Source organism: Pinus tabuliformis, chromosome Q (genome assembly GCF_031772625.1).
Source record: "Pinus tabuliformis cultivar Carrire ecotype Pingquan chromosome Q, CPIR1, whole genome shotgun sequence".
Taxonomy (NCBI): domain Eukaryota; kingdom Viridiplantae; phylum Streptophyta; class Pinopsida; order Pinales; family Pinaceae; genus Pinus; species Pinus tabuliformis.
Genome location: NC_142296.1, coordinates 358,988,247 through 359,060,335, shown reverse-complemented (window position 1 = coordinate 359,060,335; position 72,089 = coordinate 358,988,247). Strand labels below are relative to the sequence as shown.

Genomic DNA, 72,089 nt, shown 5'->3' with positions numbered 1-72,089 from the left:
CTACACTAGGTAAATATTTACCAATTCTCCAATTGTACTAAACATGTATATATTAATCTTAAAAATTGATCTAGAAAGCACCCAAAGGGATCAAATATCTTGAGATGTAACCTATTTTAAAGATGTTTACACCTCGAGATATTTTATCGCTTTAAACTAGTTAGATCCATGATCAATATATATATATATATATATATATATATATATATATATATATATATATATATATATATATATATATATATATATATATATATATATATATAAATAATTTGACATTGTATTGAAATATTTTATTTGCTAATACATAAATATTTTACATATTACCCACATTGAATTACTTTTATTAGTATTATTATTTTCTAAAGGCCACATATTTATTTTATATTAAAAACAAAATTAATTATACATCTCCCATTAATTAGGAAACATTTGGAATATTATTTCTATTTTAATAACATCTTTTTTATTTTAAAATATTTTATTATGGTTAAGAGCAAAATAATATTACTTTTATAGTTTTTACTCTATATATACATATTTAAACAATTGGTATTGAAATAATTTATTTATTTAACATCGTTATTCAAATAATTTATTGAAGTTCTATGTTGAAATATTTTAAAAAATATAATAATTGTACACCTTCTTCACATAGTCAAAAGTGAAAATATGTTACTTTACATAGGTATCGAAATATTTTATTTATGGATGAGAGTGAGAGTAAAATATATTTACCACAACCTCTTTGGACTGTGTTGTAATATTTACCAACCTAAATCCATTATAACCACAAATATATCAAGCCTCGAGTGGGATCAAATCTCTCGAGTGTGAAAGATATTTTCTTAGTGAACACATGAGGACAAGTTTGCACCTCAACAAATTTGATCCCTCTTAGTGCTTGATATATTTGTTGCTAAAATGGATTAGGATGGTTTCAATCATGTACGAGAATGGAAAATTTGTTCAACATATAATTATTAAATATGCTAAATATTTCCAAGATTAATATGGTCATTTTACTATTAAATTTTATGAAAAAACTCATTTTGTTGAGATGATAGAGACTATTAATAGCTTGAATGATGAAAAATGATGAAGTAATAATTTTGAATGCAAAGAGAAAATGTAATAGTGTTGAATGATAGAAAATCTGAATAATATGAATCTAGTCAATTACAAATAGTCGTCATTGTGATCAATCTCAAACTATTTTCTTCTATTGTTCTTATTGTGACACCTTTTAGTTTTTCCATGTTTTCATTTGGATCACATGAAAAGGGTGGTTGAAATCATAAACCATTGAAATCCTTAATTCAAGTTATTGTATTAAATGCCATACCTAGTCTCTCTTGATTCCCAATATTAATAGTAGCTTCCTGTGAAGTCAATCATTGTCACCTATGGAGTGCTAAACACCAAATATGTTTCAATGGTTTTTTTTTTCTAAAACCTCGTTTGCATGCAAAGTTACTAACATTGTTGAGTGATGGAAAATGAGAAAGTAAAAATGTAGTCAATTACAAATAGTTTACAATTTCAATAAGAAAACATTTTAGGTAAGTGAACATTTTATTTAAGATGAAAATTCAGGTATTTTATTTATGGTTAAATTATTGTAAGAAAAAAATCAATGTATGTCATCAATAATTCTTTTTGTAGTTACACTAAAATCAATGCATCTAGTGCAAGCATTCAAATAGAATTAGAAATCAACACCTACATTGAAATAAATGAATCTAGCGTAATCAATCAAATATGATTAGAAATCAACACGTACACTAAAATCAATGCAGCTAGTACAAGCAATCAAATATGATTAGGTATCAACATATGAAATAAAATAAATGCATCTAGTTAACATAATAAAATAATATTACAAACCAACAACTACACTGAAATAAATGCATCTCTTTGTCTCTCCCTCCCCTCCCCCCTCCCCTTTCATCTCTCTCTCTCTCCCGTCATTTATATCTACATCTCCCTCCCTCCCTTTCTCTGTCTGTCTCATCTTCTCTCTCTTCCCTCCATCTATATCTCTATCTCCCTCCATCTCTCCATATTTGTATCTCTATCTCACACCTGAAACATACACACTTTCTTTCCATATCTAGAAATCTCTCTCTTCCTCCATCTTCCTCGATACTTCTCTTTCTTCCCATTATATATATCTCTCTTCCCCTTCTCTCCTTTTCTCTCCTTCTCTTTCTCTTACCTCCCACTCTTCTCTTTGACTCACTGTCTTTCCATCTATCCCTTTTCAATGCCCCTCTCTCCCTCTCAACATTTCTTTCAATGTCTTTCATCTTCCCTCCCACTCTCTTTCCCTTGAACCCCATCTCTTTGATTCTCTTTCTCAAGCACTGAATATTTTCCTTCCTCTCTATCAATTACTCTCCCACCTCCATCCATACCCCCCCGCCCCCATCATACTCTCTCTCTCTCTCTCTCTCTCTCTCTCTGTGCACCCTACAACCTTGTCACTATCTCCCCCTTACATTTTTAATTTCCCATTTTACATCATACTACTTACATACTTACTTACATTACACATACATATCTCCACGATATATATCTATATCTATCTATATATATATACATACATACATATTTCTTGACATTTAAATATTTTTGACAAATTTACTTACATTACACACATTTCCCTGATAGTGGCTTGTACAGTGCCTCTGAGAGCATAAACGGAGTGAGAACAATGATGATGGGGTGATTGATGTTTCAATAATAATTTTTATTAGAACTAATCAAACACTTAGAATTATTTTTATTTTTTATCATATCCCACATTGTATTTTTAATTTAGAGAATACCTTTATTTGGTTTTAAAATGGAAATGTGTCAACTTGAGGTTGAGCATGGATGGAATCACACATCTCTGTAATCTTGGGTGTTAAAATGCGCATCTCAGAATGAAGATAAAAATATTACTAAAAGTCAACATAATAGTTTCTCAATGTCTTATATAAATATTAAAATTGATTTCCAACCTTGTCCTTCTCTTTCAAAATTTTCATAATAATATCCATGTGAAAATTTAATGCTTGAAAGTTCCATAGAGATGAATACAATGACTAATTGCAACATTGGTCTGCAATATCTCCAATTTGATCCAATAATGAGTGATGTACAGCCATCAAATTCGCGTTTTCTAAGACATATCTCACCTTGTAAAATCAACATAAATTAAAACATTTTATAACTAGAAAACATTCATCGACACACAGAATATTTACCATTATTTGTGGTATCAATAGTATATTTCCCATCAAAAAATAAGTGATGATTATCCTTATAATAATTCAGTGGAAATATATATTCCTGGCATGCAATTTTTTTATCCTCATATGTGAAATTCATTTGAAGTGAATGTGATCATAAATGTTAGATTAAGCACATAATGCATTTCAATATTTCTATAGAAGTTATGGTGAAAGATATTATCACTGTGGATTTCTACCATAATAGATAACCAACAACCACAATATATCATCATTCTTAACTCATTAGATGCAAGTAACCTTTGACTTTTGTAATGAATTTATGAAAAAGAGACATGGATCATTTTGCAACATATCATCTAGCATATGATAAGATATCAAGGAATATGTCAATTATGGAAATCATACTAGAGAAGTATGGACATGTACGATGTAAATTACATTATGCTCTAGAAAAAAATGTAGTGAATCATGATAAAAATTATCTTAGAAAAGAGCTTATTATTATGATAAGTATTTTAGAAGTGAATCTAATATATAATCACCAAGTTTTCCTAAGTTTGTAATAGCTTGTTAGAAATTAAGAGGATTTTGAATGCTTTTTATTCAACACATTGAAACATCTTTTAATTAGGTATTGAAGATGATCTTCATTTTGTAAATTACCCTTGAACTCTAGAAATGTTCTACACATATCCTTTTGCGCTACAAGTACATGAGGCTGCTTTTGATGCTTTTTTATTTCTTTAATATATTCCTTTCTTCTCATTTGGAGAGTCTTTTCACCCATTCAATGTAAGGTTCTTTAGATTTTTTTTTAAATATTCTACATAAATCTCTTTATTCAACACTTTCAACTCCAAAAGAACATGGTGGTTATTTATCATCGCAAGTAGGTAGAAAACAAGGATATCCTCATATACAAAAGAATAGATTAGATCTCCTCATAATGGAATCCTTAGTTTTGTGCCAATATCCAGAATGTTAGGAACCAAAACATAGGGTGTGTGTAGTGCATAAATTTTATCCTTCCAAAAGACTCATTGAGTAGTCTTGTCTCTCCCAAAAAATTTCATGTTCTACCTCTCCCTCACAAAAATACCCCCAAACATGATATCATCAAGAACCATTCCATTCTTGGCCTCTTTTAGTGTAAACATCTTCAAAATAGTACAAGTTTATTTTAACTGGTTCCTTGCATTAACCTGACATAGAGGAAATGTCAAAAAAGGATAGGTCTCTTCCTGATGTTGACCTTCATCAACTTCATTCAGGCTATTATAAATAACACTCTTCACTATTCTGGTTCTCATAGTTCTTATATTTTCCTTCTCTCTAATAAATATGCACCAAGGCTGCTCCTCAAGAACATTTTTAGTGGCATTGGTCTAGGTCTCTAGAAGAACCACAAGGGGGCTTCACTCAATAAACCTTTGGCCTACCACATGAATTGTGGAATATTAAAAAATACCCTTAGTTTGGCTAAAAATTGGAAAATACCCCTAAAATTCACATGATTTAACCCTCTACCAATACAAACCCAATACACCCTCCCATTTTAAAAAACACATACTTCCACTAGATATTGTAGGTTTCCATTTTTTCATTAACATTTTTTATGCACCTTCATATTTTTTCATTATATTTGAGCTCCATTTTTTTTATATCTGCCAATATAAAAACCCTTTACCCCCTATACATCCCCCAATATACTATGCCATTTATTGCTCAATATATATCCTCCAATATGAACCCACCTAGTATGGTATGGCTCCCCTAGTGAAGCCCCATTCAGAAGACCATCAAGACTTTAGAAACCTCTAGAGTGTAAACATCAACAATCATTGTGTTCCACCTTTTGAAGGATAAGGAAACATCTGCAGTAAATGAATTTCTTATCATCACACAGCTCTAACACATGCTTTGTTGGAAACTAAGGTCACATATGTAACCAATATATTTAAACTCATTAGATATATTAATTCATAAACATAGTTTCTCCTCCATTGAAGCATTCAATGAGGTGAAATACAAAGACTTCTTATTGCTAGATGAAGTAATTGAGAGAATATTGACACTAAGCACTAATAAAATTTGAATCTTTTTTCGATAGAATTTTGTCATTACACTACTACATAAAGGGTGGTTTTAAGAAAATATTTGATACATTTTTTGGGTAAATTGTCTTAATTTGAGACAAATCAAAACTTATGTATTGTCTTAAATAATGTCCTTATGCAGGTGTCTAAAAAATTATTGACTTAAAGTTTAAATCTTAAAAATTATTGTCTTAAAGATTATTGTCTTAAAAAATATTGTCCTCAAGATTATTGTCTTAAAAAAATGTCTCTATAAAGACAGTATATAACAGAAGCATTACTGTCTCTTAGGAGACAATTTCATTTTTGTCTCTCTAGAGACAACACTGGGATTAGAGACAATATGTCTTTAATACTAGCTATTGTCTCTCTACAGACAATATAAAACAATGAATCCAGAAATATCTCACCATTGAAATAAGTCGATATAAAAAACATTTAATTAAAAATAAACTACAAAATTGTTGATTAATTCATGTTATCGTACAGTGAAATCTAACCACCAACCTCCTTCTTGTATGGTAGATGCTCTTCCATTGAGCTAGCACACTTTAAAGAATTACGTGAAGAGTTATGTCTTTTCTATCTTGATTTATTAAAATATAATTCCAATCTTAATTTCATTTGAAATTTCAAGTTTCCTACTAATTTCATAAATTTCCAGCATGTTTGGGATAGAGTTCTCTTTTGTGTCCCTTTCATAAGAGAGTTCTTGAGAAGCGCCATTTATAAATAATTCAATCATTCCATATCTTAAGAGTCTTGTTTACAAATATTCTGTCATTGGGTATTGTGACAAACAAAAAAAGTGAAGGCAAACATGAATTTTTTTAACAACTCCCCACTTCCATAAAAAAGTTGTTCCACCTAAATTTGAGAACTGTTTAAAACTGATATTCTATAAAAAAATTGTTCCACCTAAATTTGAGGATTGTTTAAAATTGATATTCTAGCTTTGAAACAGAACATGTTAATTTGTTTGCAAACAACATATCACAAATTACTTGAAAATATCAAGGCAAAGATTGCATGTATAAAAGTTATGTGAGTACCATTCTAAATTTGTAAAAATCATATAATGATGTCTAAGACAAGTCAATTATGAGTTCTAAAATCATATCCTTCAGAATTTATTATCGCATTCCTCTGCTGTCAAATAAATTTGCACTTCCTATCCTCTGCAATCAGGAATAGTTTTAGTTATGACACAATGTTCATCTGCTAGACTTAATCCTATCATAACATGTATCCATATATTTTGTTGCTTCACATCTGTTCTTGAAGATTGGCATACACAACAAAATGCACAGGTAGGAAGTAGTTTACCTTGCCCAGAACTAGATGCAAGACTTATCTTTGTGCACTTGCACGTGATCGCCATCAAAGTTGAACTCAGCATTCATTTCTTTCCCTTTCATCTAAAACATGGGAAAAAATGATCAGAATGCCTAAAAATCCAATATATAGTGGAACAAAGTTAAAACAAAGAATTTATTGATTATAAGTTTTGAACATAGTTTGTATTTGGGCAATATAATGCAAACATTTTTTACATAAACGATGCATACAAAACACCTTATTTCCAAGGGGAACATAGAAATCTCCATAGTAAGATTACTATCGGGAGTGACCACTAAAGACATATTACGGTTTGATACCAACTTTCAGGTTCTGCCTTTCCAAAAAATGGGCAAAAGATTAGTTATCTTTGTAGAAGAAGGTGGGATGCTGTTTCCAGTAGAAGTATTCAATTAGCTACTTCACATGACAACTTGTACAATGTGATTCCATTCGGAATGTGTATCACAAGGTGAGGATCAAAAGATAACATTGCTAACCCACATAGACGTTAACAACTACCCTATGTAGTTCCCTATATAGATAAACACTTGAATTTGAGATCAAATTTAAATCCATGTAATCCGCTTAGTTAAGGACTAGTTTCAAAGATGCTAGGATTGTCCACATTTGAATTTTCATAGACTACTTGGTCTTGTACATGTTAGTTAATCCAGTATTGGCATCCCCTCATTGAATTTTTAATGCACAACCATATATATAACAACATGTTGTGTGTGTATTTGATATCTATTCCTTGGGAGATGGCATCTGGTTTTGGTCCCAAAGGCATGCCCCCTAAGACTTTTGGAAAATCATAGCTTACTGCTAAGTTGCTAACTATTTTCATCAAACGAACAATGTTTTTCCTTTCCAATTTATGTTATACCACTCTAACTTACTACACAATAAAACTACTAGTAAACATTATACACGTACAACATAATTGGTAAATATTATTATGTATCTCTACATGCAAATTGCAGAGACAAAACAATCCAGATGTCATAATAGTATTAACAGATATAATCACACTAGCTGTAAACAAAAAATAGGAAATAGTAGCATTATACAACAAAAAATAGCTACAATATTGGCTAAATTAAGCAATAAAGGTTTATGTCTTACAAATTCCCTAGTGTCAATAGAATTCATTCGCTTGGAGTGCTGACAGTTGACTAGATTTCCTACCACAAGATCCTGATGAAGCTTTGACAAGGAAATATATTAACTCAAGCACAAAATATAATAATATTTCAATTAATATGATAACGAACATCATGTCTTGTTTAAAATAGAAGAAAAACCTTCAAATGGAGCCAGAGAAAGAAAAAATAATGAAAATGGTTAACATCCACCAGAACTTAAATGACTGAATGAAAGACATATTTATTAGTTTTTATGGGTCAAAAGAAGTGCTGATAGGTATCATTCATATCAAAGATCAACGGAATATCCAAGATAAACCTGGTGTAAATATTGAATAGAACGATTGTGTAGATGTAAGCAAACATTTTTAAAATCTACACAAGTAGCCATCATGTCCCGAGCATCAAGGTGAATCTCATCAAGAATAGAATTTTCTCCCAACCCAATCCTGAGATCTGCAAATATGGATTTTGAATAAGAGATTGGTTGGAAAAGAAGATATTAATACAAACCAAAGACAATGACCTAGTGAAATAAACACCATATCTGCCTCTTGATTTGTAAAGAGTAAAATGCAGTTAATGGTTAAATAAGCCAGGTGTATTCTAGAGAGACTGGGGATGGAGGATTAGGTAGCCCTTCTACATCTACAGGACTAAGGTTATTTCATATTTATGGTATGCCTAGACACCCCACTGACATTGCCCCTCACTTGGACAAACAATGGATGGCCAAGGATCCTATGACCTCCTAGTTGACAAGGTATCAGTCCACCTAAAAATAACAGTCTTATAAGCACAAAGTTTGGAGATAGATTCTACTACAACAAGGGTCGGTTCTCAAGAGATTGGGGATGGATTTTTCTTGTTCTTTGTGTCACAAGGATGAAATGGAAGATGCAAAAATATTTATTTTGGACATGGTATCAGGCTAATTTTGATTTCTTCAGCCCTACCCTGCTTTCGCGGAAAGGTCCTCTTATGGGTGATACTTGGATTATTCAGAATAGCTTCAAATCTCTATGGCATCTAACACAGGTGATTGTTATTTCCTTTCTGCTGAGGTATCATTGTAAAGTTATTATTTATGACCCCTCTTATTTTAGCCTAGGGGATTTTAGAAGCTTTAAACAGGAGTTGGCTCTGCTTATGAGAGTCAAACTCTATCCATGTCATGATGTTGAGTCTCTCTCTTGGTGTGCAAGCTCATATGCTTTCCTGTTTTGGCAATTTTTATGGCAGGATTTTTATAAAATCAACAACTATCATGTTGCACGTGAGCAGGAACTAAGATTGAGGTTGTTATCCCTCAGAAGTCCTTCTGCTTTGCTGTAATCTGGAATATTGGGGAATTTGCAGCTATAACTACAAATTTCGTATGGCACATGTTATGGCCTACTGATTCATGAGTTGCATGTTATAATGTGAAAACTAGATGGGTTGTTCATTCATTAGAAGGCTCACTACCTAATCCTATTTGCTTATAATCTCATGTTATAATTTTCCTTCATCATTCTATGGTTGCACATTATCTTTTGGCTACATCTTCATAATGTCGATGGTGCATCTTACAGAAGGGCCCTCATGTACTCTCATTAACCTAAAGGATCTACTTGGACTAGTCACGATACATCAGTGTATGGATTGACTACAACTTCTCCATATAAATGCAAACCCTCTTTGTTTGTATTACTTGACTTCATAACCCTTGGTTTAGCCTCTGCTAGAAAAGCATCTTCAGGAATTAGAGAGATGCCAATAAAGAAAGACCACCCTCCAAGCATCTGCCTACTTCCTGTTGTAATTCCAGAGGGTAAGGAGGGGTAGCGATAGTGTCAGGGAGGGATAGGCAGCTCAAGATATGGTTGACAGAGCAAAAAGACTGCATCACTAAGTACCCTGTGTCTTTTCTATCTTGATTTATTAAAATATAATTCCAATCTTAATTTCATTTGAAATTTCAAGTTTCCTACTAATTTCATAAACTTCCAGCATGTTTGGGATATGATTCTCTGTTGCTTCCTACTGTAATTCTAGAGGGTAAGGAGGGGTAGTGATAGGGTCAGTGAGGGCAGGTAGCTTAGGATATGGTAGTCATAGAACAAAGATTGCATCACCGAGTACCTTGTGTCTTTTCTATCTTGATTTATTAAAATATAATTATAATCTTAATTTCATTTCAAATTTCAAGTATCCAACTAATTTCATAAATTTCCAACATGTTTGCGATACAGTTTTCTGTTGTGGCCCATTCATAAGAGAGTTCTTGAGAAGCACCATTTATAAAAAATTCAATGCTTCCATAGCTTAAGACTCTTTTTTACAAATATTCTATCATTGGGTATTGTGACAAACAAAAAAGTGAAGGAAAAGATGAAATTTTTTAACAAATCCCCACTTCCATAAAAACGTTGTTCCACCTAAATTTGAGGGTTGTTTAAAACTGATATTCTAGCTTTGAAATAGAACATGCTAATTTGTTTGCAAACAATATATCGCAAATTACTTCAAAATATCAAGGAAAAGATTGCATGTATAAACTTTATGCCAGTACCATGCTATAAATTTGTCAAAATCATATAATGATGTCTAATACAAGTCAGTTATGAGTTCTGAAATCATATCCTTTGGAATTTATTATCGCATTCCTCTGCTGTCAAATAAATTTTCACTTCCTATCCTCTGCAATCAGGAATAGTTTTAGTTATGACACAATGTTCATCTGCTAGACTTAATCCTATCATAGCATGTATCCATATATTTTGTTGCATCACATCTTTTCTTGAAGATCAGCATACACAAAAAAATGCATAGGAAGGAAGTAGTTTACCTTGACCAGAACTAGATGCAAGACTTATCTTTGTGCACTTGCATGCGATTGCCATCAAACTTGCACTCAGCAGTAATTTCTTTCCCTTTCATCTAAAACATGGGACAAAATGATCAGAATACCTAAAAATCCAATATATAGTGGAACAAAGTTAAAACGGAGAATTTATACATTTTAAGTTTTTATAAACATAGTTTGTATTTGGGCAATAGAAAAAAAACATTCTTTACATAAACGATGCATACAAAAGGCCTTATTTCCAAGGGGAAGGTAGAAATCTCCATAGTAAGATTACTATCAGGAGTGACCACTGAAGGCATATTACACTTTGATACCAACTTTCAAGTTATGCCTTTCCAAAAAATGGGCAAAAGATCAATTATCTTTGTAGAAGAAGGTGGGATGTTGTTTCCAACAAAAGTCTTCAATTAGAAACTTCACATGACAACTTGTACAATGTGATTCCATTCTGAATGTGGCTCACAAGGTGAGGATCAGAAGATAACATTGCTTATCCACATAGATGTTAACAGCTACCCTATGTAGTTCCCTATACAGATAAACATATGCTTGAATTTGAGAGAAAATTTACATCCACGTAATCTGCTTAGTTAAGAACTAGTTTCAAGGATGCTAGGATTGTCCACATTTGAAGTTTCATAGACTAGTTGGTCTTGTACATGCTATTCAATCTAGTATTGGCATCCCCTCATTGAATTTGTAATGCACAACCATAGATGTAACAACACATTGTGTGTGTATTCGATATCTATGCCTTGGGAGATGGCATTTGTTTTGGTCCCAAAGGCATGCCCCCTAAGACTTCTGGCAAATCACAACTTACTGCTAAGTTGCTAACTATTTTCATCAAAAGAAGAATGTTTTTCCTTTCCAATTTATGTTATATCACTCTAACTGACTACACAATAAAACTACTAGTAAACATTATACATGTACAACAGAATTGGTAAATATTATTTTGTATCTCTACATGAAAATTGCAAAGACAAAACAATCCAGATGTCATAACAGTATTAACAGATATAATCACACTAGCCGTAAACAAAAAATAGCTACAATATTATCTAAATTAAGCAATAAAGGTTTATGTCTCACAAATTCCCAAGTAGTGTCTGTTAGCGCTCAAATCTGCCTCAGGATGAGGAAGGCAAAACTCGAGGCCACATCAAACCAAGCTCAACCTCGTAGCTAGCCCTACGAGGACAGAAGAGGGCTCTCTCCAGGTCTATCTCAGCAAAAGGTCTTCAAAGGGGCTGAGATGACTCAAAATTAATACTGATTTTAGGCTAGTAAAGAGATAGGAAAGTTTGATTTGGATTTTTGAGTTTTTTGTTGGAGAAATGGGAAAACCAATTTTGTGTCCAGGGATAAGGCCAGATCTTTGCAGAATTCGAGTTGGGGCGAGGTAGGCAGTAGTCTTGATGCCTTTGATCAGGTGTATGGATGGATCAAAACGACAAGGAGCTGAAGAGGGCAAGGGAGAACATGGATTCTCTCCAAACTGGCGAAAACATGTAAAACTAAACAAATTTAAAGGAAGAGCATTGTAAACAATGGATTCAACCTCATTTACTCATTCATTTAGTTTCATAAGCATAAGAAGAGAATGGAATACATTAAACATGAATAAACTTACAATAAACTAAGAGATAACACCATCAACAACTGAAAGCCACAAGAATCCCAACAGGTGCTACAAAACCTCTTATCTTTCCTTAGCCAAAATATGAAAAATATGTACAACAGTGTGCAAAATCTTCCCAAGAGTCCAACCCTTGCTACTAACTGAAAATTTACATATATAGATCAAGCCAACCCATTCCCTAACCTCTATGGGTCGTGCTCCTCCTTCTAGAAGTAGTTTGAAGAAATTCTAAACATGGAGCAAGAATCTAGGTGACTAAAACAACCTGCCTCTAAAAAGAAGGAAACTGATTCATTACATTAATTTTTTGCTATTTTGTGAATGAATCATCTAGAATAAGGTAAATAAGTGCCAAGTTACCTCATACACATCCAATCACATCATGCTAGGTCAAAAATCACGTCAAGGAGTGAAACTGGTGAAAACTAGCCGAATTCCTGAGCTGGAGGATGAAAATTTTACCAAAAACCTCTATGCGTAGCGCCCTAATCTCTGTGCATAGCGCACCATTAAGCCTGTTTTTGGGGCACTTCCTGACATAAAAACCAAGCTCACAATAGCTGGTTGGAAATCTCTGGATGTCTGTTATCCAGCCCAAGTGGAATTTCCCAATTTGGAGCTCATTTGCCCCCTCAAAATTGCATTCTTCCAGAAGTACTTCCTGTTGTTGCAAAAGGTGGCAGCAAGGTGGTTTTCATGGTGTTTTTAGACCTTTTGATCATCCAGAACTTGATGAAATTCTTCGGCAATAACTGAGCATGCATAACTTACCATGACAAACCTAAAAATACAAAGTTTTCCTAAGGAAAGTGTCCCAATCAAAAGCGAGCGCGTCGACGCGCTACTCGTACAACTGAAAAAACTGTTTTTGGGACCAAAAATTTCAAAATGACAAAAATTTCTCTGAACTTGCTCAAATTCGGAGCGAAGGCCCTCCATCATGTATCATGTTCAGCCAGCAAAGCCTCGGCCAAAACTCGAAGTGGATCTAGCTTCTTTCGCCATTTTAGTGCTTTGCTCAACCTCCTTTTCAAAATCTTCTTTTTTTCTTTGCCGACATGCATGCGAGCCTAATAATGATGTTTCATGTGACGGAGCATGTCTTTGTCTCTATTGGCCTTCGCCAACAACTCATCTAGATGTCGATTGACTTTCTCAAGCCAAAATTGCCACCCAACAGGTGTCAAATCGCCAGGTCTTTTTTGGGCTAGCCTTCGGTCTTCACGGATTTGTCACAGCTCTATAAGTGCATGCTCATCCTCTAGCTCCTTATTGCGCTGCTCCAAATATTTGATCAGACATTCTACCTTCAGTAACTTCTCATTCAAGCTGTCAATCTCGACCTTCTGCTCTTGGATGATCTCTTTCAACTTCGAGCTAGGAGGGCTCCTATCCACATCACTCAATGTAACATCAACATCATGACCACCTAAATGGCCCTCCTCATATGTTGACCTCTTTCCTCTGTCCTGAACCTGTACCTATACCGAAGAAGAAGGCGAGACCCCTTCCACACCATGTTGAGATAGTACTTGTCGTGTAGCTGCAAATAAGGCCCTGTGGCCTTGCTGATATGTCACATATAACGGAGCATTGACATGCTCAGTCTCAAGAATGTCAAACTGATGTGAAGGCTCTCCCTCATCATGAACTATCTCTGGAGGTGGCTGTGGCGCTGTGAAAAAGTCACGAGAAATAAAATCCTCCCAGGTAATGCCCTGCTGTGCCAACTGATGAACCACTACGATATTGATCAGCGGGTAATGATAAATACTTCTATGCTGTTGTGTTGGGGTCTTCTTTTGTACAAGAAACACCATCCTCTCTATGTTGCGATACATGAAGTATGGAATGTTCATCATACGTACCCTTGTAAAATGCATCAACAAACGGACATGGTATGCATAAAGACGCGAAAATATGCCCTCACAACTGAAATACCGAATGATGAGTTTCATCAAAGGTGCAAACTCATCACTCAGGTATTGGAAAGGAAAAACCCTGCTCAAGTGCCTCATATACCCAGGTTTGATGTATGGCTCATAGTAGGATTTCTCTAACTGCTGATGCTTATTCCATTTCTCTCCAATATTTGGTATCCCAGTGGCCTCTGCAATAGTCTCTGGTGACAAAATGAAATCAACTCCGGCGAGGTTTACATGGCCATCATGTAAATGTAGAACAAACAAACGAGCTAGTTCACGATGATGCTGGATTTGTGAAATTAGCTCACAATAGTGATAGCATGACTGATAGCGAAAACAATCCATTGCAAGCGGGCAAGCCTGCAATTGAACCAAAGAAGTAGGCTCTTCCCTAAGATGCTTACCACCTTTGCCACCTTTGCGAGGCCTCCGTGGCACATTACCCTCTGTTGTGGAATCACTGTCATTCTCCTGCTCATAAACTGAATCTGTGTCTGACATGGCTTTGAAAACACGATGTCTGCAATATGTATGTTGATATAGGTGTGGTGAAATCACAATTTCAATGCATACTCAAAACCCAAATATGTTTACCAAAGCATCATAAGAACCAAGCCATAATGGTAATAACTCTGTTTCAGTGTATTGGCATAAAACAGTCACTGTTTTGATCACAAGGACAGTTTTGACAAATGAACAAAAGTGTAATGTGCACCCTTTGTGATGTTGGCTAAAACTTGACAAATGAGTATGGGACTGTATTTCACCAATGGAGAATGGGAAAATCTTCACAAAGCCACCCACATGTCTTTAAAAAACCCTAAGGATTGATTTTGGTATGAGCATAGGGTTTCACTTTTCTACACCCAACACATCAAATTTCCCACCTTAAACACTCTACAAACATTTTAAAATTGACTGAGCAGCCATGAAAAACCTACTTGCAAGCTTTGGAGTCGATTTGGCAAGATCTGGTCGCATTAACAATTTTTTTTTGGTGTTGTGACTGTGTGCGTAGCGCACGAACCCAACGCGTAGCGCACACTCTGTGCATAGCGCCTGTGGTTTTTTACACTGGCCGATGAGGCCCAGTGTGTAGCGTGCACTATGTGCATAGCGCACACCTTGTATGGGTAGCACACGCCTCCAAAACATTGTCCACGGGTATGAAACACGGCTTCGGCCTTCCAAAAGCTCAAACACGATTTTTCCTTGGGAATTTTTGAACAAATGAACTTGTTTGCCCCTTTTATATGTGAAGAAAATATCTCATCAAATCTGATTTGATTTAAATTTGTTTAATAACCCACTTTATAATGTTTCAGCACTTTGACATTTGGTCTTTTAATACAATACTGCTCTTTGACTTTCTATTGCTTTTTCTAAGGTTTGGACTGATAATACCTTGTTGATTTTTGTAGGGATCCGGCATTTTGGCTTTGGAGAAGATCAGAGGCTTGCTCTGAAACTTTTTTGAGATAAAACAAATACAATTATTTACAATAACAATTTTTAGTTCCAAAACAAAGTTTTGGACTAAAAATGTTTTTAAATGCTTTCTGAGAAAAATATTAAATGAGAATCTTTTGAAACCAACCTCATGGCTTGCGGGCTTTTATTATGTGTATGCAAGGGATTGAAAACCCTAGACTCTAGGACTAAATACTATTAACGAAACTAACCTTTTATGACGATGAATGCAATGATCATATACTTTGGTGATTTTTGAGAAATATTTTACTAACCCTGCAGGGACAAGCATGAGGAAACACAAGACAACCAGACCCCCTCGTTAGTCAATGGCATGCCCCTAGTGAAATGCAACGAAGTGGAACGAGCGAGACACCTAAAAATGATATGCAAAAGCGAAAATATCTCTGACGGAGGGCTGTAAGGACCGACTCTAACAGTGTCAATAGAATTCATTTGCTTGGAGTGCTCACACTTGACCAGCTTGCCTACCACAAGATCCCGTGAACCTTTGACAAGAAAATATATTAACTCAAGAACAAAATATAATAAGATTTTAATTAATATGATAACGAACATCATGCCTTGTTTAAAATAGAAGAAAAACCTTTAAAAGGAGCTAGAGAAAGAAAAATAATGAAAATGGTTAACATCCACCAGAACTTAAATGACTGAATTGAAGACATATTTATCAGTTTTGATGGGTCAAAAGAAGTGCTGATAGGTATCATTCATATCAAAGATCAATGGAAGATCCAAAACAAACCTGGCACATATATCGAATAGAACGACTGTGTAGACGTAAGCAGACATTTTTTAAATCTACACAAGTAGCCATCATGTCCCGAGCATCAGGGTGAATCTCATCAAGAATAGAATTTTCTCCCAACCCAATCCTAAGATCTGAAAATATGGATTTTGAATAAGAGATTGGTTGGAAAAGAAGATATTAATACGAACCAAAGACCATGACCTAATGAAATAAACACCATCTCTGCCTCCTGATTCGTAAAGAGTAAAATGTAGTTAATTGTTACATAAGCCAAGTCTATTCTAGAGAGACTGGGGATGGAGGATTGGGTAGCCCTTCTACATCTACGTGACTAAGGATCTTTCATCTTTGTGGTATTCCTAGACACCCCACTGACATTTCCCCTCACTTGGACAAACAATGGATGGCCAAGGATCCTATGGCCTGTTGGTTGACAAGGTACCAATCCACCTAAAAATAACATTCTTATAAGCACAAAGTTTGGAGATAGATTCTACTCCTACAAGGGTTAGTTGTCAAGAGATTGGGGATGGCTTTTGCTTGTGCTTTGTGTCACAAGGATGAAATGGAAGCTACAAAAATATTTAGTTTGGACGTGGTATCAGGCTTATTTTGATTTCTTCAGCCCTACCTTGCTTTCGTGGAAAGGTCCTCTTATGGGTGAGACTTGGATTGTTCAGAACAACTGCAAATCTCTATGGCATATAACACAGTTGATTGTTATTGCCTTTCTGCCAAAGCATCATTATAAAGTTATTATTTAGGACCCCTCTTCTTTTAGCCTAGGGGATTTTAGAAGCTTTAAATAGGAGTTGGATCTGCTTATGAGAGTCAAACTTTGTCCATGTCATGATGTTGATTTTCTATCTTGGTGTGAAAGTGATGGGAATAATACCACAAGCAATAGAACCCAGTTCAGGGAGGTCACCAACCTGTCCAGTAGTCAACCATGAGTTAGATGCTTAATTTTTGCACATTTGTGCCTCAGACTAGTCGAACTAGGTGTACCTGAGATAAAAGCAAACACTTGTATCAGTAATATGATTGAAAAATGAAACTGACTAACGATGAAGAAATACAAACCCTATCCTAAGGGAGAAATCATGGGAAAAAGGGGTTATCTGTAAAATCTATGTGAACATAGTGCCACCCATAAATCCTACATGATGAATCAAAGAGAAAAGGGTTAGAACGGTAATTAAAATAATTAGACACCAGAAATGGATTTTCATAACTACCCAGGTAGTACTCACTTGAGTCTGGGAAAGCACCTAACCAAGGAGAGATGGAATAGTGAGGAAGTCTATGTATTCCTCTGTCAATAGAAGGAAAAAGAAATAATTAGCTAGAAGCGGATGTTAAACATTGCAGGGAAGAAAACATTAGAGTTCATGGATATAATGAATAAACAAATACAAAGTAAATGTATTACCTACTTTGCCTGGGGTGGTAGCCTAGCAGAGCCATCGCGGGGATTATCTGCACTCTGTTATACACCAAGGGTAGACGGAGGTTGGGTAGCTATCCACACGGGTCCAACATCATGACAAAAGCTGAACCCTCCTCTCCACTTTTGTGTTGTAGATTGCAGCAAGAAGTCAAACCCTCCTCTCCACTTCTGCACTATAGATTGCAGCAAGAATGACAACCTCAATGCAGAAGATAGGAAAAAAAGGGTAGGGTTTGTTTAGGACAATCTGAATTGTAGATTGAGCATAGTGCATCCAGGTGATGAGAGGCTTCTCGACCAACTAAATGCTTGGGTTGTGTGCCCACCAGAGAGGTGTAAACTGTACAGGTCAGATAAAATAAATGACAAAACAGTTGGTATGGAAGTAGTATGCATCTTGTTGGGTCCGTGATGCAAGTTAAAGAGAGAGCAGTAGATGTCACTATCGTTATAACTAAGATATGGGTGAGTGTTTGGTCAATTTAGTGTTGTCTAAATTGCTATCATAAATTGTCAACCCGGGGCTCGTAAGCTGATGAAGTGAAGTGTACAATATATACTTAAGCAGCCTTTCCTAGTTCTTTTTGTCGTTTTTAGTTTGTGTTGGACTTATCTTCCTAATGTGATGTGATGAAGTTATAAACAAGTGAGTGAATGTGTGTGTATGTGGTGGTTTCTAAATGCTTCTTGAACTTTTTAAAGAGAAAGCTTGAAAAGTGACTTGCAATGGAATTGAAACTTCAAATGAAAGCAAAGCATTAAACAAAGTGACTAATGGCACTAGTCCACTATCTATGCTGCTGATAAGAACAAAAATAGCATCTATGTTAACTCAATGGAAAGTGAAAAACACTACTTTAACTGCAAAACTTAAATGACAAATCATAACACTTCATTCTTCCTTAACATTCTGCCTCTAGCTGAAATTGTTCATGTGAAAAATAGTTAAGAAGGAATCAGTAATATGAGTCCAAAAGCTAATCAAACCAAGCTGCCACTCAATGATATTTTGGTCCAATAAAGGTTAGTCAATTATGATGAGAAGACCATCAAAAGGTTAGTAAGCAACTTGTCAAAAACTTGATAAAGTAAACTAGCAATGAAACTAAGTAAGCAAGGTAAAAATCAGCAGCTAAGACAAGACAACTTCAAATACCATCAGTGATAAAAAGAGATAAAAACACACTATCCCGGGCTCCTAACACACCTGCATAAACAAACTGATCAGTTCTAAAAAGTGCTGGAAATGTAAAGGCATGAAATCAAATTGTACATTATTATACATGTTCAGAGAAATGAAAAACTGTAGAAATCAAACTATACATTATTGTACATGTGAAAATGAAAACAAAAAGAAGTGCAGGAAAATGAAATTAAACACTACTGTACATAGGTTGTGGCAGATGGGGGCCCTCCATCCACTCAACCAGCTAAAGATCAGCTACGTAGAGATGAACAGGAACAGTCTTCTTATATTAAATCAGCATGTCAAAATACAAAAAACGTAAACGCTGTATGAAACAGTCTTTAAAACAGAGTTTTATAAACAAAGTGATTACAGCCAAAAACTAACTTGAAGACTAACTACTAAGCGTATGCAAACGCTTTATTTATAGGCACAGGGACAAACTGTCCTCTGCGTAAACTAAGCAACTACAGTCTTGACTAATTAACTATGCAGCAACACGCAGGCAACTCCGTGCACGTTTGGAGGAAACGGTCATCATGGGGAGTAAATCTATGGTTAGATCCTGTCCCTTGCTATCTTCGTGGCGTGGAGGAAGTGCCAGCTATGGTTCCGTGTCTCATTTGCTCACGCAGAGCCGTGCCACCGTTTGGAACTTTGCTGTTTGACCGTGGGTGCATCTGCGTTGACTGGGGGTATATATGAACGAGTTGGCTTAGCTGATAGCACACGAACCATGTACACAGTCATACCAACGTGCCCATGTGGCCCGTTCCTTGAGAAGACACGTGGAGTATAGCAAACAACAAAAAGGCTGTGGAATCTCTGAACAGCTGCGGAATTGCAGAACAGATGTGGAATTGTTGTACATGTACCAAAATTCTAAACCAACAGTCAATCATTAGCACAATCAACAAATCATGTTAAAAAGACATATAATGCAATGAATTGAACAAGTTGATGGAGGAAATGATGACAAAAGAGAGAAGTGAATAGGGAAAAGCTGTTGGGAGGATAGGTAAATGAGTGTAAGGTTGAGGCTCAACATACCCCCACTGCGAGGGTGTTGCATGTCCTCATGCAACCAAAACTTTGTCATAATCTTTCAGTCCACATGTTCAGATGCCTCTGCCAAGACATCCAACCTTCTCCTTTTCCTCCTTGTTACCAAACTTGCTCTCGGTTTCCTAACCAAGCACCTGAATTTCAAGTTAACCAAGGCCCTGCTCAATTTGTTGCATTTCCTCTTCAATTTCCTGTTCTTTCTCTGCCAAAGACCCAAATGAAGCATTGTGTTGTCGTGGACCATTTTGTCCACTTTGCTCTGTTGTCTCAATGCTTCGTTTTCCTGTTTGATATGGCGATTGAGGACTTCTAGCTCAAATATTTCTTGCTTCAGAGACTGAACCTGCTGTTCAAGGGGCAAGACAGTGCTAGGACCAGCAACAGATTGCTCTAATGTTTCCAAATAATCATATGCCTCCTGCTGGACAGGGTCAATGTCAGGTATTTGTCTTGGCCTAAATTCAAATCCTTGAAAACTGCTTTCTCTCTCTTGCTGGAAAGGACTTTCCTCTCTTGGAGGACTTAGCTCAATATTTAGCCGAATTGGAGTCTTCTCAGGTGTGCCCAAATCAATGAAATGGGACTGTTTCTCTTTAGTCACACTCTTCTTCTCTATAAGTCTACTGCTTCTTCTTACTTGCAGGCTAGTACTCTTTGGCTTTTGCTGTTTTTGCTTTTGTTTCTTTTTGGAGATGGCAGTTTCTTGGAGCTGAGCAAGCCTATGAGCTAATGTTTGGGTATCTTCTTCAATTGAGGGCTCAGGTGAAGGGTATGACTCTTGCAAAATGGCTTTCCCTTTATCCCTCTTTTGTCTTTTTGTTCTGCTTCCCTTTTTCTTTTCCTTTTGCACAGTTTCTTGGACAGTTTCTTGGGCAATTTCTTGAAGAGTTTCTGCAACAATTTCTTGGGCAGTTTCTTCAACTTCTACAGCAGTGTCTTGGGCAGCAGTCTCTTCTATAGCAATTTCTGGGGCAGTTTCTTCTACAGCAGTTTCTTGGGTAACCATTTCTTTCCCTTTTCTTCTACTTCTCTTGGGTACCCTAGGGGAGCTACTAGAGGCTTCAGCTGCCTCTTGGAAATGATTTCTAACAAGGAACTTCTCCCATGTATCCTTTTTAATTTTTAACTGCTCCTCAATCAAGATTTTAATGAGTCCATGGTGATATAAATGGGGTTCAATGTTTCCCACGTGTTTCTGAACAGTGGCACTCATTTTTCTTAGACTAGCTAGCAAGAAATAAGGGAGATTGATGGTATGTTCACCCATAAAATGCATCATTATTTTTGCATGATAAACATACATTATACCAAATCTGCCTTCACATGTTAAAAATTTCTGAACTAGCAAAAGTAAGGCAGTCCATTCCTCTTTAATAACACGTACAGGAATTCCCTTGGTGAAGATAGTGGTATCCATACCTGGATTTTTCAACATGTTCTTCCACTCTTGGTCTTCAACAGTTCGATTTTTGAACCAACGTTCCCCTGTCTGAGGTAAAGCGGTTGCTTGGGCCAAGCTGCTCTCTGTGACAGTGAACTGCAGGTCTCCTACCTCCACAGTATTTGTTTTTCCATTAAATGATCGGGCAAACGCTTTTGTAACTTCTTTGTTATACCCCTTAAACTTCTGAATGAATTTCAACCACTTGGCCTTCTGCAGGGCATTCTTTGTTTGTGGGTAACCGTCTAGAAACTTAGAACCTTCCGGCTCTGCTCTTAATAACTTGCCCATTTCGGTTACCAGCTCTCTTGCTGCTCTGACAACGCTGTTTGAATACTGGAGGAGAGAGCTATACGGGAAAACAGTGCTCAGCAGTGGGTATTACGGCTACAACAGAATGGCCGTGATGCAATGAACTGTAAGGTGCAGGACTGGTGATCGGGGTTTTGAGTGGAGCGGTGAGGAAAATAAAACAGAGAGGTTTACGGTGAAACAGAGTAGTGAATGATACCGAGAGTGAAAACGGTGAGGGCGTAGATAACAATGCGAAGACGAGGTTATGCATGCGTAGAAGGGTGTTATGAGTAAAGGATGAAACGGCCGAATCCCATGGACGTCGGGTGGCTGTGTACACCTGGCTGCGAAATGATCAATTGGAGAGCCGTGGTAGAACAGTACACGTCACTCTGGTACGAAGAATTAATGAGAGAACAGGCTATATTAAGTTCGAATCAACAACACTTAGGGAACCGTTAGGAAGGTGGTGAGGTGGATTACGCAGAATAATGGATGAGGAGTGGACGGGGATCTTGTCAATCATTACATTAAGTGCCTCATACCATAATCCGAAAACCATACATAAATGATATAACTGTTAGTTAGAAATTTAGAACATACCTTCGTGTATTTGCATTTTGATCCTTTTGCTAATTATGATGCTAACCTTTGATTTATTGCTGCCTTTGTATATGCTATGTGTCCTTGCTTTTTGATGATGCTGGTGCTTTTGACTGTAGATTTTTTTCTTTTTGAAAACAGAGTTGTTTTATTTGCAGGAACAGAGTGTATTGGCTGCGGAATCTTGATATCAGCTGCGGAATTGGCTCCTAGCTGTGGAAATTGCAGCAACACTTTTCTGCCTGCACAAAAAGGATTAAAACAACTTGACTGAATGGAATAGTCCTGAGAGGGACTTTATTTGGTGATAATGAGATGGAATGAATGGACTGGAAGAAAATGAAGTGGAATGAAAATGATGAGATGGATGAAATGGATGAGATGAATGAAATGGATGAGATGGACAAAATGGATGATGAGATGGAAAAAGAAAAAGAGATTTTTTTTTTTTTGGAAAATATAAAGTGTCAGGTGACCCTGATTTTCACTTCATATTTTCTGCATAAGACCGCCAATCCAAGATTGGTTTTCAGGCTTATACAAGAGATTTTTTTTTCTTTTTTTTTTTTTCAACTGAAAGAAACAAAGATCAGGCTGATGGAGGAGAAGAATTCTTCTCCACTAGCCTCATTGCAGAATCTTCTTGGAACATTTTAACAAATTCCTCCCTTGAGAGTGGCTTATGGTAGACTTTCAATCGGTGGCCATTCACAATGAAAGGAGTCTGAAGCTCATCAATGGTCTTCACTCGAATTGCTCCATTGTTAAAGACTTCATCAATCTCATATGGCCCAAGCCAATGAGTTTGAAATTTTCCTTTGAAGTCCTTAAACTTGGAATCAAACAATAGTGCCCAATCTCCCTTCTGAAACTTTCTTTCTTTGATGTGTCGATCATGCCACTTAGTTCTTTGGTGCTGAACTAGATCGGTCCTTAGAATTGCATCTTGTCTTATTTCATCTAGCTCATTTAGCTGGTCCATTCTGTACTTTTGGGCTTCTGATAGGCTCATCCCCAACTGAACTGCCATCTTGAAGGTCTTGATTTGGAACTCAATGGGGAGCAGGACTTCTTTCCCATCAACAAGTTCATAGGGAGAATGTCCTGATGTGTTCCTCCATGTAGTTCTATAGGCCCATAAGGCTTCAGGGAGCCTTTCTGCCCAATCTCTTCTATGAAGATGAACAGTCTTGGTGATGATTCTTTCAAGAACTTTATTTGTAGATTCCACTTGACCATTTGCTTGCGGATGGTATGGAGTAGATGTTCTGTGCTTGATTTTGTATTCCTCCATCAGCTTCTCCATCAATTTAGATGTAAATTGACTTCCCTGATCTGTCACAATTTCTCTTGGGACACCAAAACGAGTAAAAATATCCTCAAAAAGAAATTGAACAACTGAATTTTCAGTGGCAGAAGGCAATGCCTTGGCTTCTACCCACTTAGTAACATAATCAATGCGAACCAATATATACTTCTTTTGCTTAGATGGTGGATTAATAGGTCCAACGAAATCTAGAGCCCATTTTTCAAAGGGTTCGATGCATACCTGTGGCTGTAGTGGCATTTCATTTGAAGGAGTTGGTCTCCCAACTCTTTGGCAGCTGTCACACCTTCTAACATATTGCTTTGCATCTTTAAAGAGAGAAGGCCAATAATATCCTAAAGAAAGGATTTTATAGGCCGTCCTCTTGTCAGCAAAGTGTCCGCCGCACGGTTCATCATGACATGCCTTAAGGATGTCAGGCATTTCATCTTCCCGAACACATCTTCTGATCATATAATCTGGCCCTGTTTTGAACAATTCATTAGAAATCCAAGAATAATGTGAACTCTCCTGAATGATTTTCCTTTTCTCATTAGGAAATAAGTGTGGAGGTAGCTTCCCTGTCACTAGATAATTAGCAATATCTGCATACCAAGGAGTCTTGGTAGTTACTGCAAACAAGTATTCATTTGGAAACTTATCCTCTACAGGATAATCTTCGTTAGTGTTTTGGATTCTAGACAAGAAATCAGCTACTGTGTTTTGTTTTCCTGGTCTATCTAACACAGTAATGTTGAATTCTTGTAAAAGTAAAAGCCATCTTGTAACTCTGCCATTAGTAACAGGTTTGTTCATAAGATATCTAATTGCAGAGTGATCAGTATGGACAAATGTTTCATAGTCAGTTATGTAGTGTCTAAACTTGTTGATTGCATGAGCAACGGCTAAGAATTCTTTTTCAGTGACAGTGTAATTTAACTCAGTGGGAGTCAAATTTTTACTGGTGTAATAAATGGCATAAGGGACCAAATCCTTTTGTCCCAAAACAGCTCCTAGAGCTGTATCTGAAGCATCAGTAGAAATGTGGAAAGGGAGTTTCCAATTTGGCCCTCTCAAAATGGGTGCTTCAGATATTCTAGTCTTTAAAGTTTCAAATGCAGACTGACATTCAGGATCCCATTTGAATTCACAGTCTTTGGTAAGTAATTTGAAGAGAGGAGATGCTATCTTGGTGAAGTTTTCAGTAAATCTTCTATAATACCCAGTAAACCCAAGAAAACTTCTAACATCTTTCTAGCAATTTGGAATAGGTAACTTGGAGATAACTTCAACTTTGGATCTATCAACTTTAATTCCATCTCCTAAAATATGATGTCCTAAAACAATCCCTTCAGTAAACATCATAAAACACTTTTCATGACTTAATGAAAGATTTGTTTCTTTACATCTAATTAGGACTTTTTCCAAATTTTCCAATGCTTCTTCGAATGTGTTACCATAAACTGTGAAATCATCCATGTAGACCTCTACACAATCATGAATTAGATCTGAAAAGATTCCTAGTACAGCCCTTTGAAATGTAGCGGGTGCATTGCATAATCCAAAAGTAAGTACTCGGTAGGCAAAAGTTCCCCATTGACAAGTGAATGTGGTTTTGTCCTGATCTTCAGGTGCTACCTGAATTTGATTGTAACCACTAAAACCATCCAAAAATGAGAAAAACTTTTTACCTGCTAAAGTATCTAATACTTGATCAATAAAGGGCAAAGGAAAGTGATCCTTTAAGGTTGCTTTGTTCAATTCTCTGTAATCAATGCAAACCCTCCATTTACCATTCTTTTTAGGTACTATAACCAAGGGAGAAACCCATCGGCTATCTGAAATGGGGTAAATGAAGTTTACATTGAGTAACTTCTGGAGCTCTTCTTTCACTATCTCCCTAAGGTTTGGATTCATCCTTCTTTGAGGTTGTCTGATTGGTCTACTGTTTTCCTCAATGTAGATGTGATGAATGCAAGTCTTAGGGTCAATACCTTTCATGTCGGTATACTCCCATGCAAAAGCAGTAGAATGTCTTTGCAAGACTTTGGTTAGCTCTTCCTGTTGGGATTTTTCCAAGTTTTTGTTAATGTTTAATGTTTTTCCTGGAAAGATCTCAATGGCAGAACTACCAAATTCTTCCATAGAGAAAAGAGACATTTGTCTAGATGATAGACACTCTATGTCAGAGTCCAACTGAAATTGTGTAGAGTCATATTCTGAAGATGGTTCAAAATTTTCTAATGTATTCAGAATTTGACTATCTTCACTAATCTCAGAAATGGTAAAGACAGGTTGTATAGTATCATCATCATCAACCCACTCATTATCTCCTATTTCTGTAATTGCTTTCGCTGGAGGATACAGATTGAACTTCTTTGTTGAATTGCCATCAGAAATATACATATCCCCAGACCTACAACTTATGAAAGCATCAGCTGTGGCTAGCCAAGGTCTTCCTAAAATAAGAGGATGTCCTCCAAGATTGTTCTTGGGAGTTAAAATCATAAAATCAACTGGATATTCCCAAGAGTCTAGGGAGACTGGAATGTCTTCCAATATACCATCAGGTTTAATGATTGATCTATCTGCAAGTTGCAGTAAAGTAGGTGTAAAGAGAAGGTTAGGAAGTTTTAACTGGTCCATGGTCTGTCTACTCATAATGTTGATAGCAGCCCCTAAATCAATCAAAATATTTGGTATTTCTACCCCATTGATATGTGTTTTGACAATTGGACTACCGGGATCTACATATTTCTGCATGGTAATCTTTCCCATCATGATATCTGCAATTTTTCCTACCAGGTGGATCCTTCTGGTATCTCTTGGTTTCCTTCCTGGTCTTTTAAGGCTCAACTCCTTTATTGTTTTTGCTAGAATGGGAATCTCTTTAATGGCTTGTAACAAGGGAATCTTGATACAGACATTCTTCAATTCATCTAGAAAATTGTAGTCAGGCAACCAAATTTGCTTTTCCACTCCTTTGTCAATTTGTAACCTTTCAGGAAAAGGAGGTGTGGCCAAAGATGTAGGTTGTTCGACTATGGGAGTTGTGGGGGTTGATTCTTTTTCTTTTTCTTTTTGAGTGTTTGGGTTTTGAAGGGATGCTTCAGAACCCTTATTAGCTTTAAGAGATTCTTCCTCAGAAATGCTTGGCTGTTGAACATTTATAGAAGGTTGATCTAGGATTCTACCTGATCTGAGTTGTACTTCATTGAGAGGAACAATCATATATGTAGGAAATGGTTGACCTTCCATCATGTAAGCGTTTTGAGGGTTCCTATTATTGGGGTTTGGCAATGGCTGAGAAGGAAGTTGATTTGACTTCTGTTGGGATTGAAGCAAGAGTTGAGAATTTTGATTTTGTGGAGAAGGTTGTTGTTGTTGAGGGAATGGCAATGATAGTTGTTGAATTTGATTTGGAAGTTGTGGAGCTTGCTGGTTTTGAAAAGATGGAGGATATTGATAGAATTGAGCAAATCTCCCATAAGGATTTTGCATGCTTTGCATCCATGATTGAAAAGGATTTTGAGGTTGAGACCAAGGTTGTTGCCAAGGATTCCAATTTGGTTGGGGTTGAAAATTCATAGAGTTGTTAAACCCCTGATTTTGTTGCCCCTGCCAAGGTCTCCTTGCAACAAAACAGAGAGATTCAAGTGTATTTGGATCTTCTTGAAACACTGCTTTGAGCCCAGGGATTGAAGGACAATCCTTGGTCTCATGGTTTTCTGAGCAAACTACACATGTTTCCACAACTTGTGCTTCCAAGGGACATTCCCTTAAAGCATGTTTCTTCCTACATTTCGGGCAAAAGATGGCCAAGGCCTCGGCTTCTGCTTTCTGCTTATTGTGGATCTTAAGGGTGTCTAATTGTTCACTAAGACTCCCTAAGATGTCAGTTTTGAATTCATCAAGCATATTGCCGATTTCAGCCCTACTTACTGATCTAGTTGCAGACTTATTTGCTCTGAGGAGAGAAGGATCTCTAGGCCCTTTTTGAGTTTTTGATTTTCCCCTTGAGAGATGGATACATAGCTCTGCTATATCATTGAGTGAAAGTTGAGATATATCTCCTTTCCCCATCATGTTTAGAATGTCTATCAATTCATCTCTAATGGCTTTTAGTAGGAGGGCTTTCAAGGTCTCCTCATCCAAGCTACTCATTTTTGCTCTTTTTAGGTTATATTGAAATATTTCGAGTAAATCCTCTAAGTTCTCATCTTCTCTTTGTACCATTTTAAATACCTCATCCTTGTGATTGGTAGGCATACAATAGTCCAGGTACCTATCCAAAAATGTCTGTTTCATATCATTCCAAGACCTAATGGATTGAGTGAGTAACCCCATGAACCATTTCAAAGCTTGTCCTTTCAATGTAGAAGGGAACAATTTGAGTTTTTGAGTGTCATCCAGATAGTCATAAGTTCGACACACAACTTCAAACTCAAATAAAAATGTTTCAGGGTCCTCAGTTCTTAACCCATGAAAGTTTGGGAGGACAGATGGTGATATGTTTTTCATAGTGGCTCGAGAATCCTCATCAACGATAGGAAACCCAAATGAGTTATCCCCATCTCTATTTCCTCCAATGTGACCTCTACCTCCTCCATTATTTCCTCCTCCTCCTCTACCTCTACCTCTACCACCTCCTTCCTCTGTCATAATGGTTTCCCTAGAGACTTCAGAATCTTCTGGTTCTTCTACAAAGGGTGAATGAGAAGGAATTTCTCCCTCTTCCTCCGATGATTCTACTTCTTCAATTACAATTGGTCTTTCTGTAGAAGGAAGGAAAGGATCTCTTTCTGATTCAAATTCAATAGAAGGTGTGGGAGAGTCAATTCTTGCCTCTTGAATTCCAGGAATCCTAGGGCTAGGAGTGTGAGTTGGAGATGAGGGAGGTGTCTCTTGTCTATTCCTTGAAGTAGATGGACTTGTAAAAATCGAACTCTTGGCTCTAGCTAAAAACCTTCCCCTAGAATCTCTAGCTCTATGCATGTCATTTTTTTTTTATTTTTTCTTCAAGTCAGGCTAATAATTCTCTTTCTGATCTTCCAGGTCACACTAGGTGCAAGAAGAGAGCATACTTAAGAAACTATTAAACCAATAACTTTCTCTTTTCTGATCCTCCAGATCACTCTAGGTGCAAGAGGAGAGCATACTTTGAGAGGTTATCAATTTCCCTTTCTTGAAATTTTCTTAATTTTTTTTTTTTTTTAGAAATTGGCTACCTAATTTCACTTCCCCGGCAACGGCACCAAAACGTTTGGTCAATTTAGTGTTGTCTAAATTGCTATCATAAATTGTCAACCCGGGGCTCGTAAGGTGATGAAGTGAAGTGTACAATATATACTTAAGCAGCCTTTCCTAGTTCTTTTTGTCATTTTTAGTTTGTGTTGGACTTATCTTCCTAATGTGATGTGATGAAGTTATAAACAAGTGAGTGAATGTGTGTGTATGTGGTGGTTTCTAAATGCTTCTTGAACTTTTTAAAGAGAAAGCTTGAAAAGTGACTTGCAATGGAATTGAAACTTCAAATGAAAGCAAAGCATTAAACAAAGTGACTAATGGCACTAGTCCACTATCTATGCTGTTGATAAGAACAAAAATAGCATCTATGTTAACTCAATGGAAAGTGAAAAACACTACTTTAACTGCAAAACTTAAATGACAAATCATAACACTTCATTCTTCCCTAACATTTTGCCTCTAGCTGAAATTGTTCATGTGAAAAATAGTTAAGAAGGAATCAGTAATATGAGTCCAAAAGCTAATCAAACCAAGCTGCCACTCAATGATATTTTGGTCCAATAAAGGTTAGTCAATTATGATGAGAAGACCATCAAAAGGTTAGTAAGCAACTTGTCAAAAACTTGATAAAGTAAACTAGCAATGAAACTAAGTAAGCAAGGTAAAAATCAACAGCTAAGACAAGACAACTTCAAATACCATCAGTGATAAAAAGAGATAAAAACACACTATCCCGGGCTCCTAACACACCTGCATAAACGAACTGATCAGTTCTGAAAAGTGCTGGAAATGTAAAGGCATGAAATCAAACTGTACATTATTATACATGTTCAGAGAAATGAAAAACTGCAGAAATCAAACTATACATTATTGTACATGTGATAATGAAAACAAAAAGAAGTGCAGGAAAATGAAATTAAACACTACTGTACATAGGTTGTGGCAGATGGGGGTCCTCCATCCACTCAACCAGCTAAAGATCAGCTACGTAGAGATGAACAGGAACAGTCTTCTTATATTAAATCAGCATGTCAAAATACAAAAAACGTAAACGCTATATGAAACAGTCTTTAAAACAGAGCTTTATAAACAAAGTGATTACAGCCAAAAACTAACTTGAAGACTAACTACTAAGCGTATGCAAACGCTTTATTTATAGGCACAGGGACAAACTGTCCTCTGCGTAAACTAAGCAACTATAGTCTTGACTAATCAACTATGCAGCAACACCCAGGCAACTCCGTGCACGTTTGGAGGAAACGGTCATCATGGGGAGTAAATCTATGGTTAGATCCTGTCCCTTGCTGTCTTCGTGGCATGGAGGAAGTGCCAGCTGTGGTTCCGTGTCTCATTTGCTCACGCAGAGCCGTGCCACCATTTGGAACTTTGCTGTTTGACCGTGGGTGCATCTGCGTTGACCGGGGGTATATATGAACGAGTTGGCTTAGCTGATAGCACACAAACCATGTACACAGTCATACCAACATGCCCATGTGGCCCGTTCCTTGAGAAGACACGTGGAGTATAGCAAACAACAAAAAGGCTGCGGAATCTCTGAACAGCTGCGGAATTGTTGTACATGTACCAAAATTCTAAACCAACAGTCAATCATTAGCACAGTCAACAAATCATGTTAAAAAGACATATAATGCAATGAATTGAACAAGTTGATGGAGGAAATGATGACAAAAGAGAGAAGTGAATAGGGAAAAGCTGTTGGGAGGATAGGTAAATGAGTGTAAGGTTGAGGCTCAATAGTGAGATACAAAGGGTACTTAGGGTAGTATACATGTCATTATTTAACAAGAGGGGTTGCACGATATCTAGTCCTTGCCCTATGATGTTGTTGGTTCAAGCTATATCTAGCACAAGTAGCATAGTAAGAAAAAAATACTAGCTAGCTAACTTTTATACTTGCAGGTTCATGCTCATTGTGTTGCACCAATTAAACCAATGGAAGCACCACTAACAGCAGAGTAAGCAGCAAGGGTTATAGTACCTATTGCAAGACCCATTCTAGAGGCTATGAAAGAGACAGTTTCTCAAGATAGAGAGTCTCTACAGTTCTCACCATGGTCCAAGCTGATAGCAGGAGCATGATGGTTGTAGTTTCGGTGAAGCTTTGTGCTATGAACCATGAACCTGGTAATTTGAACATTGAACTACCTATTTTTTTCATGAACCAACCATCTTACATGAGAAACTCCTTTATTAAACCAGAGGGCTTTTATAAGACTAACGAAAATGAGGAACTGGGTTATAAGAACATTTGTATGCCCTACTCTCGGAGATATATACTGAGTATTTTAGCACCGACTAATAGCAGAGTAATTACAGTTCCCCAAAAATATCTAGGATACCTTCAGTGAGTTCAAGGTAATGAGTGAAATCGCAGAAAGGGAGGCCACTGGAATCTCGAAACCCTTGAGTTTCCTCTCGATGGTACTTCCCAGCTCAATAGAGAAAGTTTGCAGTTGTGTGAGGCAACAATATGTCATAAATGTACTCCTAAAAATGGCTAACAATCTCAGCACTAATTTTTTTTCCTCTACCCGCATGACTGTGCAAAGTTTTCATTGACTTCTGCAGTTGAGATCCTTCAATCTAGTGTTGTTGTCAAGGATAGCTACCTTGTCCAAAATCCTGAACCATATAGATTTTGTAAAACAGAATTACGTTTTAATTCATATACCATTCAGAAATAATTATTTTCCTGCTACATTTATGATAACTAGCTATGCAATTTAAAATTTATCTCCCCTCTTAAGCTAAAAATTGATGTAACTGATCATTAATTTTTTTTGTTTTGTTATATGCAAAGGTTTTATAAAAAAATTGCATTGTTATATGCCAAGGTTTTATAACAATTGCAATTATGTTTAAAAGAGTATTTTTATTAGGGCAGATTTGGGAATATCTAGGAATCCCATGGATAATAGTTAGGTTGAAAAATTGATCCACTATGAGAGCTAGTTCCCTCTATAAGCTTCTCTTAATGCTGAAGTTGTGGATTCTTTTAGGAAGGTAGGTTAGCTTGATTTCTTTGATAAGTTGGAAGGACATGACGATGTAGTAGAACTAGAGTTTTTCGAGAATTCTTAACATCCCCAAGAGCAAGACTCTAAAAAACATGAATTTTACACTACTTTCAGGGGATTCAAGATCTTTGTAAATGAAGAATTGCTCAGTGAAGTTACTGGAATTCCTAGGGGGTAGCCTTGGGATAACGATGATAGAGTACTCAACCTCAAAGCCAAGACCAACTTTTTCAGATCCTATGATAAGCAATGTCACATGGTTCGGATTGAAGTTTGGGTTCGACAATGATTAGGTTCCGTTTGAGTTCGAATGTTCTCATAAGGTTCATCTATATATATTAATTTAAAATGAATTATACGATAAAATAGTAAGAAATGAACATTAGTAAACATAAAAAATTCTATCACAGACATGGAAACTGCGAGGATAAATTACAAGCTTGAGTTGCGATAGGAAGTTATGAGTTTTGATCTATGGACTTGGTCAATGGCTATGAGGTTCGATGAGGTTCGTCAAACCTCAATTTTTTTAAGGTTCACCAAAATTCAAACATCAAGGTTAAATTTCGACGAACCTTGAGACATAGATGATAAGTATGAAGAAAACAAAAATGGGGTGAAAAGGGAGTCTCTTCCATATGAATGGGGAGAGATAGCATATCATTTCATTAAATATTGAACCTGTGAGGGAATGCTTAGCAGTGTATATGCTTACTATTTTTGAATTCTACATAAAATTCGAAACCTAAGCCATCAAAAACCACAACAAAGGATAATTATCCCCCATTTCCTTCAGCATTCTCAGTAGTAAATGTGTGTTAGAATTCAAAAGGGGAAGTTGGATGTTGTAGCACATCAATGCCTAGTTAAGTTGATCGTTTGTCATGAGCTACAGAAAAAACTTCCTCATCTGTAATGGGACATATTTGTCTCTTCAGGGACAGGGCATTATTAAATGTATGAAACAGAACACCCCACAACACCTTCGTCAGTGAGAGTGGAGGGTCATAAAGGTGGGAAGAAGTCTGGTCAAAAAGATTCCAAAAGGACAAGGGCAGTAGTTTCAGATGAATAAATTGCTCATACATTAATCCATCTATCCACTCCGGGCTTTACACCCCCAAGATCCAAGAATCCCAGGGCTTCAGTTTTGGTAGTTCAAATGCTCAGGAAAAGAAAAATGATTCTTCAAGCAACACAGAAAATGTCAACCTGATGACCAAACAAATTCATTTCATACATTACTTGTTCATAATTAAAATCAACCATTAGATTTAAGTACGACAAGAACTCAACAAATCATATCGGTTAGACCATGTTAGATAAGGACCGCATCCAAATGTAGATTAAAAAAGAATGTGAAATTTTTTCAATTCTGGAACAAACTAGATTGAAAATTGGCCATGTGAAAATAAAATGATAGAACATAACTAGAATCTAAAAACTTTGAACTATTGTTTATTGGGAGTGCAAAATCATGTGCTTAATTGCATTATGAACAAAAAGTATGATAAGAACTCAGTACCAAATCATATCAAGTGAAAAATCATGTGCTTAATTGAATTATGAACAAAGATTATGATAAGAACTCAATACAAAATCATATCAATTAGACCATGTTAGCTAAGGACCAGTTCGAGATGTAGATTAAGGAAGAAAGTGAAATAGGATCAATTCTGGAACCAGCTACCTCAAAAAGCGACCAAAATAAAAATAGAATAATGGTACAGGATTTGAATTTGAAGAATTTGAGATATTTTTTATTTGGAGTGCAAGGTTTTGTGCTTAGTTGCACTATGAAGAGAAAGCAGGCAAGGAGTTTTGTTTTGTACAAGAGATGATGCTGTGTCTTTGGTTGTAGACTTTGTAGAGAAATTTCAATTCTATTTCAGCCTCATCTCTAAAGTGGAAATAGCCACACTATATTTTCCATGCTATCACCTAACACTAAATATTAATTAACTCTTAACCATAAGTAAGGATCCCATTCAATTCAGTGTCCTAACTCTTTAGGTTATGATAGAACCTCCATAACAGAAAAACTGCTAAAACAATAATAATGGAAGACATAAAAGTTGGTGCAAACAAGAAATAACAAACAACAGAACCTCTCACAGAAGCACTCATATTTGGCACTTTAAACATACAATTTAGCAATGCATGTCTACTTCTCTATATAGAAAATGTCAAGAATACTACAAGAATAGAGTGGCCATGTGGGAAAGACAAGTTTGTTAGCTTTTGAAGAATCTAAGCAACAATGAAGTTGATTAGGTTAGCTCACCAACACAATCTGTAGGGTGCAGTGTGATTGTAAGATCAAACATAAAAGCTACCTACCATTTTGTCCAAAAATTCCCTCTTTCAAATGGTTCTATTTAGATCCTTTCAATGAGATGCATTACAGAACTATTCCACACAGCAAATTACTCACTTTGTGCTGGATATGTGCTGAATGATGAATAATGTCCATGGTTTGTTGATGGGGATGCACACTATGACATCTGTACCCAATGCAAATCAGATATTTGGCCTCCTCTGCCACTATCGTGGTTTGCATACAGGCATTTTGAAAATCATCAATGCTATGTCACATTTTTGAGCTCACACATATTTTTAGATACAATTAAGTTATAGTACATTGGTTCAGCAATGAAGAGAGGCAATGAATACTCTTACTAGAGGCATGAAGGGTACCTTATAACTCAAGTGTTTGGTGAATTACTTATGTCACTAGGGTGAGGACATTTTGAAGTATTTCAGCCTCTTTGATTAGTTCTCAAGCATTATAATTTCAGCCCTTAAAGAAGAAAAATAGAGGCTCTTTGATCATTTGTGGCATCTCTTAAGATCCACTGTCACATCAAGGCACTCTTGTATTTTGTTTACAACACAGTCATTATCTGAAGACTTTCATTGAGGAAGCACCTAGATCAATTCGACCCTCCTAATCCTCTGAGTTATTCAGTAGCAATGTTAGACTGTTGATATCTTGTGAAGATAGAAATCTGTTCAGTGGCCGAAATTAATCCTGTGACATTTTTTTTTATTCAGACTCAAAGGATCCCCTTCATACTTAGAATCATTATTAAATGAAGATCTAATCAGAGACTTCTTCAACCTGAGAACTTAATGTCCAAGCATGCTCTTAGATCGTCAACCTTTGAAGAATTGAATGAATACGGTTCAGTATTGATTCTAAGAGACCAGTATGCACATAACTATGTGAAAGGCATTTGGTAGAGACAATATTTTCTTAATATTAATGAATACCTAGAATAGATAGGACCCATTTGTTAACAGACCTCATCATGGCCTTTGTTTGTGTTTTGTATGTGACTGTCTTTTAAAATAATAATGTGATAGAAAACTTCAGGCTGCTAACTCCATTGTCTATCTAGTGAAAGATCAACTGCTTATATAGATAGTCCAGAAAGGCCCATCAATATACATATACTATTGTGAGAGAGCTTAAAGACTAGAAATTAGAAGCTAGATAGAAGGACGTCAATTGGAGCCCTATGAAGTTGGTGGCCAGCCCATCAATATACATATACCATTGCAAGAGAGCTTAAAGACTAGAAATTAGAAGCTGGACAGAAGGACGTCAATTGGAGCCCTATGAAGTTGGTGGCCAGCCTTCATCAGAAAATTTCTTCCACATTACAAATCAGTGCCATGAAAGGTGGAATAAAATAAAAACAACCCGAGACATATGAGGATCATTATTTGAAGGAACTATTATCTACTAACACTGTGGGATCATTAGTTAAGGATCTAGTGATCAATAACAAATCTATGTTCTAACCAATTGTACAACTCTCTTTCACTTTCTTGTTCTTGTCCATAAGTTTGTGCATAGTGACACAAAGGAACTTCTTCAGATTATTCACCAGCTACAGGTCTGGGAGGAAGATTTATCAAAATTTGAAAAAAAAGGGGCAGTGAAATTACTCACTATCCTTTGCAAAAAGGAATTCTTCAATTTAGCAACTACTCAGCTCCAATATAGTAAAGGCCATCAATTATACTCATGAAGGGATTATATTTTAGGGATGCTTATGGACAGTAAGACAGTACATTTGCATACCCTTATGTGTGGTCTATTGTCAAACAAAGATCTTACTAACAATGGATCCTGCGATCAAGTGAAATAGTGCCAATTTCAATCATGAAGCGAGTGAACAAGTAAAGTATGAACTGTGATTGATCTTGGGTTATATGGTTGTGATCTTACTGACATCAACTTAGTACACCTGAAGCATGGTTGTCATAACATCTTGGTAAAAATTTCAATAGAAAGAGAGCATAATAATTCAAGGTCAAAATTTAACCTGAATCTCCTAAGGAGGAATAATCTTCCAGAAAGTATGAAGACCTAGAGTTGTTAGTCCAAGATAGAACTGTGTAAATATTCTTGGTTACCTTCACTATGTGTGGCTCTATCCTGTATATGATATCAACATCATTTATGCTCTCCTTTCAGTCCAGCATTTTGAACAATTTTGTTACAATCCTGTAGCTATGGTTTTGTTCACAATCGAAGTTGTGAACAAGACCACTTATCTTTTGGAAATTTTCCTATTAAGAAGAAGCTTTAGTGATCTACCAGAAATAGATGGAGGTAATTGGGAAATAATTCTACAACTAAGATGAGAGTTTATTCTAAAAATGTTACACATGATTTCTATCCATTCTCTTTTCATTACAAGGAGCAATAACAAGTAGTAGCACAACAAAAAGAAGCAAGAATATTTCATTCACATCAATTACCTTGCAATTTTCATACTCTACGGACATCTTCTCACTGTCTGTCACAAAGTATGGAGAAATATATCCACAATCAAATTGCATTACCTCTACAACATACAGATTGTTTTATGCACTTTTCCTCTCTTCAAGTGTCACAACACCTTTCCTTCCAACTTTACTCGCCTCTGCTATCATGTTTCCTATTTCATAGTTATTACCAACACTTACTGTAGCAACATCAGTTAATTCACTATCTTCAACCTGTATAATAATGCCAATTACAGGGTGTTAAGTTTCAACATGTGTACTCCCTTACAGATAACATTTTTCCCAAATGTTTGAAAAGTAACTCCTAAAAATTCTACCCTGTAGTCTTCAAGAAACTCTAGCTGACAATTTTAAATCAACTATTCCCCTAATGAAAGTGCACCTCAACCATAGACTAAAACTGGCTCAAATGTGTGCATTTACCTCCTTTGACAAATTATTGAGTTAAAAAACAAGAGCCTTTACTATCTTGTCAATGCCCCTTGTAATTTGAATAGGATTTGCTCCAGCTGCAACAACCTGAACATGCTTATGATTCAGATTCTTATTCACAAATCTTTAAAAATACAAGCTAGATTTATCTGTTGGGTTTTTCCTAACTAGGTCATACCAATTGATAACACAATCACAATTCATCTTCAACAAGGCTATTTTTCCACTCAAATACTATCTTGATCCTCCTGAAGCCTTGAAAATTCACAAAATAAATAACTAAACAACAACCACCAAAAGGGCCTATAAAAATAAATAAATACTTAAGCTAGTAATAGGGACAAATAAATTACCTTTACACCTTCAGCTATTAAACCTTACACAAGTACAATAGATGTGGTAGTTCCATCACCTGCTAAATCATTTGTCTTTGCTGCAACCTATCTTACCAACTTGGCCCCAATATTTTCAATTGGGTCCTCTAATTCAACCTGTCAGAAGCAGGGTGTAGCATTTAAATGCATTAACTAGACTGGATTAACTAGACTAGAAATAACAATTTAACTTGACTCATCAACATCTTGCACACAAGTATTTTTTTTCAACTGTTTAAAGCATCATTCATTACTCTACTATGGCTACTCCATAGACTATGTACATCCTCAAAAGACAATATGTTGTCTATGACCTGTGAGAATTTTTCCTTCCAAGTCTAAGATAGTAAGATATTTTGGCAAGGAAAAATAATATAGAAAATAAAAAAATTACAACCCACATCTACAATATACAACTATTGTCACACCATCATTGACAACCTTCAGAGAACAATACTTTCTCTCCAAAACCACATTTTCTTCCTTCTATCCAAGGGTGAGTCCAACAATATCAAGAAGCTTGTTGACACCTGCCTTCAAGACAATTTGAAAATATTTTTAGTAGGTGCACAACGAAATGCTACAAAATATGTCATACCAAACCTACATACAAACCACACATTAACATCAAAGATATATGGACAAGGAAAGATCTACCACAGTAAAGTTTTATGTGAAAGGAATGTCCCTTTAGATGGACATTTTTTCTCTAACCTACAATTTTTTTGTCACTGACCCATCTTGGTTGAATTACAACTCCTTTGCCATAGATCTTGAATTGACTACCTTCTCTCTGCTACGTAATCTCGCGGTCTACCTTCTAGTTAAATGATTAGAGGAGATGGGTGAAAAATTAACAAGAGAAGACAATTTCCTGGCACTTTTGTGAGATATTGCATGCAACTTCCTCTCCTTTCCAATGTTACCCAATGAGGCTGAGTGGAAATTGTTTTCATACTACCTGTAGCATAGCCCATCTTCCATTATTCTGAATAGAGAATTACAATATCTTCATATTAGCTATCTCACAAACATGAATTCCATCTAGATTTAATTCATATTAGCTATGCAATTGGACATCTAGATTTAATTCACCATTGTTGTGCATAAAAAATACTTTATATGCGAGCACCAGATATTGAAGGATTTGTTAGAACATACAAGTTTTTTCTTGAGCCCTCGCTAATTTGACGTTTTTTTGGAGTGAGTGTTTCCTTCTGATTTGGTAGAACTATTAGTTTGGATATTTCAGGCATTCACATGGAAATTTAGGAACCTAGGTTGTGTTCCTATATGATCCAACATGCTTCTGGAACCCTTGGAATTCACCTAGATTGACAGCAAATGTTTAAGGCCAATTCGCCCGAATTGACAAAACTATTTTTAAGACTTTTTTCCATAAAAGAAAATAACCTTTGGAGCAATTTATCAGAAGATGGTGATGAATTTTGAAAAAATGAAACATGTTCTTTCGAGAACATGCCAATTTAAAAAAACCAATTTCCATTTTTCAATAGGTGTCATGGTTTGGAAGATTCAAATGGCTCTATGAAGCATATTTTTTAGAAAATTGCCAAATTTAATTTTCTCTATTTTTATAAAAACACCCAACTGTGAATTGATGGTTATGCAAATATCCTAGTGTCAAAAAGCATTGGCAAAGAGCATCTACGTCAGTCATAATTATTGACAAATTGCACCCGTAAGGTCGCAGTTACTATGTCATCAAAAGTCGTTGTTGATATCAATCGAAAAATTTTATTGACAATAATACTATGACACTGGAGCATTGCTTATGCTATAGGAATAAACTGTTGCATTCATCAACATCTGAATTCGATTGTTTAGTGATGCTGGAGGATCTTAACTACAAACAAAAAAAACATCAAACAAAGACCATCTCGGAGGCAAAGTATTTCTTTTCAAGTGAATTTGTATTAGGTGTTTCAATTTGTATTTTTCAATTCATTTGGAGACAACAGTACATAATGGACAAATGTACAACAAAAACAATGGAATGGTTATTGGTTATAGCAATATTTTGCAAACACCCTAGTCATCATTTATGGTTGTATACAGTCCATACGTCATTAAGGACACTCTCCATTTTGCAGGTAGAGCCTACTATCAAATCATTGTGAGATAACATCATCATTTTCTTTTAAAAATTGTTATCATTAAATGGGAAAAACATTGCAATTGTTTAACAAGTGAGAAAATTAAAGTCGACAAGATTATAAAGTTCATTCTTGTATTATGGTTTTGGAGGAAGGAACCTGAAGAAATTATGTTATCTTCTACTATCTAGGATTTCACTTGATTGTGGTGATGACAAATTTTTGTTATGCCCATCACTACTAGTCATGTTTCCAAACTATAAGTTGGATATTTCAAGAAGCCTGTATCCAATGCGAGGGCTTCTCAGAAAAACTTGATGATGTTTCACGTACTGCTATCATAATCGTTTACATAGTGAACTACAGAGAATTTCCTTAGAAGAATTGGAACAGAATAATAATGGGAATAGAGAAAGTGAGGCCTTCTTAGATAGTGAATCTATCGAGGAATATAATCTCATTCCAAAAAAGTTTGTGGTTACTATTAATGATGAACACCTATAAACATCTCATAAGCATCATTACGCAAAATTAGTCACCATCATTGAGACTTATGTTCTATATGATTCGAACATTGGATACTTCCAACAAATGAGTGATATTTTGCCTCCTTTTGTTGCATTAATAGGTGATGACAATGAAGCATTTTTGTTCTCTATCTACTCTATACACATGGCATGTGATGATTTTAGATTGAATGAGGTGACAGAGTATTCTAAGGCACGGATCAACCAATTTGGAGCTATTGTAGATATTCAAGAATTAAATTTGAGTATTTCAAAGGTAAATGGAAGAGTAGTCAAATAATAAGAGACTAATAACAACTGGAAGAGGTTTTGAAAGAAAGGAAACAATAATTATAAATCATATCCAAATTTAGTGGCATAAATCTAGTGCTTTAAGGCATGAAATCAATAGTTCCATATTTCAAGAGGATGAATCATCGGTCAAAAAGACACCTAGCAGCAGAGATCCAGTTTTCAAGGAGAAAAATCAAGTCAAAGCTTAATCCTAGATTTAAAGGGATCAAATCCAATAGTTTTAGAATTCACATCTAGCATTTCTTGGCAACTACTCGAAACACCTTGCAATTTTTTCAAAATTTGGGTTATTTTTAGAAATATTAATTGATTTTTTATACTATAAATTAGTTACAGTTGGTTAATAGTATTGGCTTATATATTAAAAGTTTTGTAATCTAGGGAGACGAAATGAGCGGAGGAGGTGAACTAGGGTTTTTGTAACCCGTCCCAGGGTTTCTGCAGCCCCTACTACGGCAGGCTTGACAGGCAAAGTGCAGTACTGAAGGAATCATGGAGGATTGGTGGTTCTTGTGAGCCTGCCATAAGCGCGAAGAAGAATGCAGCCCCCTCAGGGGGAGGGCGATGCGCCTCCCCCAAAAAAGGACAGCCAAAAGCAGTAGACAGAAGACTTTGACAATGAAAACAGACAGAATGAGGGCAATACGGCAAGCAACAAGCAACAGGACAATGAACAAGGTCAGAAAGACAAAAACAAGTCAAGTTCCTCCACATGCAGACCGGTGGCAACTCACAGGCCAAAAGTGGAACTTCCCAGTCACCGAATCAATGCTAGAATACAATTTATGAGAGATCACGCGCTGATCAGCAAGTTTATTGGAATATGGCCAACTGAGAGAGCGTTGAGGAGCTTGATAAGCACCAAATGGAACCCAAAGAGACACATCACTCTGCATTTAGGGCCAAAGGGGTTTTTCATTGCCATTTTCAATTGCTTAGAAGATCGCAACAGGATTCTGGATGGGGGTCCTTATTTTTTCAATTCTGCAGGACTATATCTCAAAGGGTGGGTCGAACGATTCAATCTAGACAAGGAAGACCTTAGTTATGCTCTTGTTTGGATAAGGCTGTACTCGCTTCCTTGGGAATATTGGGAAGAAAACTCCCTCCAGGAGATTGGAAATGCTCTGGGCAAGTTCGTCAAGGTGGCCAAGGAAACAAAATTATGCAGATACATGTCTTATGCCAGGATCAGCGTTTATATGGACCTCAAGCAAGCCCTGCCAGACACGGTAAGTCTCTTCCATGAAGATGTTGAATGGATTCAATTAATAGACTATGAGCACGTACTGTTTAGATGCAGGAAATGCCACGATATAGGACATCTCTATGGAGATTGCCCTCTGAACAGGAAACCCCCTTCTCAATTGAGCTCAGATAACCAAACGTCTGACGGTTTTACAAAAGTAATAAACCGCAAAAGAGGGAACAAAAAACCGACAGTCAATCCCAAGACCAATCCAGTCAACATGTCAAAATCCTCAACGAGTAACAGCTTTGAGGCCCTGGCCAATAATGATATGCAAGATCCTGATAATGGACCTCAAAATGACAAAGAATCCAACAAAGAGCAGTCGGAGAAAACTTCACAGCAAACAGGGGATATCCTATTCAATAAATCAACCCTTCAATCCCAAACCAAAACCCAAGCCTGGCATTCTCAAGGAATGGAAGTTGATAATCCTGAACCAAGCTCCAAGACGCCGAAGGAAAGAGAGGAAGCCTCTCAAGAACCCCAGATCATGGAAGAAGACCCTGAGAATATTGACATTGGTGAACTGGATATCCTAGGACTTGAGCAAGCATGCAAGATAGGGAACTTTGACAAAATACCAGACAGGCAAGTGGATAACCTGGTTGAGGCCCTCAATCGTGCACAAAAGAAATATTCTCTAGAAGTCCGGATCGGAAGTCAATGGGATGGCAAATTCATCACCAAGGACAGCAAGAAGCGAGGAAGAAAGACAACCCTTGAAAGAACCATCAAGATAGGCGAAGTGTTAGTTGACTCAGGGAGGTACGCCAAGCTGACCAAGTACTTTAACACCAATCCCAATCCTTATCAATGAAGCTGATATCATGGAATATAAGGGTGCTCAACGACCCTAGGAAAGGCAGACTATTAAGAAATATGCTTATGCAGGAGAAACCAAGTATACTCTTTTTGCAAGAAACGAAATGCAGTTCGACAGTTTTGGAAAAAATAGTAGCGAAAGCCTGGCCAGGAGGGCTAGTAATAGTTGTTGATGCTCAAGGGGCGTCAGGAGGACTGGAAATTCTCTGGGATGCACGAGTAATTCAACTCAATAATATACATGCTAACAAGAACTTCATTCAGGCAATATTTCATTTAATTGGTACCAACACTCATGGTCATATAACTAATGTATATTTCCCTCAGGAAACCATACACAAAGCTGAAATTCTGGATACACTGTCGGAGCTTAACTCAAGTAGGCTATACCCGCTTTGGATATCTGGAGGAGATTTTAACATGATAGCAAGAATGGAGGAAAAGCAGGGAGGCAGAAGCAGAACGAACAGAGATGGGAACCTACTGAAAGACTTTATTCAAAACAACTGGCTGGTAGATCTTCCTTCAAACAATGGCATGTTCACTTGGAACAATAAAAGAGAGGGATTGCAACAGATAGCTTCGCGTCTTGATAGATTCCTAATATCTGACAATGCAACTCACCTGGGAGGGGAACTCATTGCCTCCATCCTTCTCGTATCAGGCTCAAATCACTTGCCCATAACACTCCAATGGAACCGGCCAGGTAACAATATTAGGCGTCCCTTTCGGTTTGAGGCACTATGGTTAACTCATCCAGATTTCGATGAATTTGTTAGATCAACTTGGCTCAAATTCAATCCCACTAGTGGCACCAAGATGTCTATATTCCAGCAGAAACTAAAACACCTCAATGGAGAAATCAAACACTGGAATAACACCACTTTTGGCAATATTTTCAAAGCACAGGCAGAAATGAAGTTTTTACAGCAAAGGATCATCACTGAAGGACGCTCCGAGGAACTCGTTAAGAAGGAACAAGATATTGAATCCCAAATTCTAGATAGATCTCAACAGAAGGAAACCCTTTGGAGGTAGAAATCGAGGATCAGATGGCTCAAGGACAGGGAAAAGAATACAAAATTTTTTCATAAAACTATAGTGCAGCACAGAATGAATAATTACATTTCCCATATCAAAAATGAGTAGGGAGATAGAATTGGAAAAAAAATCAATATTAAATGTTAAAAATGGCAAGGAAATCTCAGATTTTGTGCAAACAAATCATTTGGCCCAAGTCAAAATTTCCTCAGCAACCAAAACAGGTAAGTGGATTTGGGTAAATGAAAAACAATATCAGGGCATTTTAAAGTGCAGACTTGCCCATTTTAAATGGGAACAAGGAAGAAGAAAAAAATCCTATAGAAACTAATAGACATATGATAACAGTAAACAAAATCTTTGAAATTCCAATTTCCTCCATGGAACAATGCCTCCCTCAAGATAACATCAAACAAAATTCAAAAGCCTACAAAGTAAACCTACAAAGTAGAAGAGAAATGTCTCCCCTCCTCCATGATGGCACAAATGTTGAGGATATGGTTGATGGTTTGATATTGAAGTCAAAATCCTTCCTTAACCCTTGAGCCAAATAAGTCTCTCCTCAGGTATCTCTAATAATATCCTATGAAGAGTCATAGCATTTAGCTTAGAAAGTATGACCCACCATGACCATATTAATAAATGACAACCACTAAACTATTGTGAAAATGTATTTAGAATTTCCTTACAAAAATAATTAACTACTTGTTTGCCCCTTTTCCGTAGTGAAAGTAGATTTCTTGATTGTCTCCATCATATTATGCCCCAACACCATCTAACCAACACGACAACCCATTCATGATAAAATGTCATCGATGATGGTGTCGAAAGGCGCAAATGCATTTTCTAGCTCCCCCTTGTTGTGTATATCTCTTGCCAAAGAAGAGGAGTCTAATATGCTCTTCCTTGGTGAAGAACAACTGTCATTATCCTTTCCAGCTGTGAGAGAAAACCTCACAACCTTTAGCATCTTCACCATGTCCAAACCTACAATTTAAGCCACCTCCTCTAATAACATTGCATTGGATAACTTCTCCTCATGCCACCATTTTGATAAACTATCAAAGACTAGAAACCCTTGACCTGCACAAAAAACCCTTGCAAAGTCCTCTCCATTCACATCTGATTTGAAACTTTGCAAAAAGGTTCTACTAGCGTATAATCTTCTCCCTTGTGTGGTTCTTTGAACTCGTAACATCCTTTCAAGTGGTGAGATAAAAAACCATCAATGTGTTCACAATTTAGAATACCCTTTTCTTTCTATTACTAAATAGTCAATACTACTCCATGCCTATTTTAGTAGACATCCCCTAGTTTTACCGAATACTTATTTTAATGCCTGCAAAACTTATAACCCTCTACCCAAAATCCCCACCCCCAATTACTATAATACATTGGCTATAGTTTTCACAAATTTAAAACTTCATTTATAAATGAACATGATAATTAATAAAGTTAAGCCCCTATGGCTTACGGGTGTGCTCATGCAACAATCAAATAAATAGAAAGACTTGAGAGGGAAAACAAAAATGTACCACTAGCCTCCCTTAGCACTTTTAATACATTGGTTAGTGAGGGAAAAAAAATGAAAAATGAAATGAACAATAGTTCATTTACTAATTAATATCCAAATACTAATTATATATAAGATATATATGATGTATATGATAAAATATAATGGAGCCATTTGTAACATCCACTCCCCAACCATTTTATGTTATGATTAGTTATTATCCTACCTACTAGAAGATTGATTGCTTGGTAATTTCTTGTTGGTATTAATACTATACATACAAGGTATGTGTATGTTATCTACATACCCATAAATCACATGGATATGCTAGTATTCTATGGTCTATTATGCTAGGTGATTGTTTAATGATGAAGCTTATGATTAGCGTTAAGATTGATTAAGCTTGATTATGATTTTAAGTTTAAAATTATGAATAATTTAATATTAAATTAATTTTGGCCCTCTCATGACTCTTTGACTTTGATCAAATAAGTAAAATTGTTTGATTAGTTATCATGTATTAATTCTTATAATTTGGTGGGTGGGGGGATGAGAGAGAATGCCAGTTATGGAACTTAAAGAATGGGTAGGTGATCCATTAATAGGTAATAAATATTTTCAAGAACGAGAGGGAATAAGTCTTGGAAGGAGAGGATGGCAAGAAGGAACTCTGGTCATTTTGTGATATTTGGGTTTGTTGAAGTTTTGGGGAGAGAGGAGAGGAATAAAATTGAAAGAGTTTGGATACTAAGGGTTCTCTAAGGAGGCTAAGAGAGGTGATAGGAACTTGATGATTTGAGCACATGGTTTGAAAACATTATGGGTGGAAATTAGGGCTTTGGCACAGAGGGTTAGGGAATTTGTGGAGGTTCCCTAGGGCTAGGATGTCAGAAAGGTTGTTCCTAGTTGGTTGGGTCACAAATTTAGTCAGGTGGGCTTGAAGGTCATGGGAAGGAAAGAAACTTCATGGAACTCACTAATTTCAATCTTGTTTCTTTGCATACTTTTTTCATTGAACTGAACATATTCTGCAACAAGTGTTATCTAAAACTATGTTATAACAAGTGTTATCTAAAAAATTACAAGTGCTGGAATTGAATTACAAGTACTAGAATTGAATTAGGGGAAGGAAAAGTTACTTTGAATCCTAACACACCAATAGTTTTGGCATTGAGGGACAAGCTCCGAAACATCTGATTGCAGAAAAGAGAAATAATTTCACATTACTCTCCAGGTTCATTCAGTGTCGAGATGAGCTTGGAGGAGTTGGAGAAAATATTCCCTCTAGAGAACTAGTGATCCTAGCCCTCCTAGGGATTCTAAAATCTAGACATAGCTATTGGCACTCTGTAAATGGAAGGGAAAAATTACCAAATTGGGAGAGACTTGGGTCCAATTTGGTGCTGGAAGAGATTCAACTGAATAGTAGAGATGGAATAACATCCAAATTTGAGGGGGAATATTATTTTGCCTGGTTGGAAATGGAAATAAGGGCAAGCGAAAGAAGGCCCAAAGAAAACTAGAGACTAGTCAAAACAATGGCAAGAAGAAGGACTTGAGCAAGATAAAATGTTTTCGTTGCCATGAATTTGGGCACTATGCAAGAAAGTGTTCGCACAAGAAGTATAAGAAGAAGCCTTCAAGAGGAGCAAGAGGTGAAGCACTTGCCTCACAATTCAAATTAGGCTTCACCCTGATTGCATGTATGGACACCACTATAATGGGGAGTGCATGGTATCTATATTCAGATGCCTCGTTCCATATGACATGATGTAAAGAATTCTTTAGTAGCCTAGAGGAGAAGGATCTCCATATGCACATAGAAATTGGGGATGATGGGTGGTACAATACCAAAGGAATTGGTATCGTAACCTTTAAGAGGGAGTCAAACTCCCATCTTCATCTAAAAGATGTCATGTATGTACTTGGGATGAAGAGGAACTTTCTCTAGCTATAGTTGTATTGGAGGATCATGGCTATGATGTTGTTTTCAGTAAGGGGAAATCCTTTCTGAGACATGTAGCTACCGGGCAAGTGAAACAAATTGGAGTTTGTGTGAATAACCTATACAAACTTGAGGTTGAAGCTTACACTGCACTAAATAGCAAGGTAGGAGAAGTGAAAAGTTGGGATGTTGGAGAACTCTGGCACAGACACATGGGACACTTACACCATGGGGCCTTAAAAATCATGCAACATATTACCACCGATCTCTCGAAATGCAACCTTGACCAACATGATGTCTGCAAGGGATGCACATTCGGGAAATATGTCAAATATACCTTCCAGGGCCAAGATAACAAAGCTGGAGTAATCTTGGAGTGAGTCCACTCTAATGTATGTGGACCATTTTCTACAACCTCTACAACAAAACACAAGTATTATATTATTTTTGTTGATGAATTTTCAAGAAAATGTTGGATCTTCTTCATGCAGAAGAAGGATGAAGTTTTCTCAAAATTTGTTGAATTCAAAGCATTGGTTTAAAAGGACATTGGTCAAAAATTGAAAGCCCCGAGAAGTGATAATGGAGGAGAATATGTATCTAACACCTTTAAGGACTTTTGTGCTAAAGAGGGTATTAGAAGAGAACTGATAACACTCCATAACCCACAACAAAATGGGGTGGTTGAAAGGAAGAACAAAAGAATAGTGGGAGTAGCAAGAGCCATGTTGCATGATCAGGGTTTATCATTACACCTATGGGCATAAGCATGCAAAGAAAAAGTTTATTTGCAAAACCAGAGTCCTCATAGAATACTTGGAATGATCACACCTGAAGATTTCTATGGGAGGAAGCCAACTATATCTCATTTCAGAAGTTTTGGAGCTACTGTGTATTGTCACATCTCCAAGGATAACAGGAAGAAACTTGAGCCTGCAACTGAGATGGGACTCTTTGTAGGATACATAGAGACACCACATAACTATAGGGTGTATTTTTCATCACCCAGGGTGATAGTAATGAGGAGAGATGCCAAACTTGATGAGTATAACGATATGAGATGCTCTCTAAAGTGACAGTTGAGTATCCCACCATAGGAGGAGGTTATAGTTCCTAAGGAGGAGCCTCATGCAAAGCTTTAGGAGGTTTTGGAGCAACCACATGCAGAGGAGTAATTTGATGCAAAGAAATGGTGAATTATGTCTCCCTAAATGCACATCATGAGACTGTGTTTAAGATTTTCCATTCTAAAGTTCTGAGAAGACTAGATTGTAAGCACAAGAGAGAAGCTAAACATATTGTGGGTTGGGAAGAGGGCCAAGAAGGCCCTTTCTGGCTCTTCCTCTTTTAGATTGGAGACATGAGATTTAAGAGTGTTTATAAAGTAGCAGTAAATATGAGATGGATTGTCAAGCATATACTGGCAAGGGTGTTGTTGGACTATCACAGTGGAAAATATGAACTCTAATGGATAAAATGAATGCCTACTTCCAAAGAAAATTTCAATGTTGAGGAGCAACTAGGGAGGGGTAGCTGAAGGTTCCCTTAGCTAGGTCAAGTGCTTACAATGGATTAAAGATCAATTTCTGCTGCAAAGTCTCAGGAGGAAGATGATTATGCAATAAATGCACATGAAAAATTGGAAGTCAAAGTCTAGGACTCATTACAAAGAAGTGGTTCAAAGAGTCACCACTAAGTTTTGAATGGGATCTAAAATTTGACTTTCTCAAAATTGAATGAAGTTGGAACCACTCTGAAACAACCCGAAACAATTAATGTTAATATTAAAAATTTAAGCAAAAATTGACATTATCCTTATCTTTCTTTTTCAAAAAGGAAAGATAAGGAGAATGTCAACTTTTACTTTAACTTTAGAAAACAATTATTACCATTAATTAATAGGGCTACGTTTTGTAGGGCTATAGCGTTAAGATATTTTTTTCCTTTTAATTACTTTTTATTAAAAAGATAATATTTGGTGGTCATTAGCTATGCTGCACTATATTCTTTACAATTGCTCAGCTTAGTAGAGAACTAGTCACTTTGGTGTTTTAAGATCATTTCAATACAAGACCAACCTTAGCCAATCTGAACCACCAAATTAGACTACTACAACTCTAAAACCTTTGCAACCAGCCAATTCCACTATTTCTAGGTTAGTTCCAATAAGAGTGTGCCCTTCTCATCTTTCTCTCAAGTTGTTTTGTTGGATCCTTTCATGAATGGTGACTTGGAGAGTGTCATAAACTGTCGGACTGTTGTGAGCACCTAAGATCATTAGTAGTTAAGCCTTGACAAATAGAAATTTGTAGCAAACTAGTACAAACATCCCAAAACATGTTTAGTGAGGACGTGCATGTAAGGAACTATTACAGATCTCCCAAGATAGTTAGTGAGGATGTGCATGACCAAAAGGAATCCGAAAAAATTATGCACCATTGAAAATCCTACCCAAAACATTGAAGTGTGGTGCAAAACAAATTGTTGGTAGGCTATTAATTCTACCAACAATCATTCCCTCTCCAATTTCACAAGAAGCTCCTACAAAAGCTACCTCCTCCACTATGGTTATAGTAAGTTCTTGCAACTGTGTGAACTACAAGAAATTAAAACTGCATTGTAGTATCCACCAATCTTATGGAACTCAACTTATCTGCATGCCATAACTATTTTGTGTTGATTGATGAGTCAACTAGATGATCTCTAAGTTTGACTAAAGTCCCACTGCTTAAATGACCTTCCACTAGTTCCTCCAAAAGTTAGAACTAGTTTAACTCGCAACAACCTGAGATAATTGACCTTTACTGCTACAGATTAGCAATCACATATGCAAAACTGAACTCTAACTCCTCCAACTGGAATTTACTAAGTAAACTAGGTGACAGAAGCCATGTCACACAAGCTAACAACATCCAAGTTGTCTGTTGATGTGGAAATTCGATTTTTTTCAATTTAATCAAGGAAAAATCAAATTTAGAATTTCTTGCTGCATTTTTCAACACATAGTTCACTAGAATGTATTACTTTCACTATGAACTTAGCATAGTTCACATGTTAAGTTCATAAGGTTTTCGGATCATGTGGTTCTACGTGTAGTGTATATAAAGAATAGGTGTCCATCTCATGCTATCAGAAACAAGGCTCCCTATGAAATGTGGTATGGCCACATTCCTTCAGTGAGGCACCTCAGGGTTTTTGGTTCCTCCTGTTATGCCTCCATACCTAAGGAATAGATAAAAAACTCAGTGCAAGGAGTCACAAATGTATCTTCTTTGGGTACTCATACCTCCAAAGAATACCATCTCTATGCTGAAGTGAATAAGAATTTTATAATATCTAGAGATGTGACCTTTCTTGAGTCTTCCAAGATTGACAATGTTGTTGAGTGGCAGCTTAATCGTTTGGATAGATTCAAACATGCAAATTACTTTCAAGAGTTTGATAGTGAGATTCCACATGTCCTTCTCTTAGCTCTATACTTTCTATGAAGAGCTTTGAAAAAACTAGTTTGAAGGAAATTCCTTCCCCTGCTTTGTTAGGGAAGAGCTAAGACACTACTGGTAGCAGGTAGCCAAATATGATAAGAAGTGAGGGTACATGCAAGATACAAAGCAAGGATTAATGTAAAGGAGTAATGCAAAGGAGTGTATTGACTATATACATATCATCAAACACTTTTCATCCCTCTTAGGATGCCTCGCATTGTGCCTGGTTAGTCATAAGATAATGTTGGTCACAACACCAGTATCTTAAATAAATAGTGGTAATACTCTTCATCTTCTAAGTTATGTAATAAATAAGTGAAAGGGAGAGAGAAACATAGAGGAAACACATGGAATGACTTTCAGTTCTTTCAACCATGCATGTCATTGAAGGTAGAATGATACGACAATGATAAGAAATCTTTTAAGCTACACTAAGAGGTGTATTTCAAAAGATGTGCTTTGTTCTCCATACCTAACCTCCAAAGGGTTATGCAAAATATGGAGTCTTCATGTGGTACTGATATTCTATCATAAATTGGGTTCCTTGGTCTCCTTATTTTTCTCCTCAGCTCCTTGAGAGTCATCTATCATGTCATCCTTCTTCATGGCCCCTGAGAGACATAATTGTGTAGATTCAGTGGGCAATGACTGTTGCAATATGAGGCCCTTGGAGGACACATTTACACAGTTTTAGGATGCAAGGCACTGCTATGGTATGAGGCAATGGGAGGACACATCTACGCAGTTTCAGGATGCAAGGCAGACTGGCTAGCCAAGGGACAAAACTCCACAGAATCTGGAGACACTGGGTTTCGGCTAAGGGAAGGAGATTGGAGGAAACCACTGCAGATTTTTTAATGCCAAGGGAGGTAGGGATTTCTCTGCATTGCACAGTTCCCATAGGCAAGGGAAAATCTTAAGGGTTACCTATGTGAAGTGTGTAGTTCAGGAAAGTTGGATGAGTCTAGGTTGCTAAGGAAACTCCAAATTTGGCTAAGTGTGGGATCAATGGAACTAATGTGAACAGTGATAAAAACTGACTGTGATCACACACTTGAAAACTTATCGATATAACATAGACCATCCAGAACATATATCACATACTTGCTTAATGCAACAACCTTTGTGGTAGCTTACGACAAGTGCAGCTCCGATGATATACTTTGGGAGGATAAAGGTGACACCTATGTAAGAGTGTGTGAAATGAGTGTGAAACATGTCTATGTGGTGAGGACAACCCATTCGCATAAAGATTTCCACTTGAAGAAAAAGAAACCTCCCTTTGCATGACAAGCAATAACCCCCATGCCTAAAGATGACACATTCTATGTCAATATGAAAGCATGAATGACTCTTAAGATGAAAACGGTGAGCTTGAGATCATCAACTTAGCAATAAGTGACCAAGGAACGATTGATCACAATATCCATAGTAGGCTCTGAAATTTAAGTGCAGGCCAAAATTTTGGAGGGTGTTGTAGCTGCTAAAATAGAGCCTTCACCTTCTTGCTAACTCCTTTTTCCACCATTGTCTTGAATTCTACGAACTTGGAGAATGTATCATCTTCGTTCCACATGAAGAAGATAAAACACTTCCGTGAGAAGTCATCAATAAAAATGACAAATTATTTGTGTCTGATAGTGGAGGATGTCGAGAAAGGTCCATAAACATGATAGTCGATCCTTTCTAGGAATGCATGTGCTTTGTTGTCCCGATCATGGAATGTGGATTTTATGTACTTCCATAATGTACATCCTTTTCATACATCCTACTGCTTAAGTGCTCCTTTAGGGAGGCCAATGGTTATTTGTTGTATAATATTCGAGGTACCATGATGCAAATGGCCAAGCATTTTGTGCCAAAGTTCAACGACATCGCGACCTGCACTTTCTCCGCCTTAGTGCTTAATGCAGCACAGTCTTCCACATCTAGCTTATATAGGTTCATCACATGAACCTGATCTGCTTCACCTAACTCGTGGCTATGTGTCTCAGGAACACTTTTCCTTTGATGAATATCACTTCACAACCATGGTCTTCCATAACTGTAACAAAGATGAGATTTTTCTTTAGGCTTAGAAAAGACCTGACATCGTTGAACGTGAGAGGGGATCCTAACTCCATTTGAAAGGCGATTATACCAATACCAGTCACATTGTAACTTTTTCATCACTTAGCTTAATGTGCATCTAGAGATTTGTGTCCTCCAAGTCACTAAAAAAGTATTTACAACTTCTCATGTGGAACGATACACTTGAGTCCAATTACCACACACTCCCCATCATTGTGTTGGACATGCATATGATAAGGGTAAAGTCAAGCTCGAACTACGAAGCCAAGGTTAACATGCTCCTCCTCCTAAGGTCTTCTTGCTTGCATTTTTGTGTGGACACTTCATGGCATAGTGCCCTCATTCATGATAATGGAAGCATTTAATTTTTGATAGATCTTTCTTCTTTCCCCCTTGACTGAATTCTAGTTTTGTTTGAGATTTATTCCCTTTTCCATTCTTTCTCTTTCAAGCCAATCCAAAGTTTTCTTTAGCCTCACCCTTGGATGAGGTCCCTTCTCTGGTATTCTGCCTTATTTCCTCCTCTACCAAATCAAACCGTAAGTGTTCCCAATTCAGTAGTTTATCCCTTGCATTCACTGAATCTTGATAGTTATGCCAGCTCTTGGGAAGGACAAGAAGGGTTAGGCTTACCAATTCATCCTCTGAAACAATAACACCAACTATTGAAAGCTCATAACGAACTTGTGTGAACCTACTCACATACTGCAGGATAGTGTCATTCTTCTACATCTTGATATTTCAAAGTTTATCCTTGAGCTCCAACTTCCTGTGGTCACTACTATTCTGGAATAGATTTTTTAGTGTCTTCCACATTGCATAAGTATTTTATTTCCCATGGAGATTGATGACAATGTGGTCTCTTACTCCCTCCAATATTATTATCCTCGCCTTGCTTACATCTTTCTTTGACTGAGCAAGGTTTTCAACATCATATTTCATTGGTTTTGCAACATCTCCCTTGATGTATTCTAGGAATCCATTGTCATCGAATACATCATCCATGTGATCCTTCCATGTGATGAAACCAGAGTTGCATTCTAAGCAATACTCTAGCCTCAACCCATTGAAGGTCATCTTCTCAGCTCTAAAGAGATCCTACTACACTGAACTGCAAATTTGAACCTCCTAATAAACAACTTCGAAATTCCTACTCTAATGTGAATCTTGCTCTAAGACCATGTAGAAATTATGGTGTAGATTTTCAACTTCTCATGAAGTTTTAATCAAAATTACAAGACAGAAACCTAGTCTACTACAATATGGAAGTTAATTCCCAACTTAGAACAAAAATTTTAGACATGCAATACGAAATAACACACATGCACACATTATCTTTCTTGGGGAAGGGAATCTGGTAAAAACCCCAATGTATGATTGCATTAATATGATGAACATAGATGTATTACAATTGCTTTGCCCAACTAGCACAACCTACAAGTAAATAACCTCTCTCTCTACTCATTGAGAAGCTCTGAACTAGACTTAGTCAATTTATGCCTTTTCTTGAGCCCGTATTTCATTGCGCAATTCCTTGTTAAATTATCCCCCTACTATTTAAGAAATTTTCCAGAATGGATTGCGCAAATTCCCAATGTTGATCATCTGATTGCATGCAACACTTGTACACTCAAGACTAGTCTACAATAGATGTCACACTACCTTGGAATCTTCACCACAACTAGGGAACTCGAATTCTTTGTATGCACTAGTTATTTTGGGATGATTGATCAATTAACTAGATGATCACTGAGTTTGACTAAAGTGCCACTGCACAACTGACCTTCCATGAGCTCCTCCAACAATTAGAACTAGTTTACTTGAATACAACTTGAGGTAACTGATATTTATTGATACAAATTAGCAATAAAAAATGCTTAACTAAACTCTAACTCCTCTAACTCGAATTTACTCAGTAAACTAGGTCACACAAGGCATGTCACACAAGTTAATTGCATCCAAGTTGTATGCTGATGTGGAAATTCATGTTTTCTCAATTTAATGAAGGAAAAATCAAATTAAGAATTTATTGCTGCATTTTTCAACAATCCTTCAGGTGAATCTAATCCATGTTGTCGATGACAGTCAAGAGTTCCAACACAATAATATGTTGATAATAGCAACCAACAAATAGAAGTAGCATTCAAAATAAATGAAACAGTCAAAAAACACATATTAAAACAAAATTGATGGAGACCCCGAAAAGTACTCCAACTATGATACTACTTATCCATGTTCAACAAAAGTTCCTGCATCACTCCTCTCATGAAGCACACCTCTGTTGTTGGTCTCCATTGCCCTAAATCCCATCAGTTTTTTTTGACCTCCATCATTTAAATTCCTGAAGAACCCATCAACAACGTAAAGACGAGCCCCTAATCCTTTACCTTTACCTTTTGTACCCGTGCTTCGTATTGAAAATTTGAAGACAAAATATTTCTTTTCTCCTAAAAACTTGTCTTAAAATCCCCCCTTCGTGTAGCAGTCCTAAAAGCAACGATAAGCAAGTTTTCTCTACTTGTATCAATAGATATGTAAGGAACAAAAGAGGAATCGATGTCTAATAAATCTTTCCAGTAAAAGTTGTCACGTTCTTCTTAGTCAACTACCCCTACAAAACAAATGGCCCAAAAAATCGTTGTCTTTATATAAGATAACGTGAATGGGAAGTGAAATAACTACATCGGTATAGGCACAAGATAATAGTTGCCTGCAAGCTCGCAGACTTAGGGTGCATTGTCAGAGTCAATTTTGCAGTGGTTAGATAATATTGTCTTAAATTGATATGTTTGTGTCTTAATTGTTAATTGTCTTAAATAGGTTTCATCTAAAGTGGTAATTGTCTCAAATGTAAAGTTTTGTGTTAAAATATTTTTGTCTCAAAATATTTTTGTCTCAAACTGTTCTTGTCTTAAATATAAAGTTTTGTCTTAAAGATAAAGTTTTGTCTTTAAATGTTTGCCTCAAACTACTTTTGTCTTAAATATAAAGTTTTGTCTCAGAGTATTTTTGTGTTAAACTATTTTTGTCTTAAATATAAAGTTTAGTTTTAAAATATTTTCGTTTCAAACTACTTTTGCCTTAAAATATTTTTGTCTTAAACTATTTTTGTCATAAATTTAAAGTTTTGTCTTAAAATTTATATTTAATGCAAACTAAAATAAAAAGTGATTTTTTAAGACAAAAGATTTCTTTTTTCTTGACAAAATATCTTAAAAGTGTGATTGGTGTAGTAGTGTTATTACCACTCCATTTCATCATTATAATAAAAAAAAATGTTTTAATAAGCATGAAACATGGTATAGTCACATTATCGACGTTTTCCAAATTCATCGTAATTTTTACGCTTACCACACATCGACAAACAAATGAAATCGTGATTTTTCAGTGTTGTAGATTGATGAAATCTGTCGTTAGAATGCCAATGGAGGTATGAGTCTTATATGTTGCATGATTCACAATAACTATGGTTGTTCTACCGTCGAACTAGTGTCGCACGATCAATGAAAGTTGTTGTCGGAACACTCATGGAAGCATGAGTCTTATGTTGTCTCGTCATTGATGATAGTTGTGGTTTGTATACCACCAACAGTATAATTATTTCGACGAAATGGGTCATTGAAAGACGAAAGAAAATTACCGTCGCTGTACGAACATCACCAGCATAGAAGTCAAAAGAGAAATGTAAAAATTAGCATCAGTAGACCGACGACAGGTGATTTTTTTGATGAATTTGCTATATTGTCGATATTAATATCCATTGTAATTATTTTTCGTAAGATCGACCATTTCTTGTCGCAAGACCAAAGAGGCGAAATTAAATAAGAAATATTCTAAAATATATTTGTCTTGTCAAGGTTAAATAAGTATCAAAATTAATTAATCAATTATATATAATAAATTTCAGAATGTGTGTCTTAAGATAAGGAAAATAAGCGTATAAAAAGATATTGTGAATGCCTTTAACATTGAAATTTTGTAGAAATACTTTGTTCGTGAAGGTCCTTGTTATGCCTATCCATTTGAATAAGTATCAAAACAAAATTGTAATATTTTGTTCAGAGGTGCTTGCTATTCTTATCAGTTCAGTTCGAATACGTAGACAATTTTTTTTGTTGAGTTATACTGAGCTTAAGCTAGTGTCAGTGCAGATGGAAAAGAAAATTGTCAATCTACAAGACGAAATCACCAAAATCATACAATATTTACTCAAACCTAAATACCCTGTAAGTTTGCATCCCTATGAAACAATGTAAACAACTCTACATAATCAATATTGGTGTTATTGTTAAATTTTTCAGTCATTGTTTTTTGTGCTTTAGGTATCGATTCGATTAAATCATCATTTTCTTTTGTAGGTGAACCATATAAATCTCCCTTCCTCTCTCTGTAAATCTATTCTTCGTCCTACTTGATAACATGGTGATTTGCTAACGTAACATAGGCACGTAATGTCACTTGAAGTGTGTTGAGCCTTAGGTGCAGGAAAATTTTGAAGATGGAAAGCATGAATCTGTGCAGGTAAATTACCTCTCCTTTGATTCGCCTCACATACAAACCAAATGCTCGCACTGGGGACATTAGAAATCATAAGAATTTTATTTCTTCTTTGTGTTCCTTTGTAACTAGGAACAACCATAACACAAACATGTTTGTAGGAAATCAATGTGTAAAAGTATGTGTGAAAATATACTTTTTGAATTCTTGAGAATTAACCAAGTTATTACTTTTGTCTGAACTATCAGAGTCAATTTTTTGTGTAAAATTCAAAAACAATATATTACACGCATCATTCAATACAATACATGACATTAAAATTTAAAAGACATAGTCCCCTTTCACATACAAATAATTACAATTGATTCATTCCCCTTCCTATATTTTTTTTCTTCTCCAGTAATAGAATGTAATGATTCCTCTAATTGTGTTTTGTTTTCCTCTCCAGCAATACAAGTATACATTTTACACCCCATATTCTTTGACTTGTAGACACAAAATTTTAAAACCAAATTTCTGAGAATTATTGAAGTTATTGTTCCGTTTATTCTCTCACGTAAACATAGATGGTATCATTTACCGTTGTTGAGTTTAACTAGCGCAAGTCTACAAAACTTATGGATGAGAAGAAGGCACAATGCTTATATATGACACATACATAAGATATTCAGAAAGTGCAAGATGTGTCAATTCAATGTTTTGATGGGCATTGTGAGACCATACGGCCGAATAAAAGACGATATCAATTACACTTATGCTCATAGTGGAAGTCTTTTTGACATGCACATAGATCTACAATAGAGGCAATAATGAGCCAAAAGATATAACACCCTTATAACAAGAAAGAAGTTTCATCTTCTACTTGGGTAAAGGTCATATGCATTTGAGCCCTAATGTTTCCGATATAATGTACTCTTAGCATGTATGGGTGAGCAAGTTGTGTCGTAATATTATATGTGTACGATGTGCATGTGATACTTGAGTATTAAAGGGCAAGCCTTTAATGTTTTGCATAACGACTATTACTATATAAAGCAAATGGTTGTGCATATGGGTTTAAACGTGATACAGTCCCTATTAATCCATTTGTTTGATTGAAAGTGCCAAACTTCCAATTTAAAAATTGGGTTGTTATACTTGAACGAACAACGAATATTGTGTTGACACTAAAAGATTTTAAGTTTATGACACGATATTCATTCCACATATGGTTTTAGAGATTTTGCATATTTTTCATAGTGTGCAACTCAGTGTCATGGATTTGGATGGAAGTTATTTTAGTTACATAAAGAAGACATGTAGATGTTATCTGTAATGAATTATTTGAATATTGTTTTTTAATGGATTTGAATGATTTTTTGATATCGAATTATTATTATTTACAAGATTAGAGTTACACTTCTTTACAAAATACTAAGAGGTAAAATTGTACTTTACATGATTTCAAGTAACTATAACTTCTGTTTTTATTTAGTTTCAAGTAAGCTCTTTAAACAACTTATGTAAGTTGTGTTCATTCAAGAGAGTTGTTTCAGGTCTAGTTTCTTTAACTAACTTTGAAATGATTCTCCACAATCCTAATAGCCTTTTATTTTCTACTTTATGATAACTATATTTAGTCATGGAGCTATTAATAGATTGAATGGCTATGCAAGCCACATCTAGATTTTTGTGATGATGTAATTAGTTTATTATTGGTTACATAAGAAAAAAAAAAGGGAAAAAAAACTCAGGAGAGAGCACTAGAGTTTAGAAGAGTTATTTCTAGTTAGAGAGAAAGTTGTTGGTGGTGAAGTCCACATGATGAAACTTACCCTAAAATCTCGTAAAAAATCCTAGGAGATAATAATTATAAAGAATTGATTTAATATGATGGGGAGAGAAATTATGTTAAATCACTTAGTTGGAGAAAGATAGTGAATTAAATGGTAGTAGGATAGAAAGGAAGTTTAAAAGAAAAATAAAATACACTTTTTTGAAATAAAATAAAAAGTCCAGCAAAATGACTAATAGACCTTAAAGCAGGACCCTCTAAAAATATTTTAAAAAGAAAGTTAAAAAATAAAACTACCTATGAATAAAAGTGGCCATTGATTATAAAGGCAAAAGATCTTAGCTGGGAACTAGTAGACACAGTTCCTTGTCACCATGAACATTCTAGTTTCTGGAGTGTGTCCCAAGCAAGAAGTATGGTTGTCTCCCTAGTTGAAATTTTATTGTTAGTATCAGCTGGTAAATAATATGCAGGATATGGATTAATGAATAAATTCATGTTATATATTTAAAAATGAGTTTTGTTATGCATACCTAGGGTAAATATTTTCTATTATCCTAATGATAGTTGTATAGGAATTTATATATGCTTGTGTGGCAAGTGGGTCTTAAAGCATTTAGTTAAATACAAAATTTTTATGCCTCCGAGTAATGACGAAACTATGCCATTCGTGATGTCTATTGTGAATAAATCTGTAAGGAAACAAAGAGAAAAAAAGGAAGATCGACCTATATTCATGAAGTATACGGTTGGTTAAACGATTTATTTATTGGGTATATACATGTATTAGTCAAGTAGACGAAGGAATAAGTTCAAGATATAGATGATAATTGTAATGGAAGTAATGGAGTTCAGATCTGTGTGGTTATAGATATATTTAATTAATTATAGAAAGAACCATAAGTAATTTTATTTCAATATGACCCAAGACACAGTTATCATTCTATAATAAATCTGAAATCTCCAACAATAAATTAATGTTCATATCTTTACCCAAAATGATATATGTTGGAGTAGGATATATAGTTAGAAAGGAAAAATGATGAACTAAGAAACATCATCCCAGAATTATAATTATGAATAGTTGAGTAATTCTGGTAAGGAAACCTGGAATAGGAATGAATTCCCGATACACCCATAAGGTTATACAGAAAAAAATTAAACTAAATTCCAAACATCCTGATAAAGCATGGACTCGAAGAACCATTCCTATGAATAAGAACCACACCTTCCAGTTTTACTTTATCCAATAAGACAAGTATCATTTAGTTGAAATTGTGAGAATTCATTCTCGCAGAGAAAGGAATAGGCTACCCAGATAATAAAAATAAGGAGAAATGGTTTGCGTCAGATGAAAAAGAAGTTTCCATGAGTAAGTGCGAATCAGAACTAGTATTTCACTATTACTGGTTTAAAATAAATTCAATGGAATGTTTCTTGGAAGAAAATTCAATGAACTGGAACCATCATCACTTTGAGGACGAAAGTAGAAAACAAAGTCTAGTAGGTCGTATAAATCTCTGTATATTAAATGAGTAAAATTTCTCATAGTTTGTTAACCAAATTGGAAATATGGCACGCCGAAATGATCTTAAGGAGTGAAACATGGGGACCAGTTATAAATTAAAATAGACAGGTCATAGTTCACAAAACTAATAGAACCACTATAGTGGTTTCAATGGCGTAATTGACTCGTAATGGGACATTACATCAATTGCAAGAAAAAATAAACACATTGAAAAATGTTGACCTAGAGCATAAGGACATCCTAGAGAAGAATTACTCCGGCGTTGTAAAAGTAAAAAAACTTAACACCATGCACTAAACCTTTCATCTACACTTGACTTTCATACCTATGAAAACGCGTTTCACAGACTATTAGAGTTCGAAGGAAAATATAATACATAAATGTATGTGTGCAATTTAAGGAAAGAGAGCGTGTATGACCCTTATCTCCTCTAGATATTTGTAGAAATCAAAGGAGACAAGTGAGAAAAATTAGAATCATAACATAATTTACTAAATGTCTCAGAGCCAAATAGAGTAATTTCCTAAAGAGATATTTGATTTAACAAGTAAACAAATAGGATATGACTATGAATCTTCTTTTGTTCCAACCAAGAGAACAAAATGTCCTAGTGATGTTATGAGGTCGGAAACCCCCCATTCATGAGGAAAACATTAAAATAAACCACCAAATTTGAACTTTTGTGACTATTATAATATGCAATAATCATAGAGAGTAGGCACCTGCTACCATGATGAGTTATCAAAACGTGAATCAAATGAGAATTTGGAAAATAATGGAATTTTCCATTAAGCAGCTAGGAGACACCATAATGGTAGAAAAAATAGAAACAATATTGTCTCCTTCCAGAAATGTTCCATTCTTAATGAAATCCCGTCATAATCTACTAAGCTCTAAATAAGGTGACACACCCTAACGAAGGGTTTGGGTGACAAAGACCACATTACTTGAACATCATGGAGCTAGATTTCAAGCGAGGCAAACAAGAATCATAACAAATCGTCATTCTGAGCTTCTACACCAATAAGGGCGTGGAACAGAGAAGGGTAGACCAAGAAAAAAGAAGAAGAAGAAATTAGGAGTGAAACACCAGGAGGAACCACTTCTCAAGCTAACCAACCCAAATACATAAATAACAAGTAAGTATACATATAACTGAAAAGGACACAACTATCATCATCCATCCTTTCAAGTATAAATAGAAAACTTTGGGCCGACGACGAGGTGACCTTGTAGGGAAATCCAGTATATGAAATCATAAATAAGTGACACAATTTTAGCCGAAAGAGGAACTAATCCTCATTGTCAATTTTCAGATGAAAATGAAAAGAAACCCCAATTTATTTATAGAGGAAACAAATAAAAAGAGGAGCATGTTACGTGGGATTTTCCATACATGGAATGTGTGAGAATTTACACTACCAAAATGAACCCGATAGGTTATCCACAATGTGATCAGGTGGCACAATGTTCTGGTGGCTATGTGATACAATGGCAGTAGGAGAAAAAAAGGAGGGATAAGGTTAGTCAACCCAAAACCCTAATGATTTCCACCGCTAGATGTGTTTAACAAATAAGGACCATTGGTAGTGCACAATCAGGACACCATGAGATAATCATGTTGATGTCCCTCGCATGGCACCAACTCACAGTGCCAAATGTGTATCAAGGACTAGGTGTGTACCATGGTCCCACAATTCTTCCAATTTCACAAATTTCCCAATATAAATAGAGTACCACATGTGTCGTGCATTATTAGTCCCTGCTTACAGCAGCGCAGGGACTATTAGCGTTCGATCGATAGTTGACTCGCTCTTGATTCACGCATTGACTGTCAATTTGTACAGGTTAATTACTCTTTAACCAAAGTTTATGCTGGGCACTTTCTCTGCAAGAAAATTTTAACCAAAGTTTTCAATTTACCCTCTTATTGCCCGCATCACTTGCCCCGATGTTATTTTAGTGTGGGCAACTTAATTTATCCTAAGTTTTCTCAAAACAAAGTTATTCTGGTGTGGGCAACTTAATTTATTAAGTTTTTCAAAACAAAGTTCATACCAAGTTTCAAAATTGGCATGTGGACGTTGCATAAACCTAGCACCCTTACACTTGTCACTGTTCACTGACATGATTGTTTACAGCTGTCGACATCTCTTCATTCCACCACCCTCTATCTTCATTCTATTGAAAGCGAAAGCAAAAACATTCATTCCACTGCCTTCTATCTTCATTCTATTGAAAGCGAAAGAAAAAACATTGTTCATCCACTCTCTCTTCATTTCAACATACACATTGTTCATGTACTAGTGCATGTTAGCAAAATATTTAGGTTAGCAAACACATTGTAGATTTAGGTTAGCAAACACATTGTTCATCCACTCGCGCATGTTAGCAAAAGTTTCAGGTGTTTCAGGAAGCTAAGTTTCAGGTGTTTCAGGAAAGACCATAGTTATTGCAAAAGCTCTAATAGAAAGAAAATCGTGTAACACAAGCAATGGCAACAGGAGTTCTAGCACATGAGAGGGCATGAGTAGTATCTGGTAACCTGTTGTGTTGGTATAACCTGGTCTTTTGGAAACTAAACTCTCATCTGCTCGTGGGAAGGAGGATATACCCCGTATTTCTTAGATGTAATACTAAACCTGGGCAACAACGGAGAGCTCGGCTTCTCGTTTTCATATTTTCCTGCGTTTTTCTCTACGTTTTCAGTAGTTGGATACACTCACGGGTTTTATGCAATAATGGAAAAGCTCAACTATACCACCACGAACATGGATAGCGTGGTAAGCCATTTCTCCACTTGTTCAATTCGTTTTTACTTCGTATGACTGGAAATATTATAAGCAAATCTTGTTGACCGGATGCAAAGCATTAGTTTGTTTTCGTTGTCTTCTAGGGTGGGGTTGTTTTCATTGTTTTCTAGGGTGGCGGTGGGAAATGCTCTAGAATTTGAGATCATGATGACATTTTACCTAATCGACACAGTTTATGCCATGGAAATTAACACCAGGGAATTTTGGGCACCATCGCCAATTTACATTAGATTCATCGTGGGCACCAACATATTGACGAAGGTGACCTTTGATGGGGGTGCATTTACATAAATACAATGGAAAAGGGTTTTGAATTGGGAGTAGTATTATTAAGATTGGCAGAGGCCAAGAGAATATTGAAAAAATAGTAGAATGTAAATTGTTGTCAAGCGTATTTAACAGAAAGGAGTACCAAAATTTACCAAAATTCACCTTAGAAACCGACTTGCTTCAAACCTATGTAGGATGATAGTTGCTTAGTAGTTTAATGAACATAGTACCAAATCTATGGAATTAACAATTAGTTAGCGGGCCCATTTATTTTTGTGACCATGCTTGCATCATATACTGGAAGGTAAGCAGAAGGACACTAGCATGGAGGTTAAATCTGCCTATTCTTCCTATCCTAGTAAGTTTCTGTGACCCAATTTAAATGAATAAATTGTTTTTTCCCATCTGCAAGTTCATTGTTGACTTATTCTACCTGAAAGAGCTTCTTTAGAACTACTCCTCTCCTCGAATGCTTGCATAATTGACAGTTCTCAAATGCTTGCAGAATTGACAATTCTCCCTGCTATGGGCATGGAAGTGGCAGGGTTGTTGTTGGCTTCTTCCACCTGATAGAACTGTTGTTGGCTTCTTCCACCCGATAAAACCTTCTCCATCTGTAGGGTTCAAAACCTTCTCTGTCTGTAGAGTTCAAAACCCTATTCAAGCACCTACAGAGGGGATTGTTCTCTCTTCTAACCTACAGAGTGTGATTTCTTTCCCTCGATGGTAAGAACTAACATTTTTGCGGTGGAAACTAGAGGTCACAGGTGGCTGGAGCTATTGGCAGGTGGCTTGGCTAGAGCTATCACTAGAACGAATGGCAAGCTGTGAAGAAATGGTAAGCTGTCAAAAGCAACATCGTTACCATACTAATCTAATAAAATAGATCGCAAACATTCAAACATTTAATCTTTGATATTTAATGCTCTTCAAAATTAGCATTACTTGAAGTGTTTGATACAGAAAGTTAGGATATTATTTTCGAAATATTTTAGTTCCTTTCAAACTTTGGATAAGAAAAGCCTTGCATATGTATTTTTCCCTCGATACACGTGAAGTTTCCAATAAGAGGTCAAAAACAAAACTTTGGGTAAATTTTTCATGAAGCTAAATTGCCATCGAAAACTTTGGATAAATTTTGGCAAAGCATAAGCACTCCCCTGTTTTACTATAATGTTCATTGGTTGGCTTAATATTGATAGGCACTCCCCTGTTTTACCATAATATTCATTGGCTAACTTAGATGGGTCATTTATGTGCCTCTTCTAATGGTAGTTAACTCATATATATATATATATATATAGAAGGTTGGATTATATTTATATTTACTATGTGTTTAAGTTGCCATTGGAATAATGTTAATGTTACTGTATATGTGGTATGTTTACTCTTCTTTACTATGTGCAATGGTATATCACAATTAAATATGGTCTCTGCAGGCACAATGCTTGGAGCTGGTTTCTGCTGGCACAATGCTTTGAATGGACCAATTCAGTTATGTTTACTCAAGTTTGCAAAAATAGATTGTAAGAACACATGAGCACTCTCTCTCTTACAACAACATTTTAAAAAAAACATCATTTACTGAAATTTGGCAGGGACTACTGCTATGCAATTGCCCTTGTTTAACAAGCTAATGACATAAACCTCACATCACTTATAAACATAAGTGACCAATATAGTGGATCACAAATGAATAGATCCATAAACATGGAATGTGAGTCATTAGTAGCAAATAAATCAAATTCATAGGATTTCCATCATCTAAGTAGTGGAATGATACGCTACATGAGATAGATGAGAAATTATTTTATTAATACTAAATATCTGAACCTATAAATGTTGCTAACCCACAACTACATAAATATGAGAATGTAAGTAACGTTATTATACAACGGCTACAAAATATTAAAAAGTGGGTGGTTTGGATTATCAAATATAATTGTAAGATGTCACTAAGTAACAATTATAGAATTAAAAAATTATGAGATTGAGATGTGTTACATTTGGTGTGAGACTTGTAGGTTAAAAAATAAAAACTAGGCCTACCACTGTAGGAGAATAAATTGTTTAGGATTTATATACTATTATATGAATGAACACAAAGTAACATGTGTGGTTACTAGAAATAAGGTACAAAAGTAAAATATTCATTATAAGACCAGATGGCGGAAAATTCAAATCCAGCCCTTGTGGGAGAAGGAAGGATTTATGGTTAACTCGAAAGAGAGAATACTCATCTAGCAACTCAATTCCTGCAGATTGTGAGAAGTCTACACGAAGGAATTAGATAATATTAGAATGAGTCATGAATGGTTGCTGAAGGGAAATTAGGAACAATGAAGGTTGATAAAAGGATTGAATTAAAAGACATGTCATAAACCCATAGAAGAAGAGGGAGATGTAGAGAAGGTGGATCCCCTGAGGTGGAAAATTACAGAGACAAAAATAGATAAATGTTAAAGTGAGAATGAATATGATAAGCCTATCCAAAGGCATAAAAAATGAGAAAGAAGAAGAAAATGGATTTGCAAGGGGAGTTTAAGAAAATGAAACCTCCTACATTTGATGGGGAAAAGGAGGAGGATGCAGAAGCATGGATTCTCAACATGAGAAAGTACTTTCAAGTATATGAGTATAAGCACAATTGAAAGGATAGACTAGAAATTTATCAGTTCTATGGATGTTGATGATCCTCGACCCACCAACATTCAAGGGATCTCCCTCATATGAAGTCTTTACTAAACATCACACTGCTTGGAGTAGGAGTCTGAGTAGTGGGTGGTAATCTTATGTATTGAATACGAAACCAAACACAGGCAAGCATGATAACTTTGCATGAGAGTGTTAGGGTCCTATAATTTATAGTATCTCAAGGTGACTGAGTATCTCACATTTTTTAGATTTCATATTGTTCATAGATCTCAATATTCAATTGATTTCCAAAAAAAGAAAAAAAAGAAAAGAAAAGAGGGTATTAAAAAAAGTGGAAAAGAACAAAAGAAAAAAATTGAAAATAAAGGAAAACCCCAAATATTGTTCAATTCATACAATCTAAGCATGTTTGAACAAATTTCTATTTCTGTTGATAGGATGCAATATAAAGATCTTCCAAACAGTTCAAGATTAGCAAATCAATAGCTAGGTAGAAATGAAATTGGTTCAACTATTCAATCTGGACCAATAGGAGAAATAAGTGATAGACTAGGTTAGAAGTAAAGAATAAAAAAAATGTTAAAACGGGTCTGCAAGTCCAAATGCACCCTAGAAAAAAAGAAAAAAATGTTAGATTAGAGACAAAAAGTTATGTAGATTGAGATAATTACAAAGGGAAAAGGACATGAAAATTTTCTTTAATGTTTTATGACATAGTTCATGTGTTTTTACTAATGTTAAAATAAATGGAAATTGAAAAGGTTATGGGTCTTATACATTACTCCTAACCTATCCTTTACTCCACCCCCTCGTTTTTACTTTCCTACCCCACCACTCACGTGCCCATCACATCAACTATTATCCACCCCACACGTTTCATCAAATCCCCACAATTGATATTTGATCTAATGGACCACATGAGTTTCTGTCCCCCCTTCACCCTCCGAATATTAATGCTAGGGGAGAGGGGGATTCCGAAATGAATTGTTTCAGACCACTTAAGTGTCACATTGTTGTGATATCGCACCCCACCCCCCCCACTCATTCCACTTACCACTCCATAGGCCCTCCGAAAAGTGGTTTCTGATTTCCAATAAACCACCCCTCTATTGTGACCGTTCACAAATCTCGCTGCTTCGCGACACCACTCTGTCCCATCAACCTATCACCTCCATTCTCACACTATACCATTGCACATTCAATTTGCTGGACTGCTAGCTAATTGACCCGCGCCACTTTAGTCCACCCCAATGACGGATTCTCTGAAACTACAAATGCATCATCTCATTCATTTACAGAGTTTTGAAAATGTTCTCTTTTGCTTACAGGAGAAGGTGAAGGATTGCTCGGGCATACATAGTGAAAGAGTAACACAGTTGGAGAAATATGCACCTCTTTACGTTTAGCAAACATCACCCTTCTTGAATCCCGTTTTCTATTCATCCCCTTTCTACTTTGCCTCTCTAAGTTCCCTTTCCTCCTCATTCCTTTTCTGTTATAGTTTACATGCAAATTCAAAAAAAATAGTCCAGGTTTTAAAATTTGCAAAGGACAACGATGCCACCAAAGAGGAAAGAATAGGAGCAGTTCAATCCAATGGTGCGCCCATGAGTGGACTTGGACCATATTCCACTTGCATGCAGATATTTCAAGATACATGAAACCATATCCAAATTTGATCTCTTTGACATCTACTACTGGTGGGAGGATAAATTTTTTTATGAAATGGATGATATAGGACTCTGGGATACAAATTTTCCTTTCTATATTTTTCCCAAAACCCATAGCTACCCAGAATTGATCAGAAAATTCTAGTGATGCTATAACCCATAGCAAAGGGCAGTAATAGCCCTAGGAGGAGACATATTGTTTACCATTGGTGCTAAATCTATAATGCAGATGATGCAAGATCCTATCATTAAAGGAGCCTCTCCTTTTTCCCATCAAATCCTCAGCGAAACGTACCAAAGACTTGACTTTTCCAAAAGAGCTAAAACCTTGGAACTCTTCACGACTTAAATGACTCCACTTCCTAGCAAAAATCCTCCACATTCCTCCTCTACTTTCCCTGATAGAACTAGGCATATAGTCACTATACTTTCATATCTACTAGGATATTATTTAGACTAGTGGCTTGGTGAGGCCATAGTAGGTTTCCTGTCCATATTTTCATTTGATGCAAAGCCCTCTATCTTGTTTAATTTCAATAAGATCCTCGAAGATTCCATCCATGAGCAATTCATAAATTTCACCACAGAGGAAGCGTTTCAGTATTCTTCAATATTAGTGTACATGTCTGTTTATTTTCATGCAGACAGATTTCAGTTTGCAATGACCAAGTTGAATGAAGAACGAGAACCCCAATCTATCATCTTTTGGACAACCTTAGTAATGAAGGATCAACGGAATTTCACATACAAAACATTCATAGAGATGTTTGTCCATCTAGCCATGAGCCTCCTCAGTGGAACAACAGAACCCAGAATAAGTGAAGAAATTAAAAGGATTATGCAGATAACAGATCAAGCAAGAACAACAGATTGGTACTTGTACCAAAACTACACATAATTGAGGGTATATGGGTGTCAATTGGCCCCTTACAAGCTACCAAAGTTCCTCCCCATGAGGATATTTGAACTTGTGTATATCAAGTAGATGATCAATGGAGATGAAGTACATTTTGTAGCAGCAAAGAAGAAGTCTCAATTTATGATCAAATACCAGATTGGCCCTTTTATTTGCAACAACAGGGTAGCAGGTGGGGAGGCTCATAGGAAATTGAAAAAAATTAAATTCATTCACAGCTTCACATGGTCCTATGACCCATGGGGCATCATCTCTAAGAAAAGGATGGAGAATAGATCAACACTTTACATTCACAACATAGGCCTGAGATAGAAAAATTTATGAACCAGATTGAGTGGATGCCTAAAACCCTGCAAGAAGCTTAGGAACACATGCTTTCTTCTTCAAGTGCACAGTCTCTTTGGAAGCAAGAGAGGAAGAGTACAGAGGACAGACAAGACAAGGGTAAGGAACATTAAAAAGAAGCAACTTGGAAAATACCAAGAGAAGATCAGTCACCAGGGGCTGATACTTCTATGAAAGAGTTTAAATTGAAATTTAGGAAAAGGTCAAGGATACACATGGACACAGGCAATGAGTCACCACAAAAAATAGTCACTAATCTCAGTGATATTCTTGATTTATCTCCAATAGGAGGTCAATCTTTTCCTACCACTCCAATCCAAGAAAGGCAACAAACTCTCCAAGTTTCCACATCTGCCAATGCAACAGGAGAAAATGAGGAGACCATCTTTGATACTTTAAGAGAGATAAAGATCAGAAATGAGATGTTGAAAAATAATACTTATGCTCAATTGTGGAAGAAATGTTCTACTTATTAACGCAGTCTTCAATAAGCTTTTGATTCACGAAAAAGAAAAATGCATATGGCATTCCTTGAGGCACAAAGAGCAGAGCCTAAAACTCTAGTTGATTATAAACATACTTCTTTTGAGTTTGATGCCAGAAATGTTCATCCTATTGATCAGTTGGAAATGCATAAACAAATAGGTGAGATGATTTCCTCCATTCTAACAAGTACCTCGATGAATTTTTTTAAAATGTAGGTGGCTTTATCAAACAATCAATCTCAGTTGAAGATGGGAAAGATTTATTCTCAATCAAAAGATATTAGGATCAAGTCCTTGGAAGACCTAGTGGTGAAAATTGGATATGATCCATCAGATATGAAAGGAGCAGAATAAATTATTAAGAAGAATGAGATGGATATAGAAACCTTGAAGAAACAACTCAAAATGCCTGCGACACATGATCCATTGACCAAAGAAATAGAGGAACAAAGAGTCAAAAGGGAGAAATGATGAAATTGATTATGGAGAAGTCACTCCAAATAAGACAAATGTAAATAGAGATGGAGAAGAGAGTACAAGAGAAGGAAAAAGAAGCACAATGGGACCTCCATACTATGGAGGCTCTTCCCCTTACAACTATCTCTATAGCTACTCCAACAACTACTATCACAGAGACATGAAGCAGTACAGAATAACTAGCCAGATCCATTAAGAGCACGAATATTCAAACAGAGGAAGTCAAGAGACTCGAAACTCAAGTCAATATTCTGCAGGACCAGATTAAAAGAACCCAAAGTGAAAATTCAGTAGAAATGCAAAGGGCGATAACATTAATTGAAAAATTGCAGAAATCTGAAAAGGATTCATCAATTGGCAACACTCTAGGAATGGTGAAGGAAATTATCTGGAACAATATCTTCAATGGCATGAATGAAATTTCGCCTAGCATCCAAATTATATTTGAATAGAAGGAGCTAGTTGAAAAAGCTAAGGAAGCTATTTCAACTACTAAATTAGAGCTCGGAGAGATGCTAACAACAGCCAACATAATCATCAAATTTTTGAATTCAAAAAACAGGTATGAGCTTGAACAGCTAGGAATAGTAGATATGACAGACACCATTCTACACGTGAAAAAGGTATTAACTAAAAAGAACTTGATTGTATAGCTTGAAGAGAAATGTCATAATTTGGAGCTGACAATAAACATATTTTTTAACAGAATTGAGCCTTTAACATAAAAGGGTCTCCCTTCTCTATTTGTCATTAATGACAAACTCATGACTAGAGAAGATTATGTCAAGATGCTAAAAGACATAGCAAAGGATGTTGTAAATCTCTCTAATATCAAAGGAAGCAAACAGGAAAAGCTATGCTCGAGGCTATCAATAATCCAATCTATATTGAACACGGAGTGAAGCATGTTTTTATAGTAAAGGCCACTTTTGCAAAATACACTGATGCAGATGAGGTATACCACAGGTTGCTCAAAGTAAAAATCCCAAATGAAGATCAATGGAGTGACTTGTGTGACTACTAAGAGGAATAGTACAAGCATGATTGAAGGAACAATGCAGAGCTAAGTCATCACCTAGCCAAGTCAGCTAAGCCAACACACCATATTAAAGAGCAGCCAAATCAGCCACTACAACATAATTAACTACCCTATAACAACATTAAATAGAAAAGGGACCATATGTCCAAGTTACGTCATCGTGGCCACTTCATGGTTACATTAGTCAAATTTTATTTTTGTTGTAATTAATAACAAACTTCCTTGTAGATTTTAGTTAAATACTTCATGCATTGGAAGTATTAGGTGTTGGGCCCTAGTAATTGAAAGAATTTTTCTTTTGAAGCACTTTAATTTTGGAGCTAGATCATTGATAATAAAGACCGTTTGCAAGACACTTCAATTTTTTTTTATCTCGTGATGTTCTTCTTTCTGTGTTAAATGTTTCGTTGTTTTCTACAGTATGCATCATTTAAATCTTGTGGTAAAACAGAAAGTTTAGAGTAAGATAAGATGTTAGAGTACCTTATTCTGTCTGTGTTTACCGTATACATGTTTTCCTCTGAAGTATGGTTAAAAGTACTTAATTTCTTTTTAATCACTACTGATTTCACCATTCTGTCATTTCATTCCTTATTGTGCTTTAAAGATCCAGTAGAAATAGTTAACAAGCCTTGTGAATGCTTTGAAAAAATCGATGCTGCAATCGAGTTTTTGACTCCATAGCCCAATGGAAAAGCTTTAAACAAGATCTACCCTAACCAACCAATCAATTAATTAATCACTCTTTTATCTATATAGATAGCCTAAAACATTAAAATACTAAGAAGGAAAATCAAAATCTAAAATATGTAGAGAGAGCCCTCTCTCAGT

General features: G+C 36.1%; 1 protein-coding gene across 1 annotated transcript; it reads left to right on the top strand.

The window, feature by feature from the left end:
• Positions 1–42,726: 42,726 nt before the first annotated feature.
• Positions 42,727–43,773, top strand: LOC149219654 (uncharacterized). Its single transcript, XM_089386880.1, has one exon. It carries the CDS (start codon positions 42,727–42,729, stop codon positions 43,771–43,773), a length of 1,047 nt encoding a protein of 348 aa, XP_089243006.1.
• The last annotated feature ends 28,316 nt before the right edge of the window (positions 43,774–72,089 follow it).

Coding starts and splice junctions, on each gene's coding strand:
- LOC149219654 (XM_089386880.1), top strand. CDS start 42,727: ATGAAGCTGATATCATGGAATATAAGGGTGCTCAACGACCCTAGGAAA.